The 72,089-nt window shown below is 45.1% G+C and overlaps 3 protein-coding genes and 1 pseudogene across 5 annotated transcripts; 3 read left to right on the plus strand and 1 right to left on the minus strand.

Annotated features, from left to right (window-relative positions):
* The first annotated feature begins 24,036 nt into the window (after window positions 1-24,036).
* LOC136540652 (uncharacterized) lies at window positions 24,037-25,885 on the plus strand (annotated as a pseudogene).
* Window positions 25,886-27,208: 1,323 nt separating this feature from the next.
* Window positions 27,209-29,227, plus strand: LOC136540653 (UPF0496 protein 3-like). Of its 3 annotated transcripts, none has more exons than XM_066532661.1 (2): window positions 27,209-27,577; window positions 28,146-29,227. In XM_066532661.1, exons 1-2 carry the CDS (start codon window positions 27,529-27,531, stop codon window positions 29,225-29,227), a joined length of 1,131 nt encoding a protein of 376 aa, XP_066388758.1. In that variant the 5' UTR covers window positions 27,209-27,528. The 3 variants fall into 3 exon arrangements, with proteins under 3 accessions (XP_066388758.1, XP_066388759.1, XP_066388757.1); XM_066532662.1 differs by having other exon boundaries at window positions 28,149-29,227; XM_066532660.1 differs by lacking the exon at window positions 27,209-27,577 and adding an exon at window positions 27,762-28,020.
* A 135-nt stretch (window positions 29,228-29,362) lies between these two features.
* On the minus strand, window positions 29,363-31,986 carry LOC136540654 (uncharacterized). The gene is made up of 5 exons (XM_066532663.1): window positions 31,791-31,986; window positions 31,467-31,640; window positions 31,278-31,350; window positions 31,028-31,193; window positions 29,363-29,756 (listed from the first exon to the last, which is right to left on the minus strand). The coding sequence occupies exons 2-5, from the start codon at window positions 31,618-31,620 to the stop codon at window positions 29,649-29,651; spliced, it is 501 nt and encodes a 166-aa protein (XP_066388760.1). The 5' UTR covers window positions 31,621-31,640; window positions 31,791-31,986; the 3' UTR covers window positions 29,363-29,648.
* A 1,148-nt stretch (window positions 31,987-33,134) lies between these two features.
* Window positions 33,135-38,549, plus strand: LOC136535692 (N6-adenosine-methyltransferase non-catalytic subunit MTB). Its single transcript, XM_066528058.1, has 7 exons — window positions 33,135-33,488; window positions 34,463-36,378; window positions 36,471-36,554; window positions 36,800-36,904; window positions 37,017-37,125; window positions 37,820-37,971; window positions 38,100-38,549. The coding sequence occupies exons 2-7, from the start codon at window positions 34,549-34,551 to the stop codon at window positions 38,244-38,246; spliced, it is 2,427 nt and encodes an 808-aa protein (XP_066384155.1). The 5' UTR covers window positions 33,135-33,488; window positions 34,463-34,548; the 3' UTR covers window positions 38,247-38,549.
* Window positions 38,550-72,089: the final 33,540 nt, after the last annotated feature.

Below are 72,089 nucleotides of genomic sequence, written 5' to 3' on the forward strand. Positions count from 1 at the left end.
GGACTAAGGTACTAAGAGTGACGGGAGGTCCTACTGTGCATTAAGTATTCAAGCATGTGCTCTGTGTAGCTTTAGAGTGTCTAAAGCTAGCAGGGGGTGAATCGATCATTGGTTGTTCGAATCGTTCGAGTCCTATTGGAGTTGTTGTCTATGTATCTGTGAGATTGATCCTCCTCGTTGGGAGAGACCACATCCCCTTTTATAGATGAAGGGGATGGCCTTACAAGCGAGAGAGAGAGAGAGTATGTATGCTACTAAGTCTTGTTGCTCATGCTATCGGGTATGAGATGATGGTAGGCACCCACAATACTATTTATGTTAGACGCGTGTGGCAGGTTTTTACCGCATTCACCATGTATGGCAAATGATGGTGTCCCTAACACTGTTGATGCCCAGAGGCATGTGGGGGGCTTACCGTGTTTACCTGCTATGGGGATTGATGGTGCCCATAACACTGTAGGCAAAACGTTAGCGCCCACAACATTGCTTGGATTCTATCATGTCTAGAAGGTTGTAGGGCACCCTTCTGACATGTCCTATTAGTACTGCAGGTGTATAGGGTATAGTCCTTGGTATTGCAGGTTGACTTAAGCGCCCTGTCTTACTTGCTCCATCCATTTCCTAGGTCCTCACCGAGTGGGTGTCCCTAGTCAGTTGGTCCCTAGTCAGCTTTGACTGTGCCAGTTGGAGAAGAGCTATAAGCAGAGGTTCGGTGCATCCTCGGTTGGAGAGGCGGGTCAGAGTTAGAAGCAGGTGTTTGGCTAGGCCTTCCGATTAGAGAGGCGGGTCAGAGTCAGAAGCGAGCGATGTTCCTCCTTGGTCAGGCCTTTCGGTCAGAGAGGCAGGCCAAAGTTGAAAGCGAGCGTTGTTCCTTCTTGGCCAGTCCTTCTAATCGGAGAGACGGGCCAGAGTTAGAAGCGGGTGCCATTCCTCTTGGCCAGGCCTTTCAGTAAGAGATTGGATCACCCTTCTAGCTTGATGTTAGGTATTTGGGCTAGCCTAGGAGTTGCGCATCATTCAGCGCAACGTCGTCTACTTGGGCCGAGCTTTTGCTGGAAAGTAGGTCCATGAGGGACCCTGGGTTTATGAACCCGACACCTCTACTTCGGTCATCTTCATGATCTAGAGTTGTTCCTATTATGATATTCGTGGATGCAAGGCAAGAGACGCAATTAATCAATGGTAACAACAACTCTATAATATGATTATGCTCCGTGAGCTAACGAGCTAGCTTAATGACTAACGTACTAGTCTACATAACCACATCGCCAAGTAAGGCTTGTTCTAGAAAATGTATTTGTTCTACAAACCCCCAATTATTCTTGACATTTGACTGATTAAATATATATTTTCATAGTAGAGATCATTTAGTTACCTTAACAAACTAATTCCTATGGAGCTATAAAAATTACAATGAACACCTAATATTGTTAGGAATCTACTTGTAAAAATTTTAGGGCCAGTACTACTACCAACTCATCACAATAATTCCTACAAGTTCATGTTTTACCCATTTTAAGTGCTTCAACTTAATTAGTCTACTCTTGAAAATTCTATGAAACCATGTGAATAAACTACACTAGAAGATAGATCATGATTTTTTGAACCAAACAAAACAAGTTTCACAATTTTAGGACATCTACACAATTTTATCTTGAATTTACAAATTTACCTTAGAAACTAATTTAGGAAAATGCTTTAGAAAAAAGAAAATGCTAGTGGCCAACTATCTGGCCCAGCAACCTAAATGGCCCATGAAGGGGAGCCCGCGCGTGCCACAGGCTGGCCCAACAAGCGGCCAGCGATAGAGAGCCCACGCGTGCCCCCGCACCTTTTGTAGAAAAACCCTTAGCATAACAAATTATCACGCGGCGTCACTGAGCACTATTACACCAGAGACAAGCTTTGCACCTAAGGACTCTGGATGTTTCCACCTTCACAACGAGGAGTTCCCTGCTCTACCCCGCGTTTGCCAACATGGTGACTAGCAACATGGGTGGGGAGCTTAATGACGCACTATCGAGGGCTAGCCCCGGCGACGAGCAGAGCCGTGCCACGACGTGCTCATTCTGGTGACCTAAGGCTCTACCGAGGTGGTGGCGATGATGAATGAGCACCAGCAACTCACCAGGGTTCACGCTGTGGTGGTGGTTGAGGCAAAGGAGCCATGAGGTGACCCGGCCATGTGCGCCCGCACCTCACGATGGCGTGCCAAGCATGACACCGGTGCACAACTACTCCAATGGTGAACTCAATGGACCAAACAACACGAGCACCAAGCAGAGGGGGTCAAGGCGAGTTCAGGGGTATGAGGAATTGAACTGCTACCAACTCTATGGCCTTACCTCCCTGATTCATCAGTGTGGCGGTGCACTTGGCCAACGATAAGAAAAACGCCAAATTGGCAGCCGGCAGTCCACGGCTGGACTCAATGTGAGAGAGATGTCTAGCTAACTACCTAAACCACTCATTTGTGCAAGGAATTTTTGCTAAGCTGAGCGGTCAAAGATAGGGGAAGAAAAGCAATGGCTCTGCCCATGGCACGGCCATGGAACGAGCAGGCAAGCAGACATGATCGGATTAAGGCGAGTGGCTTCAGTTGTCGGTGGTAGTGCAAACCTATGCACCCAAGCGATAAGGTAGTGAAGGCCTTGGCGTGACACACTTGAGTTAGAGTAGACAAGCTCGAGCAGTCACATCAGTGCCGGCTAGCAGAGACAGGCGAGGTAGAGGGGCATCACCCTCACCACAAGGACCATGGTCATCGACTCAGATACGATGAACAGAAGGGCATGCTAGGTCATGGTGTGGTAGTTGGATTGAGGGGCAAGACGGGCACCACGTCAACCACACTGAAAGCCACCGTGGCATTGACCTAGCTCGCACTTGTTGTGACCAGCCACGTGCTCATGATGGCCATGCATAGTAGCCTAATGGCTAGCCCCGACCCTATGAAATGCGACCGTGACTAGCCTAGCCCAGTGCATGACATGTAGCCTACAACACCTAGTCCATGACGCGACCATGGCCATGAATGGCCTAGGCAACAGCAGCGCACGATGGCCAGTGCCCACTGGAGCCAAACTGGTCGAACGATGCGTGTGCATGAATTTTGAAGCGATGCCAGGGCTGCCAAACAGTGTGGCTAAGGTTCGACCAACCTCACTAACCCAAGGTCCATGTCACCAGCTATCTAGTGAAGGAATCAGTGTGACCAACAAGTGACTAGGGGGAAAGATACAAGTATGCCAAGATGAGTTCGTCGCCCTAAATCCTAGTTCACAAAAGGAGTGCTAATGACATGGTTACATCGTGTTCTAGTGAAGTTCGACAGTTGTCAAGTGAGCATCATAACCTCTATCGCAACTATGACCTACACCATGTTCAAGTACACACCTTGATGCAACCAATCGGGCAGAAAAACATAGATATATTGCTTAATCCGTTTTGTTGAAATCTAAGTGCCAAAATGGCATTGCCAAACCACCAGCCTCCACCGACATCTTAGGTGTGGCAGCAGAGCTGCCCACCCCTGTTGACTCCTAAGGGAGGCCAATGGTACATCCCACCTCCACTGGCTCCCCGAACGTACCCTCCCCTCCATGGAACGGGAAGGGTCCCGACTCCTGCAAGGATGAACCAATACCTGTCAGCGTATCCTCATTCTCTAGGATGTCCCACTCGACATCATCAGCTACCTCATCATCATTGCCATCATCATCATCATCGTCGATGTCGATGTCCTCCCCCTGTTCCTGTGCCTATAGCTTCCGCTGCCTCTTCCTCTTCTTGTCCTCCTTCACCTTCCTCATCCACTTACCCTCGGTGCGATTCACCGCCCTCATGGATGAATCCCTCAACAATAGTGCTGGGTCATCCATGAAGATGAGGTCCCTTTACTAGTCCCACCCCTCTCAAAGTTAGTATCAAGAGGTCAGGAAATCTATTGAAGAGAAGGCATGAGAAGGGTAAACTTACAAAGACGACGTGGCCTGGCTCTAGCTACATCAGAGGAAGTCCTAGCACCGGGTAGATGAAATCAAGGGGGCTCCTGCATCATCCCATGAGAGCTCTATTGCCTCCTTGATGTGTTGCACGATCTCAGAGTTAAGGAGCAACCCCTCGGTGAGCACCTGTTCCATCCAATGACACCTTGAGCACCATAGCGTACAACGGGAGCATGCACATCATCAATGGTGCCACCCTCCTTGCGTGGTAGGCCCTGATGATGCACGACCCCTTCAAGCCATTCTCCTTGAGGATGTGGATGGCAACGATGTGGTCATAGATCTTCTTCTTGTCCTTCTCCAGGATGCCCCACTTCCTCCATGACTCCAGGGCCTCTTCGATTAGGCACCCAGTGAACTCTGGTAGAGGGGTGACAACATCATTTTTGAGGTAGAACCACTGCAAGTGCCACCCCTTATTGGATGTTGATAGCTGCATCGACAGATACTTGCCAACCCAATTGTTCTGGAGCTAGATGCCGGCGCACCCCATCGGCATGTGCAGCTCTAGCCTACCGCTCTTCTCCCTCTTCTTCTAGAGGGTGACGGTGAAGAAATACCTCCACAAATCGAAGAGGGGGCTGATCCCTAGGAGCCCCTAGCATAGGGCAACGAACACTGCCATGTGCTGGATCCCATTGGGATTGAGATGTTGCACTTCGATCTTGTAGTAGTACAACAGCCCCCAAAGAAATCTATGGGTAGGGGTCGCAAACCTACGCCCATGGAAGTGGGCGAACGACACCACATAGCCATCGAGCGGCGATGACACATCCTCCTCGCCGGGCAGTAGCCACTCCTTAGCCATGGTCCGTGCATGGAGAAGACCATGATGGACGAGGCCCTCCATGCGCTGGAAGGTGATGTTAGAGCGGCACCATGGATCCATTGGAGATGGGGATGGCTAGATGCGAGCTTGACTGGCGGTAGGGAAGCAGAGATAGGAAATCTAAAAGATTGGCGGCGGCGGCGGTTGTGGCAGAACCTCCTAAATTATAGGGCCCACATACACTTGTCACTGTTCGACGACCTTTGACATCTATGCATATGTTTTTGGTAACTTAAGAAGACTATTCGGTGTCCTCGGAGAACCCTAAATCATCCACAATTTCCAAGCAGGATCACGTTACAGAGTCATTGCAGTATTACAACATTTATTCAAATATCGACATCAGAGTAAAAACAGCGGAAGTCTTACAATAACATAATTTACAAAATAGTAGTTTCAAACCTCATAACTAAGTTCAATGATTATTACAAAACAAAATAGTGGAGTGGCATTATAATATAATACAAAACACCCAATGGAACTGCCCTACCCAAGGGCCACACATTTACTTCTCATCGTCATCACAAGGAACAACCGTCATGCAGCACGATCCAAAATAGATCTGCTCATGAGGCTCACCTGCAACAAGGGTCAACGAACCCTGAGTACAAAAGTACTCAACAAGACTTAACCGAAATAAAAATTGATAGAACTCAGGAATGCAGGCTCAGGGATTCAAGGAATGGCTTTAGCAATAATCAAAGTTCTTTTGCGTAAAAGCTCTTTAACAAAATTTTTTATGTCAACATTTAAAACTTCATAAGATCATATACAAAGCTGACACGATCCATGTTGAGATCATGAAACTTCATATCCAACACCTTCACAAGCCTTATTCGAGTTCTAGTTATTAATCTACGATGATGAACAGTGAGTTGAGTCTCCATAACCGAGGAGCAACGATGATTCGAACCAATTAAGACACAGCTAGGGATTCTAGACCACACGACATATGTAGGTCCCCGACCTACATATACCAACCTACCCTCGGATCCTCTAAACAAGAACGGGTCCGCATCACCCGAGAACACAGTACTCCACCAATCCAGCCCATGGCCACGTGGGTACACGCTATTCCCGCCATCTCTCCACTCCCTAGTGCGTGAGTAGCCATTCTTGTACTAGAATTTCCAAGTTAAGGCTTACTAGAGTATGTGGTTAGTACTACAAATTCTCACCTCATACAATTCAACAACGGACGTGCCTTAATCGACACAGGCGGAAAGAACCTGCTCACAAGACCTCCATGTCTTGTGGCTCACACACCGAGTCCACCCGGTCTAGATTTATTACTCCATATTCCCATATCACATGTTAACATAATTAACCAAAGTTCCATTTAAAATTTGCAGGTGGCAGGTAATCACCCGACTTTCATCGTTCTAAGCATAGCTAAGCAAAACTAGGCATATACGAATTTAAAACTGGTAATATGGTAAATATAGAATAACAAGGTTAGTAAGGTACCAATTTGGTTCGTACTTGACTCTTAATCACTTAATGCAGTAAAAAGAAGCAAAAGCGAAATCAATTTGTAAAATACAAGGATAGGGTTGTATGCATCCGGGGCTTGCCTTCGTTGACGGAAAAGTCTGGTTCCTACGACTGTTTCACAAGTATTCGATCCGACCTCAACAGATGGATTAACCTCCTCCGTAACTTGATTAACTACCATGTGTTCACCTTCGTTCACTACACGTAGTAACAATGCCATGTTTAACATGATGCGGAATACGAAACATGATGCTCGATGATGGATGCAAAAAATAACAATTTGAATACAACTTTCCTTCGCGGTACAGTTACAAGTCAAACTAACCAAATCTTTTTCATAACACATACATCAATTGCCAAGGATTATTATCAACTGATGACCCAAGGTCATCACTCAATCCAAAATTTCAAACAAAACCTAAATCATTAAAGGTTACTATTTGCTTTTATGAATTAATTATTTAATTCAAAATTATGAAATAAATCAACTTATTCTAATTGAGCTCAAAATTTTAGTAAATGTTCATTACAAGTGGCAAAACAAATTTCATAATTTTTGAACAATTAAATAAGCCTAGAAAAATCATGGAAATCCATTTATTAATAAATTGAGCAATTTTTATCACATTCAAAAAGTGCTGAAAACAATATTTCATATTTTTCTTAAATAATATGCATCACAGAGGAGTCACAAAAATTTTCATAATTTTTGGAGCTCTAAATAAATCTATACAAAAATAATAAAAATAGACACTATTCATTTAAATCTGAAAAACAGAAATTCATTTTGAACTACGCAGTCACTGACATCCCGACCCCACCTGTCATCCCTAACCTTGCGTGTTTGACCACATCGGCGACTGCGCTGATTGACGATATCTCGTCGACGGCGAGACCAACGGCGACTGGCCAAAGCACCAAAACACTACACTCGACTAGGCGCATCAATCTAGGGCACAAGCTAGACTAGCTACGGACTAGATCGAGCACTATGCCAGGCCATGGCGGCCACGACGGTGCGGCTACGCTACGCTGGTGACTGTGAGACCTATAAAGCTTAAACAGATGGCCCAGGAAGCATCAGCAACTCACCCCAAACGCGACTGAGTAGAGCACAAGGCCAGAGGAGCAACGGAGAGGTGGGTCGATGTTCCGAACAAGCACGGCGGAGCAGATCGTCGTCGGTGGCGATGCTCTGGTGGCTGTGGTGGTCAAAATGAGAAAGTAATGGGTCATAGAGTACCACAGCATCATGGCGAAGCTAAAGCAAGACTCAGCAGGGGCAGAGGCGCACCGTGGAGCTCTGGCCACGGTGAAGTGCTCACGACGAGGACGCTGCTGGCCGTGAGGAAGAAAGACGTGGACAACGGATTCTTGGCAATTTCAGGCAACCAATGCTAGCTGGCTAGATTCACAAGGAAAAGATGGAACTAGGACGGCCTTTACCGAGATGGCAACAGCGCTGGGGAGACGATGCGAGCTCACCGGAGCGATGACAACAGCGGCGACGGTGAAAACAGAGGAAGAAGAAAAACGACGACGACGGCGTCTCGGTACTTATAGCGCAGCTCAGAAGCTCAAGGAAGCCACGACAGAGCCGTTTCCACACTAGCGCGACGCCAAGGACGGCCACGACCCGCCTGGAACGTCGAAGAAGGTCGTCGGCCATGTAGCTTAGACGGTGAACACTGTTCATAGTATTTACAAGATTGCCATTCGCCAAAATTCCCAAATTACTCTCAAATTTTCATAACAACTCAAAAATCTCCAAAAACAAAAGTTGTTCAAAATCAAAAGTTCTACAACTTTGCTTTTGTAACCTACCCCCTAAATTCGGTCTAGATTTTGAAATGAACTTTTGAATTTGAATAGGGGAAATTTAACTGAATTACGCCTTTTTGAATTACTCCAAATTTTTCTAAACAACTTGAAAAACTCCAAAAACAAACTTTGTATAACTTGTTAAGCTCTACACTTTTTCTTTAAGGCTCAACCCCAAAATGTGCTTCAATTTTGAAATGGATTTTAGGGTAGGGTTTAAATACTGAAAATCAAGGTTTTCTGGAAAATTCAAATCCAAACCAAATTTTGACTTGATTCAAATAATTCAATTCAACACTCATAACACAAATGTAAACTTGTTTTAGTGAATGCATATCAAAGTTTACAATATGACCAAATGCCTTACAATGCATATGATGACATGTTATGTTTTTAATATTTAAACACCCGGGGTGTTACAGCGATCGGTGCTACGGAGGCAAGGATGCAAGGAATGGAATCTAGGGACGAACCCTTTAGTTTTATAGGGGCAATGGATGCGAGGAAACAAACCAGTCGCCTAGATCTCTGTGCCTACCACAATCTGCCGCAACGTCCCGCCGTAGGACGTGCGCACAGAATCTTTGTCCAGTTCCCTCGGGAAACTTGCTAGACATTTTGCCTCTCCAAATGAGCCACAACTCATCATGAGTAAGAGGAATACAGATCTAAAAGCACCTTTATGGCCTGACTAGGCCTAGGAGTTCACATGTCGGCCCATTGATGAGTTTGACAACTGCTCCAAGCACATTTAGGGTGAGAGGTGGAAAGGGATGGGCCCACTAGTGGCAAGTACCCGGGTGCACAAGCGCCGTAGGCATCTTGGCCCATGTTCGAGTCTCAGTCGGTTATGATCCATAGTTTTTTTCGAAGAAAGGTACTTAGCCCTCGGGACTAGTCAAACGGACCCAAGAACTATATGGATTGACCGCTGAGAATCTGGGTCAGTCACCAAACTAACCCAAGCTAGATCCCTACGAATGGGATGCCAGGGGCCCCACTCATACCATCCCATTAACATCTCATCGGGTGCCATGATTCGTCCTTAGAGGAAAATCATGGCATGGCTCGGCTCCTCCATTTTTATCAGAAAAACGCTTAAGGGAAGACAATCGTAAAGATGAACCAATCCTCGACCAGGCCCCAACTATGGGAGGGGGCTCGAGGAAAGGGAATCACCACCCCTAGGTCATGCTGTGGGCAATAAAAGAAGGCCGAGGCCTTCAGAGTCCTCCCATTCAAAAAGCCTCTAAAGGAGTGTTCTACTCCTCTGCAGGCTTGGGGGCTACTATCGGGGACCAATACTAGGATTCCCAAAGAGGAGGAGCTCATAACCATGAACATTGATTCATCTAAGTAGTCAAGAGTGTGACTACATCTCCAACCGACCCCTAGGTGCACAAGCTCTGCCTCGCCCTAGCCTCTGGGGGTAGGCTCTACCTTGCCCAACACTGAGGCCACAGGCTCCGCCTAGCCTGGCCTCTGAGGGCTAGCTCCGCCTCACCCGATAGATGAGGGCAGGCTATGCCTCACCCAACCTCTAAGGGTTGGCTCCACTTGCCCGGCTTCTGAGGACAGGGCTCCACCTTGCCCAACCTCTAGGGGCGGGCTCTACCTCACATGACCCTTGGGTTTTCGCTTCGCCTCACTCAGCCTCTAAGGATGGGCTCCACCTCGCCTGACACCAAGCCCACAGGCTCTACCTCACCCGACCTCTAAGGGTTGGCTCTGCCTCACTTGGCTTCTAGGAGGCGGGCTTTGCCTCACTCGACCCATGGGTTTGTGCTCTATGTCGTCTGACCTCTGAGGGTAGGGCTCCACCTTGCCCAACACTGAGGTCAGTGGGCTCTACCTCGCTCAACCTCTATGGGCTGGCTCCACCTCACCTGACACCAAGGTTGTAAGCTCTACCTCACCTGGCCTCTAGGGGTAGGCTCCGCCTTGCCTAGCCTTTGGGAGGACTCTGCCTCGATCGACCACGAGGCTAGGGGATCCATCTCGCCCGATAGAGACCCATACCACCACCAACCACTCCAGGTCCAAGCGAATGGGCCTGGGTCAAAGCTTTGACACCAGGGAGGTGATCGGCACTCCCTGATATAATCCATGGCCATGACGGGCCATACCTAGGGATTCACATTAGGAACAACGTTGGGCGTACTAATACTGTTCTGCCTAACCCTCGTACGAGCACTAATAGCCGCTTCAGTTCACCACAACGTCCGCTATGATAGAGTGGAGCACCACAACTAGGAGACGATGCTTACATATGGTGCTAGTGATGGATAGGGCCGCAACATGGAGCTATCCCTGTTGACATCTACAGGGTCAGGGGGACTCACATGAAGGAAAAGAAGGACCCAACAATCCTAGAGGACTACTTCTTCTTCTCATTCTCCTCTTTTCCCTCCACTATAACACATGCTTTCCCTTGGCCTATAAAAGAGAAAGTAGGGCATCCCATAAGGGCATTGCAACACATCGCATCAATTCAGACTGGAACCCATCGAACCCCGAATCGATCAGAACACACAAGCAAATTACTGGGAAGCGACCGAGCTCTCAACACCCATTTGATCCTCTCATCAGAGACTTGGGACCTGTCCCTCTCTCGACCGTTTATAACCCCTACTATAAACTTTTAGTGCTAGTAACATGAGCAACAACAATGAACTAGACATAGGGACATTCTGCCTGAACTAATATAAACCTCATGTTCTCATAGCACACCATACGAGCCAGACGTGTAATATAAAAAATTTACTAGTCGGTGGTAACTCGAAACACCGACAGCCACCATGACCATGAGAGGCCACCATGTGAGCGGTGATGGCGGCGAGAGTGGTAGCACCACACACGCACAACGCGGCCATGGGTTCTTGTCGGTGTTTTATAGACCGACTAGTGAATTTGTATGAATGTTGTGCTGCTCTAGGAAGATGATGGTAGCATCCAAAAGACACGAGAAGTTATACTAGTTCAGGCCAGAGCCCTATGTCCATTCTTAGAGATGATTGAGTGCTTGTTCTTATTCCTCGCTTGAATGGTCTGAAGTTCTTACAATGGTGTTGCAAGAATAGTGGAAGAGGTAGGAGAGCAAGAGCTAGGAGATGGACTACCCGAATGAGAGCTGTAAGGAAAATAGACCCTTGGCCCATTTACTTTGGCTTTTGGTGTTTGATGACCAACATAACCAAATTAGACTAATGAATTTGCAAGTGATTGTTTTGTAGTTCAATAGGATGCAAGACATGACTTGGACAAAGGTGACATGATGATCCGATGATCAACACCATAAGCAAGACCTTAGAAGCATAAGAGAAGACCCAAGATATCAAGCAAAGTCCAAGCATGAAGATAGGAACCAAGCCATATGCAAGATCACAAAGAAACAAGCTCACAGAAGTGACCAGACACTAGACCGGACACTAATTGCATAGTGACCGGACGTCCCGATCAAGAGACTCGATAGCAGCAGCGACCGAACACTAGCGGCAGATTGACCGAACGCAGGACAGCAGAGTCCAATCGAGGATAGAGAGGTTCTAGAGCGGTGAAAATGCGACTAGACATGTCCGGTGGCATGTGACCGAATGCTGTCAGCGTCCGATCAGTGGATCGTGGCTCCAACGGTCGAGACGATCGGATGTGTCTGGTTAGGACGTGATCAGCGTTTGGTTAGTAGCAGAAAAGCGGGATTTCATCCCCAACGGATACTTTCTCAGTGGGGCTTATAAATACAACCCCAACTGACCAAATAAGCAGTGTGGAGCTAAGGAAACATATCTAGGGTGTTAATACACCATTTTAGTGTTCTCCACTTGTATAGTGCTTAGTGTTTCATCAGGTGATTAGCATAGGTGCTTTGCAGAGCGCTTATGTTGATTAGACCACCGTTTATGCACTTGCTCTAGGTTTAGGCCTAGTGTTTAGTGAGGTTTGCATACCTCTTACCACTCGGTGCTTGTGCGCACCATTGTTTTACATTGGAGGGGCTTGTAGTCTTGCGAGATCACACCAACCATGTTTGTGGTGTGGCCGCCACCGTGTACCCGAGGGAACAAGGCCCATGGCGTTTCGACTGGAAGCTTGATAGTGAAGACAGCGAGGAGCATCCAGGAGAGGCTTACCGGAAGGCACGTCGGAGACCGACTTGTACGTGGGGAAGGTCCAAGGCTATCCACAGAGTTACCTGACCAGGAGCTTGGCCCTTGCGAGGGATTCCTTGCGAGGGGCTCCAATGAGGACTAGGGGGAAGCTTGTGCGCTTCTTGATACCTCGGTAAAAATACTAGAGTCATCGATGGAAGTTTGCATATCTCTACCTTGTTTTTAGCTTTCGCATTTACATTGATTGTATTACTCCTTTTGCGATAAAGATAGCAACATACTAGCAAAACCGTAGTTGCACATTTAGATAGTTTATTTTTTGCATAGGTTTTTGCTAAAGTTAGAAAAGAGGCTATAGTTAAGAAGTAGAATTTTAAGTTGCCTAATTCACCCCTCCTCTTAGGCGTCACAGTTCCACTTCAATTGGTATCAGAGCCGGTTGGCTTAATTTGGACCTTTGACTTAACCGTCGTTGAGCCGACGCCATTTAGAGTGGTTAGGATAGATACCTCTAGGCTTCCATACTTTGACGACACTAACTTCCCCTATTATAAAGCTAGAATGGCTTGCTATCTTGAGGCGGTTGATTTGGGAGTTTGGAGAGTCACTCATGATGGGATGAAACCCATTAAGAATCCTAATAAACCCACAAAGAGTGAAGAAAAGGAAATTCATTTCAATGCTTGAGCTAAGAATTGCTTATTTGAATCATTTAGCATAGATGTGTTTAACCAAGTGTTCACTTTAAATACAGCACATGAAATTTGGTTAAAACTTCAAGAGCTCCATGACGGCACAAGTAATGTCCATGAGCAAAAAATTGTCTAGCTAAACAAAATTACGATTCCTTTACAATGAATGATGATGAGCTCATTCGTGATATGTATTCTCGTTTGAATCTAATTATCAATGAGCTCCATTCAATAGGATTAACAAAGCTAGATGATGCGGACATCATGAGGAAGATCATCTCCGTGCTACCACAAAAGAAATATGCAAGCATTATCACCATCCTTCACGACATGGAGAACTTGAGCACCATGACCCCGGGCATAATCATTGGCAAGATAGTGGTATTTGAAATGTCACGTAAGATAGGTCAAGGTGAAGCCTCTTCATTGAGCAAAGGCAAAGCTCTCTCGTGTAGCGAGAAAAAGAAGATGAAGGGCAAGCAAGTTGAGACAAGCTCAAGCTCCTCAAGTGAAGATGAAGAAGAAAATGAGGATGATGATGATGATAAAGATTCAAGTGAAGATGATGAATCTTCCTCCTCCACCTCTGATCTTGATGAAGAATCAATCAAACTAATCAACAAGGTGGAGAAGATGATCCAAAGGCTTAATGTCAAGGGTGTGCCTATCCAAATCCAAGATCTCATTTTCACCAATCAAAGAAATGAGCAAAGAAAGAGAGGATGCTATGGATACGGTGAGTTGGGGCACTTTGTGAAAGTTTGTCCAAACAAGCCTACACCCAAGATAAAGAAGAAGGCATGCAAGAACCAAGTCCTCATATCAATAAGGTCATGAGATGATTCTTCAAGTGAAGAAGAACATCATCACAAGAGGCGAGGCCGCAAGCACTCATCATCAAGCTCTTCTCGTGTGTGCCATATGGCACGAGGTAACGAAAGTTCATCCTCTAGTGAGAGTGATAGTGATGATAAAATGCCTTCTTATGATGAAATTGTGCAATAAAATCTTAATTATGCTAAAGTTTACACTAGTCAATAAAAGAAGCTCGAAAAATTAAAAGAAAAGCTAGGTAGTTCACAAGAAGTATACAAAATTTTGCTTGAACAATATGAGAATTTTGCTAACCTCATTGTTGAACTATCTACTAAAATTGAGCAACTTAAGGCTAGTGCAACAACTAATGCATGCACAATCAATGATGAGCAACTTATAAAGAAAAATGAAAAATTAAAAGAAAAGTTAGCTAGCTCACAAGATACTTATAAAAGTTTGTTTGCTAAAATAGAAACCATGTGCAAACATTATGATAAGCTAACTAATAAAGTTGCTAAGCTTAAAGCTGTTAGTACAACCCCTACCAAGGCATCTAAAAAGAAAAGTTCTATTTTAACATGTCTAAAAAGGATGCTGTAACAGAACCGCCCAATTTATACAAGATCAAGTACGGTTGTCCCCGCTAACACGTTGACACGCGCATACTTTCACTCATATAAATCCGGTAGTCCGCCGAGTGTCCCGAAAGACCTTGGTAAATCAACATCACAACCAAGATCGTGTGATTAAGCAAATACACATCACATACACAGGGTTGCAGCAGGAAATAATATTACAAATGAATTCACAAATAATAATACAAGTTTGGGTTTCAAAACTGATTAGTGAAAACAACATAGCTTTCAAAAGATTACATTAATATATGTTCCAAATACATTGCTAGCATAAGTGACATCATTCGACAAAAGCATATAGATGAGAAGTAACTATAGAATCACCGAGCCACCGGCGGTTAGCCACCATCTTCACAGGCCGAGAACCTCACCTGCAACAAGGTGGGATAAACCCTGAGTACGAGAAGGTACTCAGCTAGACTTACCCGTCAAAACCAGAAATAAAGGACACCAAGGGTCATGCAAGGCTTATGAGGTGGACTAGCTTGACACAGTTGCATAAAAGAGCTTATGAATATAGTGACCAATTTAAACTTAGCATCAAGTTTATCATCATTTACCTGTCCACTAGATTAGCACCTGTACTAGAGCACTCACTTATTAGGAGCAAACAATATTAACCATAGCAGGTATAATCAGGCTGTCGTCATCATATCATCATTTCTGAACCATTATGTTATTTAGTGTATCTACTTTGGAGATAAGCCTGTCAAGTTCTCACTAACCGGGAGAGACGGCGACTCGAATCGAATTACAACTCAGCTGAGGGGGTATTCCTAACTCTCACCCTGGCATACTTTGTAAGGGTAGCCGTGGGTCACCTTTGGTACAACTCAGGAACCAAATTCGCGGGTTCGATCAGTGCCAGCGCTCTCAGGGATTACCCTTCTGCTAGGACAATCAGGACTTTTAAATCACCTACCCTTGGACTCACGCCTACGGCTCCCTTCCGAGGCGTACTTTATACTTATCGACTCCCTGGCCTGAGTTGAGCTACTCGGCTTCACGGTCGGTCTCCAGACCCGGCCAACTAAGATAGAGGCATGCGTTCAACATGAACAGGAAAGGCTCCAAGAATCAGTCCTTAATCGACACAGACGGAGTCACTGCAAACCAGGCAAGCCTCAGTCCGGTCTTCATTTCAAATTAAGACTGGTTCTTTTCCACGATAGCAAATATAGCCAACCGTGCCACATGTATCTTCCTATATCTCATAGGTGACAGGAAATCACCTGACTTCTATCATGTTTAAGCAGGGCTAAGCACTACACAAGCCTGAGCTACATAGGATTCAGGGTAACAATATCTGGACAAGGAATGGGTAACCAATGCAGCAAGTGTTTGCATCCAACACCTAAACTTAATGCAACAATATATGTAATAATAATATTGTAACTACAGTTCAGAAAGTAGGAGGCTTAATATGCTCCGGGGCTTGCCTGGGATCCCACACTGAGTCAGTGTTAGTTAGACGACACTCGCTAAGTGAGCATCTCCCGTCCTAGCACTTGTCCAGTCCTTCCACCTTCGGGATAGGTCCATCAAACGCCGTCTCCAGGTTTGGCTCCAACATCTCATCCTTCACGTGGTGCATCTAGCATACCTAGATGAGATGCAATATGCAAGTGCATAAATATGAAGAATAGTACCATGAGACGCATCACAAAATAGCAAGCAAGACAAGCATAGTTTATACTAACACACTTAAGTACTTTGCGATGCTTAACTTAAACATCACACAATCTATCATGCTAAGAGGGCAAAGAAGCCGACAACATCAAGCATGACACAAGTTTCCCAATATCTCAGGTGCTCTAACTCAGTCATCATTCAAGGCATAAGTCACACTTAACAATATACAAGCAAACACTATAATTGGAATCTGCCAATTTCTAGACATACAAACAGCAGCTATAAGGTTTAGCTATAACTGGAGTTATACAAATCCAAATGACTTGCAAGAAGACATTTTGGAAAGCTTATGAAATTATCTACATTTCATCTATAACCATCATAGCATGATTCACAAGTTAAGTAGATCAAAATTATACCTTTACAGAAACTGGTCTAAACAAGACAGAGAGCAATCAATTGTATAACCCAACTTTGAACAACTGTAACTCTTAAACTACTTGGCCAAATGGCACCAAATTTTAACAGCAGCTAGATACATGAATTATCTACAACTTTTGTATAAACAAGTTTCACAACAAAGCACATTATCATGAAGAACTTTGCTAAGCTCTCAGATCTGTCCATAAACCACATTTGCAAGAAATTAAATATTAACTTATGTTGCAAACACATAATTAGACAAAACCAACTTTACCAACATGTCACACATGACTAAAGAACACTAGAAAACCTAGTGTCCATGACCAAATAAATTCTTTTAATGCATTTCTTAATTTATTTTAGATAACAAGGTGACTTAATGAACATATACCAAACGTATACAATAAATTCTACAAAAATTACAGTGGCTCACATATCCTATCAATAGCCTACTGTACAAATTTCACTCCATTTGAATATGTATAGCAACCTCTATGAAAAAGACAAGTTGCTAAAGCAAGAAATCATGTGAGAGCAAGATAAACCAATAACTCACTCATACTTCATCCAATACTCATGAAATTTTTACCACACATCCACTATCACATGATTAGCATGCCACAAAAATTTCACTTCATTTGGAGCCCTAGATTTACAGTTATGGAAAATAACAAATTCAACTAGCATTACAACCTTACTGCACAAATCTATTTTTACAGCAAAATATTTAAACTAAACCATGCCATATTATAGATCTAGTGCATAGAGAATTTCACAAGGATTCTAAAAAGTCCACATTTACTATTTTACGAATTTTCTACGATTTACTATGAATTTCCAAAGTTCCTATAAAATAATTACAAACCGGTCCTTATAGCACTATTCACATGAGTCACTGACTTCGCAGTTAGGCCCCTTTACTTTGTTGAATTTGAGCCTGAGGCCCCTGGTCGCAGAACACAGCAGGGGAGGCGTGGGAGTTCGCCACTGACGGCCGGAGGAGGCTTAACGGCGGCGGTGAAGTGGAGGAGGAGCACCAGGGGGCCCTTGTGCACCCGCAGGGCTGCTCGGCTTAGCCCAAGGTGGCTTGTGGCGGCGTGGCCACGGTAGCAAGCGGTGGCGACGGCAGCGGCTCCGACGACTGGGCTGCTCCGGTGGTTTTCGCCTCAGCGGAGGTGCGCCGGTCGTAGAGGAGGAAGAGGCGGAGGTGGTGGTTCGCGTGGTTGGTCATAAGGGGGCTCGGAAGCTAGGGAACGGCGGCGACGGCGAGCTCGGCCCGCCGGCCATGGTGGACGCACGTCCTGCCGCGGAGCGGAGCGAGGAGAGCGCGCGAGGGAGCGAGCAGGGAGTGGAGAAGGGGATGGAGAGCTCGGCCGGGGCTCTGGTTATCTGCATCGGGCGCAGGGGCACGCGGCATGGAGGTGGGGGCGCTGCTCGCGCATGGTGGCCACGTCCACGGACAGGTGCCGCCCGTTGAGGCATTTCACCGAGCACGTGGCGGGCAGCGACGTAGGCAAGGTGGAACGCCGTTTTGGGCCGCTTCCAGGCCGAATTAGACATTGGGCCATAAATGAAGTTTGTTCACCTCGGCCTGCTCTACGTTTCTTATTTAAGGTGCCCGGCCATTTGAGCTTTGTAACAGCGGATAATTAAGCTCCAAGATGATAGTGTCAATATGTTAACAGCGATCACGAAAACTCATTTTGGAGGTCGAAACTCGATCAAACTTAGTGCAACTTTTTGCATACTCTTCTCCATAACATAACCTTGAACTTTTATTTTTGGACTAACTCAAGTTGCTTAGCAAAATTTGGAGAACGCGGGATGTCAACGTCGATGTCGGTGAAATCCGGACTGCAAACACGGTCGGGTTGATTTCAGCTTTTTCTCTTATACTTTGAGCACTGTTTTGATCTATTTCGAAGCTAAATCATGACTTGGTCCTTTAACAAAGTTTGTTATACTCAAACTTTTCTTCAACTTTCATTTTTGGTCAAACCTCATATCTGGTCCAGAAGTCAACTTTATTTCTCGGTCAACGCAAAGTCCTTTCTGCTACAAAATATAGTGTTTCCATTATTTTCAGACATTTTCTCCACCTTCGCTCAACACGAACCCTTCATAACTTTTGTTGTAGAGTTCAATTAGAGTTGTTTGAGCAAGGTTACAAGGTTTGGTTGACTTCATATGTTTCCAGTCACTTGATAAAGCAATTCATGCAAAGATATGACTTATCATTTCATGTGACTTTTTGATTCCAAACTTCATGAAACTTTTCCATGGGTCTAGATGGATGCATGTGGATGTAATGTACATGGAAGAAGCATGCTTAGAATTACTCTTGCATAATCTTAACAAGGGTCCATATGTAAGCAATTGTGCGTGGCCCAAGTTTAAGTTGAAGCTCCATCATGTAGATTTGATCTTGACACCTTGATTACCACTTGACATGTCATGTTTGAGCTCAAACCCATTGCTTAACTGGTGACAAACACCGGGGGTGTTACAGATGCCTCTACTTCTTGTAATGATTTATGTTTAGACTCACCTTTGTGCAACCAAGTTTGTGTTGAGAAAGTTGTTGTAGATACATGCACACAAGAGGTTGCAAAGGAAAATGAGCAACTCAAGCAAGAAGTAGCTCGCCTCACCAAGGACTTGACTCAAGTGAAAGGCAAGGTGAAGCAAGCCCAACTTCATCAAGATAATACCGTCAAGGGAGTGAAGAAGTTTGATGAAGGACAAACCGTGGTTTGCTACGTGTGCCACAAGGAAGGTCACAAGTCCTATGAGTGCAAGGTGAAGAATGGGGAAGGAGCAAAGAAGAAAGAGAAGAAGCAAACTAGCAAGCTCTCCAACACCTACACCAACAAGGTGGACAAGAAGGCCTCCACACCTTATCTCTTGAAGAAGAAAATGATAAGGTGGTGGCCATCAAGGTGAACAAGCAAGACAACAATGGGGTCAAATGCTTTTGGGTGCCAAAGGAAATCATCTCCAATATAAAGAGCACCAAGAAGGTTTAGATCCCGAAAGGGAAGTGAGAAGTCCATTGGACGACGGGGAATTTGGAGATTTGGCAAAGTATGGGTGTATTTCATGGAGTGCATCATGATGGACAAAATTATTGCCAAGTGGGTTAGTGAATACTATGGACCCAAATTCCCCTTCCCATGTTAGGTAACTAGATTCAATTTTCTTCAAGTAGTATCAATTTGCATTTCCTATAAGTGGTATTTCTTACAAATTGGTAGCTTTAAGCATCTAGTTACTTTTTCATGCCTATGTTTGCATTTGCATGCTTATATCTTTTGTCATACATACACTAGGTATATCTTATGGTAGGCTTGCTCGGTTTCATTCTTAACCCTTGGAGCAAACCTACATGGTTTAAAATTGTTTAGGAGCACGACACATAGCTCGTCTTTTGATTGTTCATCTAATATGTGTCCAAAGTCCAAATTGTAGATAATTTCTCCTGAATATCATCTTTGAAAATGATTCTCACATTCATGAGATGTCATCTTTAAGTGGTATTATTGATTCTAAAATAAATATGCATGACTTCTACAAGTATCCCACACTTAAGTGCACAAATTTAGGAGGAGGTTACTCTACAAGTTGGATGCTTTGAGACTAACACCTTTTCAAGCTTATCATGTGTGTAGTAGTCTCATTGCAAGGAAAATGGAGTCCTCGGAGTTAAGCATCATACTTCAAATATCCACCACCTATTGCAAGTGGTAGAAACCAAATTGGTTTCTACATGTGGTATTTCTAAACTGATATCATCATGTTGATTTCATTTTGATATTTATATGCTTTCTCCATGTATTATATAGATTAAATTCCCTTGAGCAATAATTTGCCAAATATGCATATGCCTTGCTTTCTACCATATGTATGCATATATTTAGGGGGAGCTTAATCTATATAATATGAGAGTCAAATTTTGTGACCTATTCCACCCTCCACATAAAGGATCATAAAGTTTGACCCTTCCTTGTGCTACTAATGTCTTCCTTTTGGGTGTTTGATTTCAAAGGAGGAGAATTTAGAGGACCAAAAGCAAGCATTAATAATTTACAAGTGGTAATGGCCCGAGAAAGGGAGGATAGTGGATTATGGATTGCCTATGTAATGGGGAGAATTTGTAGGAAGCAAGGCTTAAATCCATAATGCCACATGGGGACATTTGCAAGGGCAAGATAAGTTTTTATGTGGTATCCTTTAGTTTTACAAGTAGTATCTTTTAGCATCATATAATCTAGCCCCTTGCATTGCATCCTAGCAAGTAGATAGTTTTCAAATTTCAAATTTTTTATTATTTGCTTGCTTTGGTCGTGTTGTCATCAATCACCAAAAAGGGAGATATTGTAAGGAAAATGGACCCTTGGTCCATTTACTTTGGATTTTGGTGTTTGATGACCAACACAATCAAATTGGACTAATAAATTTGCAAGTGATTGTTTTGTACTTCAATAGGATGCAAGACGTGACTTAGAGAAAGGTGACGTGATGATCTGATGATCAACACCATAAGCAAGACCTTAGAAGCACAAGAGAGGACCCAAGATATCAAGCAAAGTCCAAGCATGAAGATAGGAACCAAGCCGTACGCAAGATCATAAAGAAACGAGCTCATAGCAGTGACCGGACGCTGGTTGCACAGTGACCGGATGCCCCGATCAAGAGGCTCAACAGTAGCAGCGACCGGACGCTATACCGAACGCTGGTGGTAGATTGACCGGACGTAGGACAGCAGAGTCCGGTCGAGTACAGAGAGGTTCCAGAGCGGCGAAAATGAGACCGGATGCGTTCGATGGCATGTGACCGGACGCTGGCAGCGTCCGATCAGTGGATCATGGCTCCAATGGTCGAGACGACTGGATGTGTACGGTCAGGACGTGATCAGTGTCCGGTCAGTAGCAGAAAAGCGGGATTTTATCCCCAACGACTACTTTCTCAGTGGGGCTTATAAATACAACCCCCAACCAGCCAAATGAGCAGTGTGGGGCTAAGGAAACATATCTAGGGTGTTGATACATCATTTTAGTGATCTCTACTTGCATAGCGCTTAGTGTTTCATCAGGTAATTAGCATAGGTGCTTTGCGAAGCGCTTAGGTTAATTAGACCACCGCTTATGCGCTTGCTCTAGGTTTAGGCCTAGTGTTTAGTGAGGTTTGCATACCTCTTACCACTCGGTGCTTACGCGCACCATTGTTGTACATCGGAGGGGCTTGTAGTCTTGTGAGATCACACCAACCGCGTTTGTGGTGTGGCCGCCACCGTGTACCAGAGGGAACAAGGCCCGCGGCGTTTCAGACGGAAGCTTGATAGTGAAGACGGCGGGGAGCATTCGGGAGAGGCTTACCGGAAGGCATGTCGGAGACCCACTTGTACATGAGGAAGGCCCACGAGGCTATCCATGGAGTTACCCGACCGAGAGCTTGGCCCTTGCGAGAGGCTCCAACGAGGACTAGGGGCAAGCTTGCACGCTTCTCGATACCTCGATAAAAATACCGGAGTCGTCGACGGAAGTTTGCATATCTCTATCTTGTTTTTAGCTTCCGCATTTACATTGATTGTATTACTCCTTTTGCGGTAGAGATAGCAACATACTAGCAAAAACCGTAGTTGCACATTTAAATAGTTTATCTTTTGCATATATTTTTGCTAAAGTTAGAAAAAGAGGCCATAGTTAAGAAGTAGAATTTTAAGTTTCCTAATTCACCCCCCTCTTAGGCGTCACGGTTCCACTTCAAGACCTTCGAGAGTCCGATCATCTCTAGGAAGGGTGCCCTGCCTACCCTTATATAAAGTCTAGGGCCATGAAGGCTCTAGTTTGGTTTTAGTGAATTAATGAAACCCTAGGTACTAACCTTTGGCTCTAAGTGAATATGAGATAAGTTAGTAGACACCAAGCATTGGAGAAATGGATGATGGGATGATGGTGATGATCAAGTGCTTAAGCTTGGAAAAGAAGAAAGAGAAAAATAAAAAGACTCAAGGCAAAGGTATATTTGATAGGAGCTTTTTGTTTTGGTGATCGAGACACATAGTGAGTATGATCATATTTTAGGATAGATAGCCATACTATTAATAGGGGTGAACCTCGTCGTGAAATGCGGCTATCAAAGTGTCACTAGATGTTCTAATTCATTGTATATGCATTTAGATTCTAGTGAGTACTAATACCTTTAAAAATGCTTGTGAAAAGTTGCTAACACACGTGCACAAGGTGATATACTTGGTGGTTAGCACAGTTGACCGAGGGTGGTGAAGTTGAAGATAAATAGGAGTTGTGCAGGGACCGAACTCTACCTTGGGCAATGACCGGATTCGGCCCTGCGTCCGGTCAGTGGCGCACAGAGAAGGGCGTGGCTCGGCTTGTTGACCGGATGCTAGCTAGGGCAATGGATCGGACGCGCAAAGGGTGCGTCCGATCATGCTGACGTGGCACGCAGAAATGAGAGAGGGAGATATCGGACGCTAACTGAGTCCGGTCACCGTTGACCGGACACGTTTTGTCGCGAAAATACCTCTCTAGTGCCTTACTAGACTCGACCAAACTCTTGGTGCTGAGGCATCCGGTCACTTGGTGGCGCGTCAAGTCGTTGGCGCGGTGGCACAATTGATGAAGCCTTAAAAACATGCTTTCACATGAGTTTGGGGTAGGATGAAGCAAAAAAAAAGTGGTTTCTCTCAGCTTCTTCTTTAGGCCCGTGCGCCACTACCCTTGGGATTTAATGAAATTACACGATCTGCCACTGGGAAAATGTTCGCGAGTCTGTTTCTCTTCTCTCCATGAGTTCGCAAGTTCTTTTGCATCTTCCTTCCGTACGTTCATCCTCCCTCTATAGTCTTCTAATACTTTATTGTGTTATTTTTTTATTTTTTAACTTCAAAATTTTGAATTCAAATTTACTTAGGTTGAAAAATATATAGAAACGTACAGCTGCAAATGTTACTATACATGTATATACACGGAGGTATCTTGGATAATCGATCTCTCACAGTCATGTACGATAGACAGGTAAAGTTCGTTTTGCTAAACGACTTAACTCCACCGGTGAAGCTGTTAGTAGAGTTAAAGACCCCTAAAAATAGCTTCACTAGAAGGCTGACAAATGGGGCCTTAGGTCCTGTTTGGCGGGCTTCTCTACCGGCTTCAGGAGCCGTTTGGAGCCGTTTTCTACCAAACGGGTAAAGTAAAATAGCTTCACTTGTGAAGCCTCTAAAAATATGCTCTCACAGTGATTTGAGGGTGGGATGGAGCTAAAAAAAAAAGTGGCTTCTCCTGGCTCCTTCTCCAGGCCCCTAAAAATATGCTCTCACAGGGAAACTATTTTGCCAAACGGTTTACCTAAAACCGCTTCAGCTCCACCGGTAAAACTGTTCGTGGAGCTAAAGTAAAAAAAAAATAGCTTCACTAGGTGAAGTGAAAACCCTGCTCAAACATGGCCTTAATATATGCAAAATCAATATGGCTTCCATGCAACTCGGAGATCAGAAGCCACATGGAACGTGCAGGTAATTGTGCGATAGTGGTTTATGGTTTGGTTAGCCACGCTTGATCCGTTGGGGGCGCCCAGGGCCCAAGCAAACCGTCTCCTCACCCACATGGCAAGAATGGCATGGCGAGTGGCACTCGCCGCCGCCGTCCTCCTGTGCGCGGCCGCGGGGGCGGCCCTAGGGGCGAAGCGGGCGCGTATCCCGAACGACCTGCGCGACGTGATAGACGACGAGGAGGATGACGAGTGGCGCCATTATGGCGCGCCCTCCTCCCGAGGCCCGGGCCGTGGCGACGGCCCGCCGCCTGACCTTTCAAGGATGGATCCGGCCGCCCTCCAGGCCGAGCTCCTCCGCGGCCAAACCGGCCCGTCGTTCGGCTTCGTGAAGCTCCGCCCCGGCACCGCCCGCTCACAGGTGCGGATCCGGATCCTTCGACCTCGATCGCCGCCACGGCCGCACGCTCGTCGCCTCGTTTCACCGTGTCGTTAAAAATTCCCTTTTTTTTTAATTTTAGGAGGATGTGGTGGGGATCGCGACGAGGTGGAGCAATGTGCTGCGGACGGGATCGGTGGACGCCAAATTCGTGGCGGTTAATTTCGGAACGCTCATGTTCACCATGGAGAGAGGGCGAGACATTCTAGAGGTTGGTGCTCGCTTCCTTCCTTTGGATTGGCCATTTTCTTACAATGGCAGTAAAGTTGGGGCAGAACAGTGGTCTTTTGACCGGGAAAAAAAATGGTGGTCTTGATCTGACCAGTTCACCTGAAAGATTAGACGTTAAGAAAAAAGTGAGCAACTTAGTTCAACAATCTCATTCACGTTGTGGACTCACAGGGGTTGGTGATGTGGACTGCAATTACCTTTCCCTGAAATTGTGTTAGCTACATATCATACTCATACTCATACTGCATATTGGACAGTTGATCCTGAATTTCAATTTATAAGAAAAGTTAAGCGATATGCTTCATCACTGCCTAGCACGAGCTGGATAAGTTTTCAATCATTTCATTGTAATCTATGCATGGTCCATGGCTTGAAAATCTTTTTTTTTTCTAGAATACGCAGGAGGGCTACGTATCATTGCATTAAGATAGGAAAAATGAAGGCTCAAATAGCCAATACAAAACTCACACCACACCACACCACACACAGCTCGTGATTTTTAACTGTTACACGCGCCTGTTCAAAACAAAGAGACGACCAAAACCACAACTACTGGAGCTGCTATCTACCATGACTAGCAGCAACCAGACCTCTGAGAAGCGCCCGATCTAACCTGGGCGAGACACCATTAAACACTATGTCGTTCCTTTCCTTCCAAAGGATCCAAGCACCCAGGGCCTGAAAATCTTATACAAAAGTTAGACGAAATCACTGGTCTACTCATGTCTATTTATCCCATGACTCATTCACTCGAGCGTTATTACCGCTCAATGGTACAGAGCGCACTTTGCCATCGTTCTATGAGATCAGTCTCCACATGTGATTCAGAACTTGGGATTCGAGGTGTTTGCCTAGAGGCTAGAGCTGACAGCACTTCTGTAGCCATTCTACCATCTCTTTTAGGACGACCATTCTATCATTTTCAGAGGCTCAGTGCACAGCATGTAAAATTGAGGGCCGAAACAACCTAGAAACATGATTTCCTTCCAGATTTACAGATAAGATTCCGTTTCCTTCCCAGTCTGCTCAAATGTTTATAATTCCTCTCTCTCTTTTCCTCTGGTTTCAGCTGAAGGAGTTTATCCTGAGTCAGGCCTGAGGCCTACGAGTTTAAGATAGGTGATCAAATTTTCCGCAGGCCTGGAGACCCACCCCTGGACCAAGTTCTTGAGAAGCCACAGAAAAAGAAGCAAGTTCTTGACTAAGCCACAGAAAAAGAAGCGTCATAATTCTAGAGATGAACTGTAGATTCATTTTCTAATTTGTTCTACATGTCCTGTTCTTTGTTCGTTCGTTCTTCTCTTTGGTCTACTTCAGTTTTGCTCCCTATAGCAGTTTTACCTTGTGCAACCTGACAAAATCACAGGTAGTGGACTAGTGGTCCTCCTTGCCAAATGGTCTGTGTACTGCTGCAGTATTGTAACCACCGTGCTGCTCCCCCTCACCCATTCTGAATGCAAGAACGCAACCGTCCTTGATCGAGTCGTCTTCAGTCTCGCCAGTCGCCACTGCCTGATGTTGCCCGTTGCTGTTTGTCGGTCCATTTCCTGCAGTCTGCTGTAGTAGCCTTTTTGTAGAGGGTGTTAGGATCTCTGGAGTCTGGACCATTTGAAGCCAAAACCCTGATCCGGAGAAGACGAGTGTACTGGCGTGATCGGCGACCAACAGCGACGTCATTGCCCATCACTGAAAGAGAAAAAAGAGTAGCGTAGCGACCACCGGGCAACCAACAGCGACGCCTGCCGCTGCCGTAGCCAAGCCATTGTCACCATGTGTGCATGATCTGCCCATGCCCACCGCGGTGTCTCTTGTGCAAGGCACTGCAGCTGCGCGCTGGCCACCCTTTGCCGCCGCCGAGGAGGCTTGGGATATCTGCAACCTACTGTTTCCTCCAACCATCCACAGCTCCGCACCTCCGCGTCACCTTGTGACCGCATGGCAAGCTAGATCCCCGGCGCCCATCCCTCCCAGATCAGGAAGAAGATATGAGTGGCCGGCTGGAAAAATATGTCGGACAATCTGGCCCGCCTGCATGCGTTCTGGACCGCGCACACGGCAAGCGCGCCCCGGCCCTCCGCCGAACAGAGCGGCACGGCGAGGGCCCAGGGCCTGTCCCAGTTCCCATGCCGGTGGCGTTCGCAGCTGGCGAACGCGAAACGCTCGGGCGGACGCGGACGCAACGCAAACCAGCCCGCGCCTGGCCGGGTTCCCCGGGCAAAACACACGTCGCGATCATGGGCGCGCCACACGGACAAGCAACGGGAGCACGCACGGCGCCCACCCGCCGGCGGGGTACGGTGGGCGCCCACTTGCCACGGCGTCGATCGTCCATGGACCGAGCCGCGCGCGCGTCCATGCAGCAGGCCGTCGGTGCCCGATCCGACGGCTCCTGTGGAATTCTAGGACGTGCGCGTGTCGTCTGGCGTGTCTTGTTGAGTGCTGGCCAACCTCTTGTGCTTCCTTCCAAGCTTCCGCCGAATCAGACGACAGGTCTAGCTAGCGGTAGCAGCATCTGCTAGTAGCAAGCTGGAGATAGGAGGAGAGGCCGGAAGACTTGTCTTCGCGCCCAATGCAAGCACGATTTCCATGGCCAGCGAACAGAGATATCTTGGGGCGGCGCCTTATAAGTTCTCCACCCCTGGCTCATCACTTCCACCGGAACAAGAAACGCGCAGATAGTTGCTTCGCGGACCGAATCGCATCCATATATCAGCTGCGCAGCTCGATCGTCGGAAGAAACTGACCAACGCCGTGCCCGGCAGCGCGCCTGTGCCTGCAACTGCAACCTGAAACGTACGCGTGCAGTGCAGCCTTGTGCGTCGGCCCGGATCGAGAGAGCGCCAAGGAACTGGTTGTTCTATCGCAGGGGCAGCTTCGTTCTTTGATCGACGATGGGCGTCGCGTTCGGGTGCGTGCAGCAGAGCGACGGAGGCCGGCAAGGTACGTACCACTGCATCGACGTTCGTGCATTGTATTCAATCACATTTGACTTGGTAATGGTGTGCCACGTACCATCGTACGTATAGTGGCGCATCTGCCATGGTCATGGTCACCACGGCGCGGCGGAGTCAGTCAGCGCCGGTTGGAGTTTGCGTTGCGTCCGTGCGTGCATGCGTGTAGCAGCACGCCAGAACACCCGTTAACACTTAACAATGTTGTCGCTTCGCTTTTACACATAGCAACGCACAACCTTGTTACATTGTCATTTCTGCATTGTTAAGCAACTCAAACCGCCAGTTAAAATGCACCTGTATATGTCCAAATATCCATTGAGAAACCCTACTAGCATGTTGCATTACTAGAGGTCTCTAGACCAAGAGAAGAAATGGGTGGTAGCATGTTCAAGTGTTTCCAAGCATGCATCCACCAGCATCATCGTCAAGGTGGCTGGCTTTAGATCGATCCTTCATTCATCATGCGTGCCTTCATCTACATACAGTAGTATATACATGTATGTACGCATGGCACTTGATCTGTGTTGCTAACCTGTGTTTGCGTTGGCATGCAGCAGTGCACGACCCCAAGCCCGTGATGGAACCGTCCTCGAGCTTCGACTTCCGGGAGGAGTACACCAGCGCGTTCCGCACCGAGTCCTACAACGACTTCTGGGCGCGCGTCCTGGACATCACCCTCGCGCACGGCGCGGGGCTGGTGCCGCACACGGGCGGTGGCGGCAACGTCACGGCGTCCAAGCGCCTCCCCTCCTACCGCCTGTTCGCCGAGCAACTCCTCGAGCCGGAGCAGCGCGCCGTCCGCGCGGCCCTCGCCTCGCCATGTAAGGGCCAGCTCCACCCCGGGGTGCGCGACCAGCTCGCCACCTACTTCAACGGGACGGCCAGCGCGTCCTTCCTGTGCGGCCACCTCCTCAGGGACATCGAGCAGATCCGCCTCCGGTACCGGCCGCTCAAGACCACGCTCCGCAAGCTCGCCCGTGACGTCGGCGTCTCCAGCCTCGCCGACGTCTCCGCCGCCCTCGGCCAGCCCTTCGCCGCGCTGGCCGTGTCGCAGGGCAAGCTCCGGCAGGTGCGGCTCAGCTCCGCCGACCTGCTCAGGAGCCTCGACGCCAGCAGGAAGAAGGCGCGGCTCCGGATCAAGAGCCTCGCCCGGCTCAGGCAGCTGCTCTCGGCCTCCTTCATCACCGTCGTCGCCGCCGTGGCCGTCGTGGGCGCGTTCATCGGCGTGCACATCCTGGCCGCGTTCGCCGCGTTCCCGATGATGTCGCCAGCCTTGCTGGGCCTCTTCTCCGGCCGGTCGGTGCGGCGAGCACTGGTGCAGCTGGAGGCCGCGGCCAAGGGCACGTACATACTGAACCGGGACATGGACACCATCAGCCGCCTCGTGGCGCGGCTGCGCGACGAGGGGGAGCACATGCTGGCGCTGCTGCAACTGTGCGTGGAGCACCGCGCCGCGGCCGGCGAGAAGGGGAGGCTGGTGCAGGAGGTGCTGAAGCAGCTGTGCAAGAACGAGGAGAGCTTTAGGCAGCAGCTGGACGACCTGGAGGAGCACCTCTTCTTGTGCTTCATGACCATCAACAAGGCCAGGAGCATGGTGATGAACTTCATAGCTGGCGCAGAGCACAACTCCAGTTGACCACAAGAAAGAAAAAACTGTGCTTGTAGGACAGATTATAACTTGTGTACATATTAGTTTTTATTTCTCAAGTACAGGGAAAAAAAGAGAGAGCAAAAAAAGATAGGCTAAGATTTCCGAACACTGCCCATTGCACTTCTCTTGGATTTTTCTACGCATAAGCAGCAGATTGCAACATTCGAAATAGTAACCTGATTAAGGGTTTTACTAAATGCACCTGCATAAGTTAAATTTCAGTATCGTGAGGCTAAAAAAAGCCACTCCAATGGGCTGTTGAAGATCCCAGAATACAACATCACGGTGCAACTACTGGGGCAAGTATATATTTATGGCTTTACAAAACTTATGATTTGGTAATAAATGGTAATTGAGCAAGTTTATCTGGTACACCAATGATCATCCAATGTAGTAGGGAGTAAGATCAATCAGGTGAAATTCTCCCTTCAGGTATCTTTCTCTCCACTCGGCCAGTCCTTGATGGAGGCCAGATTATGTGGGTAACCCTCCCCTGAACTAGACCTAATGGAATCTGAAAAACAGCACAAATACAAAATAAGTCACACTGATGCAACATAATTTGTCACTAACATATGGTATTGGTTTCTTATATATAGTTGTAATGAGTTGTCTGAACTATTGACAAAGGATGCATTCTTTGGGAAACAACCAGAAGCTCAGAATTGAAAAGCCAAGAATGAATTGTGCCCAATTTATGCTTTCTCGCCATCTCCTCTACTAACTGTTCACTAGTTGTACACCATGGAGACATTTGAACCGATGATTACTGAAGAAAACCAGTGTCTGTCTAAACAAGCACACAACCAAGCTCATTGGTAGCAGCTTTATAACTCAATAGTTTCATACTTGGCAGTCAATGCAACACAACTTTTTTTCAGAAAAGGGACCAGATTTTGTTCCCAGTTCTATCGTCACAAAAGATTGCAATACAGCAACATAAATAGGAAGAAATCGCTGCAAGTTGTCGAGCCTCAAAGATTATCACCAAGGACACAGAGTGTGTGCTCCTAACCTGAGGTGCTCCTAACCTGAGGTGCACTAATGTACTTGTCTGTTGTGCTATAGGTTGTCCTGACTATCAAAGTTTTGCTTTATTCCCATTTTTTCAGTTTTTTTTGCTTCTCTTTGGTATCTAGTTTGTCTAAAGCTTGGTCCAAAGTGTTGCTTAGGAGCTTTCAGTTACTACAACCATATGGTGTATCGATTTCATTTTCAGGCAAAAACTACAGAATAAGAAAAAATGCTTTGAAGAGGCAACAAAAGACAATTTATTATCTTGCTATAACTACAGATCCAATAGGTTATAAATTTAAAGGACCACAGTGCTAAATAACCATGTAAATCTGAATGTTCTAAGATATAGTACCTATAGCCATTCTAAGAGATTCTAATGGTTAATGACATTTCTAACACAGATGCTCCACAACCACATATAGGCACCCAGTCTAACTTTAAAATGGCAGGGGATGAGGGGAGCATCTCAGCACTTTCACACAAAAGGAACACTCCAGGAGTTTCAAATTTTTTATATCAAAAAGCTAAGGCTCAGATTCTTTCGTAAGTACCATTGCTGGTCACTGGCCTTTTCAAATCACACGCACATGCCCTTCGGATTGAAACAGGCTACAACAAGATCCAACCATGGAACCAAAAATCCCCATGACCATCAGTAATCGATGCAGAGCAGGAGCATTATATGCACTAATAAGTTTCATTCAGTCAACTCGACATGAGTCAGGGCACCTGAATAAGTAGTATAGATGTCAAGAAGAACAAACTTACCGGGCCGAATGCCCTAGAATCCCAGCTACGAGCAGAGTTATCACCTTCAACCCAGCAATGACCTTCTGGGATCTTAGTGAGCTTAAGGGACCCAGGGATCTGTATCCACTCACCAGGAAGCCCAATCAACCTCTTCACAAACAACTGCTTATGATTGCTAGGGCACCTATGAGCACATGGGGAATGATCAGGATACAGACATGGAATAAGTCCGCGGCAACGACCTTTCCCAAAATTAGCCCATCCTTACTTGAACAAAATCACATCACCATGTGAGAACTTGTACTGCTCAATGCACCTCTTTTCTGCTAAAACGAAATCACCTGGTTCCAACACCCTGGTCAGCACAAACCAGAAGACCAAACTATTTGAATATGGACTGCAGCATAACCTAGTTGTCCATTGCCCAATTGATATGTACGAATTGAAATCATAATACCTCCCCAGACGCTGCTGGAGGCCGTAAACGTAGGATACATGGATTCGCCCGTCACCGAAGTGAAGGTCACATAGCGGTCGGAAATGGAGACGCCAATTACAACCGCCATTGCATTCCTCTTGGCTATTGACCAAAGATGGTTGTAGGTTCCCATGTTCAATTATCCAACTATATCTAGTCACAAGGATAAGGATAGCAACATTAAGTGAAAAAAAAACTGAATAACACTGCAGGCCAATGAGTGAAGCATGCAAGAACTGCGTGTGATCAGGAATTCCCCCTCTCAGATTCAACTTAGAGCACGTGGAATCAATCAAGACTTACCACCGAGGGGCGAGCAGACTCAGCAGCTGGAGAAGCACCGGTACTATTTAAACTGCTGCAGATTTATTACGGAGGAGACCGAGGTTGCCTCCGAAGAGGCGCCCGAGAAGAACAGCGGGGCGCCGTTGTCGTCCTCGTCGGCGGCGCCGGGGTGGGGTTGGGTTGGAGCGTCTGGCTTGAGCCGACGTGCTTCGCACGAGCAATCTTGGAGTAGAGTTGCGCAGGTGCAGGCCCAGTTGCCCACCCAAAACAATAGCCTCCAGCTCGGCCCAACAATACAAAGTGGCCCAACTTCTCCAATTTCCAATGGGACTTTTAACCTTTTGCCGTTCGTGCCACATCTAGCCATCGCAAACAGTAATCCTCCTATGTTTTTGTCATTTTTGCTGCCTGAGAAGGCCTACAGAGCATGCGAAATAATCTATGTACCCTTGCTGCTTCTCTCCCTCCAATCGCAGATGCGTGGGCTCCACATGTCAGCTTCGTCTTCAACCTCCCGCCATCACCACGCAGAGAGGGAAGGGAAACTCGTGCAGTCCCGATCGCGCTTTTTTTTATCCAAAAACTGAGAGGCGCCCCGTACACCGGTGCAAGAGAGTGACATATAGATTCTTTTGCACCTGCCTGCAATTCCCATCATCCTCTGCTCCTTCGTCGTGCCTGCCGGTGCCGGACTGCTGCCGGGTGCCACCGAGCACCGCTCAATCAGCAATCACTCATAGTTGCTCGCTCGATCCATGTTGGCGCACCCAAACGGTGTGGTTCGACCGTCGGCCAAGGAGCCGCTCTTCTCCTTCGACGTCATCGCGGACGTGCAGTACGCCGACATCTCGGACGGGCGGTCTTTCCTCGGCGTGCCGCGCTACTACCGCCACAGCATCACCGTGTTCCCGCGCGCGGTCCAGAGGTGGAACGGCGAGAAGAGCGTCGGGTTCTGCATCAACTTCGACGACATAGTCGACGACTTCTGCCCCAAGGACAGGTCGCTGGCCGCCTGTGCAGGCGGTGGTGCGCGAGTTCGACAACTTCCGCAGGAGGAGAAAGCAAGGTGTGCCGGAGGTTGAGGAAGAGGCAGCAGCACGACCGGGACTGCACGAGTTCCCCCTTCCCTCTCTGCGTGGTGATGGCGGGAGGTTGAAGATGAAGCTGACATGTGGGGCCCACACGTCAACGATAGGAGGGAGAGAAGCAGCAGGGGTGCATATGTTATTTCGCATGCTCTGAAGGTCTTTCTAGGCTTCCTGCCACTCTGGCGTGTGTAGCCTGTCATCTCAGTAAAAAAATAATAAAAACTTAGAAGAGTTGTGCCATCGGCTAAAAGTTAAAAATCCCATTTCCACATCCGCAGCGGTCCGCTCGGCATACCCCTCTGCACATGTTAGACTGCTGTTCGCCCGGCGTGAAGGCGCTTCTCCCCTCCGACTCCCGTTCCTGCGTTCCAAACCCTAGGTCCGTTCGCGGCGGCGGCGGACTGTCAGTGGCAGCTCTCCGCTCGACTTGGCTTGGGCGGCCCGCGCCCGGGTCAGCACCGCAGCATCCAGGGGCATCGTCGCGCTCGCACCCACTGAGGCCGGCGGCGGCGGCGGCTCCTGGGTTGGAAGCCGGCGCGGCCAAGCGGCAGTGCGGCACCGAGCCACCGTCCCACCGAGGAGGCCGGAGCGCCGAGCAGCGAACAGCGGAACAGTAGCATCCGAGCAGGTTTGAATACTCGAGTCTCTGATCGATTGCAGCACCAACTATGGATCAATATTCAATTGGCTTCCCATTAGATCAATAGTCGATTTGTTAAACCCTTTAATATTGCTACTACGGTGATGAAAATACGGGCAAAGGAAGAGATAGACTAGGCTCAGTAGTATACGGGTAGACACAGACAGAACTTCCTGGAACTTTCCATTTTGTTGTGACCAGTACCAAGATCTTTTCACTGAAAACTCAACCTCGATCACCAAGGTGGCGATGGCAATTATTGTTGTTATCGTCAGACAGTGGAGACCCTGATCGAGTGGTCTGAACAGTTCAGAGAGGAAGTGGAGGCGCACGTCTCCACGCTTACTGCAAATGGTTTGAAGTGAGAGACATGATGACACAATGGCCAGTCATTTACATCCAATGGTGAAAATGGTCGGGAAGGCCAAGCTTTGATTCACGATGGCATAGGGCCATCAGTAGCGACTAACAATTATTAATTCATGCAATCTGCTATGTGCTTAATAAATCTCATAATAATACACACTCGGTCCTGCTGATTAAATTAGACACCAATATTGCATCAATAACATTGATTAGAATTGCTACTTGTATTGTTAGTGAATATATGCTATTCATACAAGTTGCTTGCCCCCCTCCCCAACTTCACTTTTGGATTTTATATCTTATATATGTATCTTATGTTACACTTTATTCTGATATTAAGTCTGCATATTAGTTGACTAGCTATAGGAGCCAGCAGATGTCTATGGTTTGTTTTTGTTGTAGTTCCATTGTAAGCATGCTTATTTCTACCTATTAAATCTAAATGTGCAGCTAATTTAGATTTCTGACGTCCTTTCAGTTGACCTTGTTTGCAGTTCCATTATGACAAGTTCGCCTATCGTATACTGATTTCCTTTTGCTTTTGTCTACCCTTGGTAAGTCGGTATTGATATTGTTTATCATTATTTTGTGTATAGGAATCTCAACTTTCTTGCCAAGGTTTATCAGCTGAGTTGTATTATTGGGAAAAGTAGCAGTTTGACTCTACACATTAGAGAGTGCTATGGACGGGCCTGAGTCTAGTAGAGGTCGCAGCAAGCAGGAGGTTGAGGATAATATTAATGCAAGGAACACTTGGAAGGAGGAGCATGAAAATCAGGAGAATGTGGATAGCAGAAATTATTCTGATATATCCAGAAAACATGGATATGAATATGAAGTTGGGCATCAGGACGATAATAGAATGATTACACCTTCAAATGATAGGAATGAATCAAGGAGGAATGCAGATAGAAGCTCAGGCCTGGCCTGCAGTGCTGACGATGACGTCTATAATCTGAGAAGGGATTCACGATCGCCTAAAGTTCCAAGGAGAAGCCCTGATGATTCTAAGGATCGAGACTATGATAGGAGGAGGGGAAGAGAGGACAAGAATGATTGGGAACCTTCAAGAAGATTTAGCCCTGATGCTTCTGCCAGGAGTTCAGAGAGGAGAGAGGCTAGTAGGGAGAAGCAAGGGCAACGGGACCAAGAGGAAAGGGCATCAGTCAGGAGGTCAGATGAAGTTTATGTTGATGAAAATGGTGGTTCTCTTAGAGTTGACACAAGAGAAGCTTATAGAGATGATAAATCAGACAGAGGGAGGGACAGAAATTGGAATGAGAAAACCCGAGACATTGAAGGGTCTAAGGACTATGGGAGGAACACTCAATTGCGAGATACTAAGGAGCCAAATGATTCTGAATGGAGGAATGCACAGGAAAGGCTAGATGGTGGGAATTTCCATGGCCGAGGTGGATACCGTAGAGATTCTAGGGGTAGATCTGAAAGTGTTAGAGGTCCCTCAACCTATGGGAACCGATATGACAATTCTGACTCAATAGAGATTCGACCTAATAGTAATCTTAATTTTGGAAGAGAGGGCTCTGTTCCTGGTAGAAGATTTGAAGTGGGAGCATATCGAGATTCAGTACCTGGAGGAACTGATGATAAATCCTCTGATCATCCTGAATCAGATCCAAGTGGTAGCACAAGCATGATTCCTTCGTTTCCTCAACAAGGTCCAAAAGGCGATAGGTCATCTAGAGGAGGAAGGGGTAGACCAAATGGAAGGGATTCTCAAAGAATCGGAGTTCCAATGCCAATCATGCCTCCACCATTTGGTCCTCTTGGACTGCCACCAGGACCAATGCAGCATATGGGACCAAATATTCCCCATTCTCCTGGTCCTCCTCTCCTACCTAGCGTTTTCATGCCACCATTTCCAGGACCTCTTGTGTGGCCTGGAGCACGAGGTGTTGATGTGAATATGCTTTCTGTTCCTCCCAACCTTCCCATTCCTCCTGTTGCTCCGGAACATAGGTTCGCACCAAATGTGGGAGCTGGGTCTGGTCATAATATCCACTTAAATCAAATAGACACTGGGTTAGGTGCACCAACAGATGTATCAGGTTTGGGTTACAATAATATGGGCCCTCAAAGCCGTGACATGCTCCACGATAAACCTGGTTGGACGCCATATAGGAACAGCGGACCAAACAGAAAAGCTCCTTCAAGGGGCGAACAAAATGATTACTCACAGAACTTTGTGGACACTGGCATGAGGCCCCAAAATTTCATTAGAGAACTGGATCTTACAAGCGTAGCGGAGGACTATCCAAAGTTGAGAGAACTCATACAGAGGAAAGATGAAATTGTTGCAAAGTCAGCTTCACCGCCAATGTATTACAAGTGTGACCTGCGGGAACATGTTCTTTCTCCAGAGTTTTTTGGTACCAAGTTTGATGTTATTCTTGTGGATCCTCCATGGGAGGAGTATACTCACCGTGCGCCAGGAATCACAGATCACATAGAATATTGGACTGCTGAGGAGATTATGAATTTAAAGATTGAGGTTTTTCCCTTTTCTTTCTTTCATCCTTTCTCTTTTGCGAGTTCATTTATGCTGCAGAATTAATATTTAGAAGTGTATTTTTGAATCAACAGGCTATTGCAGATACACCCTCCTTTGTGTTCCTTTGGGTTGGTGATGCTGTAGGCCTTGAACAGGGTCGTCAGTGTTTAAAGAAGGTAACATAGCCTGCTATTTTCGTTCTTTAACAGTTGCACTATATATTATTAGTGTAATGTCATTCATTTTGGGGGACTGGGCGGGAGCTTGAAATCAGTTTTTTTTCCCTCTGATGGAATGCATAGCAACATATACAATGTTTCATACTTTCATTTCATCTATATGTGTGTTTTAATTTGCAGCTGTTGATGAAATGCTGCAATAACTAATAAGATGAGACTGACTGAAATTTTTCCTTGTTCAGTGGGGATTCCGTAGGTGTGAGGATGTTTGCTGGGTGAAAACCAACAAGAAAAATGCAGCTCCAAGTCTGCGGCATGACTCCCATACATTGTTGCAGCACTCAAAGGTAGTGTTGTGGTTGAGTAGTATGTGATGTATCATTTTTCTGGCATGCCTATATGTCTTTTTTCTGTATTTCTCTGGTTCTCTTGTGAAGTATCTACCCTTTCCATGTGCAGGAGCATTGCTTGATGGGCATAAAAGGAACTGTGCGACGAAGCACGGATGGGCATGTCATCCATGCGAATATTGACACAGATATAATAATAGCTGAAGAATCAACTGATGGTATTTTTCCTTTGGTTTTATTAGTTTTATTCCTATTCTTTATATATGCTTCATGCATTTATACTACTGTCTTATGACCAACGACTTCCATTTTCTATGATGAGGTGCATACACTCAATAAACTTATTTTCTCCTAATTTTCTTTTCTGATTTCTTTCTGTTGAAAATGGAGTTCTTTGTTCTGTTTTTATTGCTGCCATGGTATGAATATTGCAATTTTGTGAATTTGGCATGGTTGGCAAAAACATATTTGTCTTGGATTTATATGAATTTGGGATTACAAATTATCTGAAAGAAGGTGTACATTTTGTTGCTATCATTTGCTCTGTGGCATGCCTAGCTGTTTATAGGAAGCTTGGGGTCTTGATCTATAGTAATCTGAACTGTGGCTTAAAAATGAGACTAGATCATATGTCGATGATGGTCCTGAAACATCTGATGCAAATAGGTCTGCTGCATCTCTTAGGGGTAAAAATCACTTAGTCCCTGTTGTTTTTGAAGAAGGCTAACCCTGCTCTTTCAGAAGGCATATAACTTTCATACAGCCTCCAGCCCTCCATGATACTGCTGGGGTTACAAGCTTACAAAAACAATCCCAGTTGTAACCATAGAATCATATGCATGATTGCAAGTTACTGTTTTCGTTTGTTTATATGGTTAGCAACAAGTAGCATTGGTGTTTTTTCTTCTGCAGGATCAACAAAAAAGCCTGATGACATGTATAGAATCGTTGAGCATTTTGCTCTTGGAAGGAGGCGGCTTGAACTCTTTGGAGAGGATCATAACATCCGCCCAGGGTGGCTTACCCTTGGAAAAAATCTATCCTACTCCAACTTCAACAAAGAGGTAGATAGCTGGACATACAACTTCATATGCTGTTATCCGAAACACACGCACACGCTTGCTCAGGCACTTCCACTCCATGAGCTCCGCAGATCCTTTTACATCATCTCTGTTATCGGTTTTTCTCGCAGGCATACATTAGGAATTTTGCAGACAAGGATGGGAAAGTATGGCAAGGAGGCGGTGGCCGAAACCCTCCCCCAGAGGCTCCTCACCTTGTTGTGACAACACCAGAGATCGAGAGCCTGAGGCCCAAGTCACCCCCGGCAAAGAACTAACAGCCGTTGTCGATTTTGTAATGCGGGCTACAATTTTTACAACTGTAGCTTTAACGGCTCTTTCTGAAGGTCCACCTGAGGCCTTATGAATTTTCTGTCTACAGAATAAAGGATTTTGCCGGATGGCCAGCCTGTAGCAATTATTTTCCAGTATTCTCTTGTTGCCTGGTATTTTTATCCCCAATCCGCCAATACTTTGGATAGGATGTCCTTGTCGCTGGCCTGCTTTTAAGAATGCAGCCAGCTTACTTGTCCTCGAAGCCGTACAAGCCCCTTGGTATAGTGATGCTAAATTTGGATGCTTCCATTGTACATTATTATTGTTGCGTCAGCTTCTTTTTCGCAAAAAATATTGTTGTGTCAAATCGTTTAAGGACTAAAAAATTGCACTGCCTACATGATTGATGAAACGTCTGTATACTGTGTGTAGAGCGCGTGTTCAGTTCCATCCCAAAATCCCAAAGTACCTATATTTGCTGTCCGTGCATGGAGCATTTAATGTAGACGAAAAAAAAACTAATTACACAGTTTGGTGGGAAATTGCGAGACGAACGTTTTAAGCCTAATTAGTTCATGTTTAAACACTAATTGTCAAATAAAAATGAAAGTGCTACAATAGCCCAAAATTCACTTCCTTGAACTAAACACGCAGAGAGTATTATCAGGAAGGAATTCTCTCGAGCACTGCACGCGTACTCTCGCAGACAGGTAACGATTTGACAATCCTGGATACTGACAAAAATATCAGAATTAAACGGCTTCGACAGAACACCAGCCCCAAGCCAGCTCAAGAGAAGTGAGGAAGAACTTGGGCAAGGCGTAATGCGTAATGTGCAACGACAGCACTTTTGGCTTGTCCTTTGTATCGTCCGCAGCGAAGTGAATTCCAACCGGTGACGGGAGACGGCGACAGACGTACAAGTCGTTTTCGCCGAGAAGCCAAACCGGATCAGCTCGTCGCTACAGCAGAGGGCATCAAGACAGGTTCCTTTAAAAAAAATTAAGAAAAAAAAAGGGTTTACGCGTTGTCCCTGCCGATGGAATCTTGCAGGGGATGGAGATTTTGCCGCGTGATTCGGGAGCCACGCTGCACGCTCCCATTGCTTGCCCCTGGCCCTCACAGCCACAGGGTAACACAGATCAGCTTCCTTTTGTCCTGCTCCCAAAGCAAAATTATTCGCCGAATCTTCCAAGGGCACCCCTAGGGCCCTACCCTAATCTAGAACTGAAGCTACTGCTAGCTTGACGTTTGTACGACTAGACATTTTCAGCCTGTTTTTTTTTTTTGGGTTTGAGCTATGGGCTTATTAGCCAGCTAACTATGTTTTTCTCTCATAATAAATCAGTATTAGTCGGGCTTATCAGCCTAGAAACCAACCAACGCACAGACCGTTTGTTTGGAGTTTGGCTTGAATATCTTACCAGATTTAAGAAAATGGGGAGAAATGAAAGAGATAACGCATGCTCTTAAACCTGACTTGATCTGCTTTTTTTCATCCAGAACAGTGTTTTTCTCTTACAAATTCTTCCAGATCCTTCCAAATTTCCTTCAAGTGAACGGGGCCAAACTTGGTCCGGGTGTGGCTCAATAATTCAGGAGCGAATAGGAACAGTCATTAGCGGAGCCAAGATGAGCACCTCAGGGGACTAATCAATAGAGATTTAAAACAAATGTCGAAGATTAACGGTGAAATCACGTTTTTGCTACAGTAAATATAAAGGAAAATCACTTCCACAAGGGGCTGCTGCCCCTCTAGCCCCCCGTGGATCCGCCACTAGGAACAGTGTGTCCCCTCCGGTCGTCCCGGACGTCACCGTTGTGTCCTGTACTACTACTGGTGTTTTCAGTCCTTTGCTTAGGATCTTAGCAACGATACAAATTGGCTGCGATATCCCTTCTGAGACAAACCCTGCATTGATGGCCACAGCCATGGATAAAAAAGCGTGGAGGCCCGGCCGGCATCCATCCGCAGCGCCGTGACATGTTGGCTGGTTCATATGGTTTCTGGTTCGTAAAAAAGTATTGCTGATCGGTTTATGTGAGAGAAAAATATTATTTTGGCTGGAAATTTACGATCGTTTATGATAAGCTACAGCCAAACGAACAGGCTGATGGTCTGATCATGATTCGATTCCCATCTATCCACTCACCAGCATCTTCTTGTTCTGCAACACAACACTGCTACAGTCTGCTGTTCCTTTGCACCCCAGCTAAGTCAACATTTATTAAATATGTATGTATCACTACTACAGAAACGATTTTTAGGAGCGGCTTGTAACTTTTTGTAGGGGCGGTTTGGCTAGCCGTCTCTACCGAACCGTCTCTACAAATCATGTATTTGTAGGGACGGTTCCCAGGTCGCTCCTACAAATCGATTTGTAGGGACGGCTGTAGTATCAGCCGCTCTATAATACCTGTTTGCAGGGGCGGTTCAATCTAGAACTGCCCCTACAGTACGTTTTTTTCTAAAAAAATTTCAAATTTACAATTCAAATTTGACCAGAACAACGTTTGTTTCCGCGCATTCCATCCAGCGTTCGCATTGCCGAACGCCCTACGACCAACGTTCTGAACCGCCTTCGCGTTGCCGAACGCCCCGCGACCAACGTTTCGAACCGCATTCGTGTTGCCGAACGCCCCGCGACCAATGCTCCGAACCGCGTTCGCGTTGCCGAACGCCCCGCGACCAACGTTCCGAACCCCTTAGACTACAAGCACAAGAATATTATATAAACTACAATTACAAGTCTAATTCACAATAATATATATAATTCATCATTAAATATACAAATTACATACACATTGTTATCAACGTCCTAGAGCTAGCCTTTTAGTCTCACGAAGGTGCTGGTACTGAGGATTTCTACCAAAGTCAGACTCTCGGTCATGTGAAAGGGTCGAGATGGCGACTAGAGGGGGGTGAATAGTCCTTTCTAAAATTAATCGAGTCGGCTAACCAAAACAAGTATAGAATTAGAACTATCGGTCTAGCCAAGACTACACCCCTCTATCTATATTCTCTAGCACCTTCCAAAGATACTAATTAAGTAACAAAGGTGCCGGGCTAGCTAGAGCTCACCTAACCAATTCTAGGAGCACGGTCACACAAACCTATGCCACTAGTACTTTAAGCAACAAGGGAGCTCCTATACATGCTAGTAAGCAAAAGCACAAAGCCAACTAAGCTCACTAGCAATGCTCAATAACAAGACAACCAATGTCAAATTAGAGAGCGTAATTACTTAGCTACACAAACTAAGCAATGTGACTAACAAGGTTATACAAACTAAATTAGCCACGCAAGGGAGCTACTTCTATGCTACACAAGCAAGAAGGTAACTAGCAAGCTACACAAGCTAACTAATTATAAAAGCAACAACACAAGTTCAATGTATATGAAAGTAATCGCAAGCTTGTGTAACGGGGATGCAAACCAACGAAAAGAACAAGGTTGACACGATGATTTTTCTCCCGAGGTTCACGTGTTTGCCAACACGCTAGTCCCCGTTGTGTCGACCGCTCACTTGGTGGTTCGGCGGCTAATTGGCATCACCCGCCAAGCCCGCACGTCGGGCGCCGCAAGAACCTACCCCGGAAGTGATGGTAGCTTAATGGCACGCTTTACTAAAGTTGCTCTTCGTGGCTCCCGCGGGGTGAGCACAATGCCCCTCACAAGCTCTTCTTTGGAGCGCCGCACAAGCTTCTCGCGGGCTTCCACGGAGACCACCACCAAGCCATCTAGGAGGTGGCAACCTCCAAGAGTAACAAGCACCACCGGCTTGCAACTCGATCACCTAGTATCACTCGATGCAACCTCATGATGCAATCGCACTAGAATTGCTCACTCACACAATCAGATGATCACTATCAAGTATGTGTGAGATGAAGGGCTCCTAAGCACTCTCAAGCATAGACACAAAGTCCCCCAAGGTGCTCAGCACCAGCTATGGCCGAAGGCCACTTCTATTATAGCCCCAAGGGCTAAACTAGCCGTTACCCCTTCACTAGGCGTTTTTCGGGTCGACCGAACGCTCCATCGGACACGAATACCGGACGTGTTCGGTCGCTATACCGGACGTGTCCGGTAGCTGTCTGACCACCATGTGTCCTACCATTGCCTCCAACGGCTCTCTGACAAGACGACCGGACGCTCAGCATGAAACGACCGGACGCTCAGCCGCTGCGTCCGGTCGAGTCTAGTAAGCCTCCAGGGCCGACCGGACGTGACAGTTAGAAACTGGCCGGACGCTGAGCCTCAGCGTCCGGTCGAGTACAGTAAGCACCCACGGACGACCGAACGCGTCTAGTCACACCAGACCGAACGCTGCCAGCATCTGATCAACTATTCCACCGAACACCGTCTTTGCTGATTCACACCGGATGCATCCGGTGTGGCGATCGAACGCGTCCGGTCGCTGAGTACGTCACCAAATACCGGACGTGTCCGGTCACCATACTGGACGTGTCCGGTCACTCTGTAACCAGCGCGACTAACTCCTTTTCAACTCTATCTCCTTCACCCTTGCTCAAATGTGCCAACCACCAAGTGTATCACCTTGTGAACATGTGTTAGCATATTTTCACAAACATTTTCAAGGGTGTTAGCCACTCAACTTGCCACGTCACTCGATCCTAGCGATGATGCAAAGTTAAATCACTAGAGTGGCACTAGATGACCGATTATGCAAACAAGTTTGCCCCTCTTGATAGTACGGCCATCTATCCTAAACTCGGTCACAAACTTCTCTACACACCTATGATCGATGAAATGAAATGCCCTAGGTTATACCTTTGCCTTGCGTATTCCATTCCATCTCCTCTAATGTTGATGCAACACATGCACCAACATGATCGACAATGATATGATCCACTTCATATCATCACGTGATCATATTGGTTCATTGATCTTGACTTTACTTGCTTTTCACCATTGCCTTTGTCCATCGATGCCAAGTCTTGCTCAAGCTTTACCACCACGCGGTCCATCGCTCCAAAGCCTCTGACTTGCCCCTTCATGCTTACAACCGGTCCATCAAGCCAAGTCTTGTCTTAATCTTCTCCACCTTGATCACATGACTCAATGTCATGTCTCATGTGCAATGAGCTCCTTCATCATTACATGTGTGAGCTTTGCAACATCTTCAAGCCATTTTCACCTTTATGGCATATGTTGCTCACATATATGTACCTGTGGACTAATCACCTGTGTATCTCACATAAACATAATTAGTCCACCTAGGTTGTCACTCAATTACCAAAACCACACAAGGACCTTTCATCATGGTAGGCGCCTTTGATGTGTACAATCTAGTCCAATATGAAGTTGCAAAGGTCACCGACGAGCTCTAAGAGTTGGTCATCCTTGTATGGGTCTCTTTTTATTCCTTTCTCTTCTTTTCACTACAAGGGAATAAGTTTCAATTTAGTATTTCATACCATGTATGAAGTTTTTATACACGGGTGAAGAGGTTCAAACTTACCCTTAAGGGGTGTCTCCTGTAGGCACCGGTGTTACTCATCATAGAACATATATAGTATCCACAATATACATTCCTAGGCTTCTGCTTGGGACACTGTGTGTTTTGCACATAAAAATATTAAGTAATGCTTTTAATAGCCATGTAATGGAGTACTGAAGAAGTAAGTTACACTTACCGCACATAGTGTTTTTATAGCCAGCTTTTCCTTCCTTACTGGATCATGCCTTCCGTGATGTGTAGTGACATAGAACCTAAATGCCCTGTTCGAATTATTTTAGCAAATATAACTTGTTAGTATCCAAAAGTGAATGTTACAAGTATGTATACAAACATATAAGCTAATGAGGATTATCGATATGTATACATCTTGAGAATAGATATGAAGTCTTTGTATGTCACTGGGTCCCTATCTATTGAATCAAAGACCCATGACATACTCCTCCCGACATCGATGGATATACAAATCCAGTGGTTGCTGCATGGATTTAATCATAGAACTAGATAAGCTCTTTTGCATCGAATAAAATATATCAAACAAAGCTTTAAGTATAGAGTTGAACTTACTCGAAGTTGTACGGTAGCCATATAGTAGAGTGCTGTTGGAGAATTTTGAAAGCCAGGGCAATGTATGCCACAATCTTAAGGGACTCTTCCCTTAGTTTCACCGTACGGATGTGCTTTTTCTCCCAAAGAGTCTTTGCAGCAGCTAGCTCTTTGGCATCCAGTTTTCACTGTTTAGGATAATTAAAATTTGTTTGGGCTATAGCTTGAGGGTCTATATACCTGGCTTTTCACACTTGGCATTTGTTTGACAATGTGCACTTGCATTCTACAAATCATGGCGTGGGTTAGTTACAACAAAATTCAAAGATTACATTTATATCATATCTAGAGGACAAGGACTTATAGGCACCACGTGTGAATTAGATTCATCTCCATTGCTCCTAGGTGAAAGCATGTCTGCATGTCATTGAAGTCAAAAACAATTTTCCTGGCTAGGCTTCCAAATGTGCCGGTGGGAAAGCATGCTTGTATGAGGTCTATGCTCGTTGGGAGAACACGCAAGTACCAATCATGGAACCTTCTCATTCCAAATGGTAGGCGCTAGATGTCCCGGTTTGGTAGGAAGGGCTTGCCACTTTCATATGTTTTCAGGTAATCCTTTGACCATTTCATGGCATCAATATTTAGATGCTGCTTTGCAATTTGATGGAGTTTGCTAGTGACGGCCTCCTTAGAACCCCGTGATGGGACTTTTTTAACTTGGTTCTTAGGCTTGAACTGGTCATGGGAATATCACTTGGACATCGATGAGACGTCTTTCATCTGAACATAAACTAGCCTTATGGTGATTGGATGCTTCTTTCGAAGTTCCCATTCAGGCACGTCCTCATCTTCTCGTGCATCACCTTCTTTAGGAGGCACTCGTTGTTCATGTATTAGCTGTGCTTGTTGAGAAGACTATGGCATCTCATCATGCACTTGCTCAGTACGAGCTGGAGAAGGTTGTGGCATCTCATCAGACATATGCTCGCTAGGAGGCAGGGAAGAATGTGACATCTCAGGAATGTGGTGGTCACGAGATAGTGAAAATATCTCTTCGACCTCAACAACTCGCTCTAAATTTTGGAGAGGGGGATGCGGCGAAGAAGCAGTCAATATAATATCCTATTTGTGCCAGAGGATGAACTACCCAATAACATCTCCGAGTAACACCAGCCCCTCGGGAGTTACGTAGTCTATCCTCCACTACATAAACTTGGGCTTCACGGTATGCACCTCGACCCTAGTGTAGTCCGGCGGTATCTTATTATTGTGGTGTAAGCCACCGGGAGGATGTGCCACACCCGTTGTCACCTCCATCACAGTGTTCTGCTTGTCGCTGAGAAACACCAAGATGCAACTAGTTGGTTGTGGCAGAATCACCTAATCTAATACCTCATAGGAGTGCTTGTCTTCCATTAGACCCTAAGCACCCAAAGGAGAACACTAAATTACTCGGTTCCATCGGACACACCCCAGGGGAGAACCCAAAAATCCACATTTTTGCCATTAGGATCATAAATGAGAGAATAAAGCTTATATCATTCATAACCATTTCTTACATCACTTTTAATACAACATCAGAGTATAACATTTATTATTATAATAGCGGAATGTAATCATATTATCAGAGCTATGAATAATTTAATTGAACAACGGAATATAAATATGTGAATAGAGTTACAGCGGAAATGAATATCTAATCATGACATGATGAAGTATTGATATATAAACTATGACAACAGATTATAAAACTTTTATTTATAAAAGCATTTGGTGAGAGTTATAAATAACAACTACGATCGCAGCGTAAAGGAATCCTCGCTGAGCCCACCAGGAGGTATCCACACACAAGGGTCAGCTCTAACATCCACCTGTCACCTGCAACAAGGGGAATAAAACCCTAAGTACTCAATTGTACTCAGCAAGACTTACCCGACAGGAAGAAAGAAAAGACTCCAAGGATATGCAGAGCTATCTGGCTTGTGGGCTTATTGCATTTGCAGGAAGCATTACTAAGTGTGCGTCCTTATATTCGATTTTTATTAATAGCCGCATTGGTTCATTAACTAATCATTCTATGTAAGCACATGTACTACTTTCAAGCAGGTGGTAAGCAATTAGATTTTCTTTTCTTTCCATCTTCCATCTTTCAGTTCTTACTATGGTGCTAGGCAAGAAACAAGCCGTACTAGATCGCCCGGCGATTCGTGAATCAATGCCCCCAGCTGGGTATCCCAAAAATACATGCCCCACTTGTACCCAAGGCACAAGCAGGACCAACCCATCACTCTCCTATCCTAGGGTTCTAGGTCCCCGTCCAAACTGAGACTCCAAACCCCCGCACCTGAGTCCCAGACTCAGTGCGGTGCAAGGACCTCCTCTACCAAAAGAAACCCTGACAATTGATGGGCAAAGCAGCAGTGGCAGCTCGGCTCGGCGGCTGTGGGGCACGATGGGTGAGCGTGACGCGCCTGGTGGTGGCGTGCGGGTCACGGCCATGGCGTGCTGTGGTGACGCAACGCGGGCAACACGGTCTGGAGCGGGGGAAGTGAAGGGACGATGCTCTAGACGTGGCGTGGAGCTTGCGCTCGGAGGTGGGGGCGGCGCGGACGCCGGCGAGGCGCTACGGCTATAGTCTAGCTCGAGACGCATGGAAGGGCAGCAGCTCAGAGCGGACCAGGGAAGGGCGGTGGCACTGCTGAGGGTGGGAGAGGGGTAGTGACGATAGCTATGGTCCGAAGCGGACCAGGGGCTCAATGGTGGCTGCTCGCATGCATTAGGAAGGAGCGGCTATGGCGGTGCTGGTGCGAGGCAAGCAGAGGAGGGGAAGCAGCTCAGGCGCATGAGAGGAAGGCAAGGAGGATGAGCAGAGCTGGGACAGATGGGGCAAAGAAACAAAATAGGCACGCGAAAGAGCTGAGAGCGAGCTCGCCAGCTGGGAGTGGAGTGGACCGACCGGCAGCGACCACGAGCATGTGGCATAGCAGGCGAACAAACAAGGAAGGACTGTGTGATGCATCAAATCGAAGCAAGCAGCTAGACTGGTAGGCCCACATGCACGAGGTCACGAGGAAGCAACGTCTAGTACGGCAGCAGTAACCAGCAAGCAGACGAGCGGAGAAAAGAAATATCGAGGAGCAGTCAGTCAACTTGTATAGTCAATCGCTACAAGTATACGTTTGCTCTTTCTTCTAATTCTTTGTTTTAGAGTACCGTCGAAACGTATATATACCTATATATATATAGATCTTTAACGGTTTACTAATTTAGACAATTTACAACGTCTAGGCACAGGAAAATTTTAGCAAAGCTCAAATTTAAATTTGATTCAAAAGCTATATATATGGATATCGTTCTATTTATTAATGAATTTTATTTTATTTATAAACATTGCTTTTCATGCTTAATCTAATAGAACAAACCATTTACTATTGATTGGTCAGAATTGTCATTCAATATTCCTAAATATTTCTACGCACTGCGTAATTTAACTTGAGTGCTTAATTGAGTCTATGAAACTAAGTCACACAGGATTTGCTTATCGCTTCAAGTATGTTTTAAACCAAAAATTTGACAAACTCATTTCAAAAGTTTTACTTAGGCCTAAATCGTGGTGCTAAATAAGATTATAACACCGGGGTGTTACAACCAACCCCCCTTAAAAGGAATCTCGTCCCAAGATTCGAAGCTAGAACCAGAAAAGGGGAAACATGATTACCTTTCGTAAATCAAGGATTACACGCAAGATTACATGACTTTGACTACTAGACCACATAGGGATTCATGGATACATGGTTAAGAGCAACTTAATACAACCAAGACTTAATCCAAAAGTCAAGATAGATGAGGACAATGGAGAAACAACAAGAAAATGATTATCCAAAACATGGCGTAGCTCCAACAGATCTAGAAATAGTCAATTGAGAAGTCAAACATCAGGAACCCTAAGATCAAACTAACCAAAGGGAACTTGAACTTCTTCGACGGATCAAATTCTTTCTTCTTCTTAGATTACACCATCACCTCAGACTAACGAATCTCACTTCACAATGGCGATGGGATCTCATAGCTCTGCTCCGAATGCGAGGGAATGGGAATGAAGAAGAAGAGCAAGGACCAAGGGGATCTTTTAGTGGTGAACGGAGGTGGAGCGCAACACACTAGAAGCGGATGCAGCGGGGATGGGATACATAGATGGTTCATGCTGTGAAGATAAGATCGGACATGGTGTGCTTCCTACGCGAGCGGCAGAGGGGGAAATAAAGGAGAGGAGAGGGGAGGTCCACTCGATGAGGCAAGCACGCGAGTGGCCGTGTCTCCCAAAAGAAGAAAAGAAGTGAGGGAAAAAAGGGGAGGTCCGGTACGGGGATGAAGGCAGGGGGGTCGAGAGCCGACTGGATGCTAGGAAAAGAAAAAGCGCACGGTGCACAAGGACGGTGAGTGCGACACAATGCTATAGCCACGCGAGAACGGGAAGCTAAAGGGCCTGACACAGATGGCGTTCATAGGGCACGCAGCGAAATAACCCGGCATATGTAGCGCGGTCAACTAAACACAGGGCTTGGGATATGACATCCATTCAGACTTTTACAATCACTCCCGACTGCCCGAGGCTAACTTCCCGTACTACTCTTCTTTTTTTTCCTTTACTCAACCACATCCGTCTTTTATGTAGACTGAGACCATGTCATACTTTCTTCCTCCAAAACCACCTCCTCTTACTTACTTTGAGAGAACTCTAGTTTATCAACCCGTTGTGGATTTTCCATTTAAACACCTGAATATTTCTAAGGAAATTATTTGTAGCAAAAGTGGTATGGTGGTGTAACTTGGTAAAGGTACTTGGTCAACAACCTCGATACCAGCACGTGTCGAGCACCATGTGGCAGCTATTCTACAGGGAGCCCTCGGTTTTGTCGTGGCACCATAAGCTATTAACCAGGCAACTACTACCAATTTACATGCCATGAATGCGGTGGGGTCATAGACCACATAGTAAGGGGAGTATTGCAAGAGAAAATTCAAACAACAAAGGTTTCCTTCACAATAAGGGACAAGGAATTCAAATCCAATGGTGGATTTGTTTTGAAAAGATTCAAGTGTTCTGCTGGGACATCCACAATTAGCCGATACAGTGTCCAATGTTCTCCAATCAAGGTTGATCTGCTGGTATCTAAATGTCAATTCTCTTGTAACCCGCTTAAAATCACCCTAGAAAACTTTAAGCACGTCTAACGAACTGAGGGTAGATAAACACAATAAACACAGTGAAATAAATAAAATGCATCTTCCAACGGTCTTATACGGGTACATAATATAGGTATTTAGTCTCCCATCCATGACACAACATTCATCTTCCCAACGTCGGACGATTCCAACAACTACGGATGAAATCAATGGCAAGAGTACAATACTAGAGGACAGCAACAAAAAACACTACTACTACGGGTACAACATCTCAAGGCAACTAATCTACATCTTCTCGTGGCAATGGCTGAGTGAGAGGAATCAAGGACTCATCTTCTGGCACTTTCGAGGGTGGAGGTGATGGCAGTTCTGCATCACTGGTTCTCCTTTCAGGCAGGTGGATAGGGATCCCCTCCAAGATCGGGGCATCCTACCTTTCATCAACCAGCGTCCTCCACTTGGCCCTAGTGACAAGATAGGCCTCACACGACTAATGGACATGCCAGTCTTTAGCCTCCTTCAGAGCTTCTGACATGGCAGTCTCTCGGCTCTCAGCAGCTGCAGCACTGGCATGCGCTTCGGCGAGCTGCACCTAGAGCATTCGGTTGAAGATCTTGGCTTCCTCGACGCGTCAGAGACACGCCCTTAGCTCCAAGGCTTGCAAGTCATACTATTCATCCAGAGCAAGCAGGTACATGGTCAAGTGCACCATGGTAGGACTATCTTCTTGCACATCCTGCCCTTGCAAAGCCTCCATGCGAGCCCTCCATGCCCGCTGATTCCTATCCAAGGGTGGAAAGAAGCGCATGGGGGTATGGGCAATGGGCTCCTCATAGATCTAGCAGAGGTACCACAAGGCTTTGCGGGCCATAATCTGGTAGGTGTCGGTGAAGCTAAACCTAGTTGCGGTCACACTATAGGCTTCAGTGAGGTTGGGGAACTCTTCACTCTTCCCAATGTAGATGGTAACCTCACACCGATTGGTGCCATGCTTCTCATACTCACGGCCCTCATACTTGGGACGATCTTTGACTCTGAGCTTTTACAGGGTGGTATGCAGGATTCTGGGAAAACCCTCAATGTTTAGGCAGTAACTACTAACCTAGGCTCCTGCCATTTCTAGCGGTGATGGTGAGGAAGGCTAAGCAAAAAGCTAACTAAAAGGAAAAACTAAGCGAGCTAAAGTGCACCGAGTGGTGGTACTAAGGGCTAAGTTAGGCTCTGTTTATAAAGGTAGAGTGATTAGTGGTCCTAGCGCGGTCCACCAGGGTTCCTGTGCGGGATCACTACGATGAATCAACCAAATTCCACACGTTCGAGGCGAGCAACGTGCGATGCCATTACTGACTGGTATGACTACATGGCAAGGGTCCGACAAGAGTGTAGAAAAGGGGTACGAGGAGACATGGGTCACAACCGACGTGAAACATGGCGAACGTGGAGCATGAAGCCACAGTGCAGACCTAACTCAGGAATAGGAACAAGTCAGTCGTACACAATACGACATGCATGACACCTATGGATGGCGTATCTGCAAATAATACAAACGCTACAATGCACAAATAGAATATGCATGAATGCACGCCCTATACGTCCTTCCACTGTTGCCAGCATATAGGGCAACCATTTCTCAGATTTTTGGCACATCGTTCTCTCCCTATAAATAGTCGATGCTATCGGACTATGCTTGACTCAGTGTACTTGCAGAAAAATTGATTAAGTCTACCTAAGTTAGTCGAGTGCCATCTATTCTAGATACATAACCATAGTAATAGGGCTACTTATATAACTTCGCATACAAACGTCCTAACTTTTTGAAAGGAATTTGTTGTCAAATTTTAGTTTAGAAAAGGTTTTCGAAGCCATATTTCCTTATTTGTGCTCTGATACCACTTGTGGCAGAACCACCTAATCTAATGCCTCTCAGGAGTGCTTGTCTCCCATTAGACCCTAAGCACCCAAAGGAGAACACTAAATTACTCGGTTCCATCGAGCACACCCTAGGGGAGAACCCGAAAATCCACATTTTTACCATCAGGATCACAAATGGGAGAATAAAGCTTACATCATTAATAACTATTTCTTACATCACTTTTAATACATCAGAGTATAACATTTATTATTATAGCGGAATGTAATCATATTATCAGAGTTATGAATAATTTAATTGAACAACAGAATATAAACATGTGCACAGAGTTACAGCGGAAATGAATATCTAATCATGACATGATGAAGTATTGATATATAAACTACGACAACAGATTATAAAACTTTCATTTACAAAAGCATTTAGTGAGAGTTATAAATAACAACTATGATCGCAGCGTAAAGAAATCCTCACTGAGCCCACCAGGAGATATCCACACACAAGGGTCAGCTCTATCATCCACCTATCACCTGCAACAGGGGGAATAAAACTCTGAGTACTCAATTGTACTCAGCAAGACTTACCTAATAGGAAGAAAGAAAAGACTCCAAGGATATGCAAGGCTATCTGGCTTGTGGACTTATTGCATTTATAGGAAGCATTACTAAGCGTGCGTCCTTCTATTCGATTTTTATTAATTGCTACATTGGTTCATTAACTAACCATTCTATGTAAGCACATGTACTACTTTCAAGCAGGTGGTAAGCAATCATATTTCTTTTTTTTCCATCTTCTGTCTTCCATCTTTTAGTTCTTACTATGGTGCTAGGCATGATACAAGCCGTATCGGATTGTCCAACGATTCGTGAATCAATGCCCCTAGCTAGGTACCCTAAAAACACACGCCCCGCTTGTACCCAAGGCATAAGCAGGACCAACCCATCACTCTCCTGTCCTAGGGTCCTCGGTCCCCGTCCAAACTGGGACTCCAAGCCCCCGCACCTGAGTCCTGAACTCAGTGCGATGCAAGGACCTTCTCCACCAAAAGAAACCCTGACAGTCGGTCCGAAAAGAGCCAGAACCCATGATAAGAGAGCAACAAGTCTTCCAAGCACCCATACCCAAGTATGTGCTCAGGATAATAAGTCTATGACTTACCTCGATGGCTTATACAACGACCGGTCCTTAATCGACACAGACAGGTAAAATAGTGTAACTAAGCTATGCCCCGCGTCCACGGCGACACAACCTCTTACACCCACCAATAGCCAAACCATATCTCTGCCCGGTCACCAATTTCCTTTCCACCATTTATTTTTTTCAAGTGATAATAATACAGTAATATATTTTCTATCTCTCGTGAGTGACAGGCAATGACTCAACTTCTACCAGAGTCCTGTAGCATAGCAATCTACATGATCCTATCATACTAGTAAGACTCATAGGATAAAGATATATTTATGCAAGTGGGTTTCATTCAACTCCTTAAAAGTTAATGCACAAATATAATTTAAACTGCAGAAAAGTAGGGGTTATGCACCGGGGCTTCCCTGGGTAAGATATATATTAAAAGTTAGTATTTGCATCTTCAGATCATCGACGTCATCTAAATAGAAAGCCCATTGCATCATCTCCTGGAGAAAATACCATTACACTATCTTTGGATTCCCAATCATGCTTCCACTGATCCGTTGATCCATCATCGTACCTATATGATACGTATGGATGCAAATGCATAGATGTAAATAATCAACGACAGTCGAAATGCGTAGAAATCTGATTATGTCTCACAAGCTAACGAGATAGTTCTAACGCGCTAGTCTACGTATCCATGTTGTCGAATAAGACGTTATTTCCCAACAATTATTTTTGTTATATAAACCCAAGGTGTTTCTTTATTTTATTCTATCAATTTAATCATTATTCAAAATAGGACATCATTATCTATTTAGCAAACTAATTATTCTAGGGCTACAAAAGTTTCAGTGAGTACCTAATATTGCTAGGAGCCTACTGTACAAATTTCAGATCCAACACTATTACCAGTTTACCATAACAATTTCTATAAGTTTTCCTTTTAACAATATTAAGCATTTTAAAATAATTAGAGCAACCCTAAAAACACACCGAGTCTATGTGAACGAAATACACTACTAGGTAGATCATGATTTTAGGATCTCAACAAAACTAGTTTCACTATTTATAGACAACTACACAAATTTATATTGATTTTATAAATTTATTCCCGAAACTAATTTTAGCACCCGCTTTAGAAACTAAAGGGCCAAAAGTCCTTAAATCGGCCCAGCGGCCAGAGCAGCCTAGGCGGGGCGCGACATGTGTAGCCCAGCCAGGCGAGCATGGAACTGGCCCATACGGGGCGGTGCACGCTCAGCCTAAGCACTGGCAGGGACTGACCGGCCCAACGGGCGCGCGGCACTAGGCCTAGGGTCAGGCGGCGTGGGCAGCGGCCTAGGCGGGCGCACGAGCGGCCCACCAGCCAGCCCACGCGGGCAAGGTAGGTTGGCCCAGCGCAGCGGACGTGCGGCCTAGCAAGGCTGGCGGCGCGGACAGCCCAGAGACAGGCAACACAACTTCACGAAGAGGCGCCCAAGTTCCCCACAATTCCTCACATTGTAAATCAGCACTATTTACCCAAGTGACGTATTTAGCATTGAGAACCATGTATAGTATTTCAGCTTGGACTTATACTCTCCTCACCTTGCTCTCTCTTCCCAAAAGTAGAGCGCCATAGGGGAGGAGCACGGTGAGCGGTGACTATGGGGGAGGCTCTCAGAACTGCAGCGCGGTGGAGCTCGCGCTGGTGAGGGCCGACACCGACGGCAGTTGGCATGGCACGATGAGCGTGCAGGACAAGGGCGTAGGCGACCAGATGCAACATGACATCCTAACAGTGGTGAGGTGCTGTAGAGATGGAATGGCATGGCCACCTAGCCTAGGTGAGTGCTGCGGCACATGGGCACGGCAGCAGCGGACCTAGGGGCACGTGTGCTTGGCCACGGTGCGGATCAAGACGGAGGAGGCGAAGCGGCAGTGGTAGCTCAGCTCCGTGGCTGTGGGGGGTGGGCATGACACGCCCGGTGGTGGCGTGTAGGTCATGGCCACGGCGTGCTGCAGTGACGCGACACGGGCGACACGGTTCGGAGCGGGGGAAGCAAAGGGACGACGCTCTAGACGTGGCGTGGAGCTTGCGCTTGGAGGTGGGGGTGGCATGGATGCCGGTGAGGCGCTGTGGTTGTGGTCCAACGCGGGATGCATGGAAGGGCAGTGGCTCGGAGCAGACCAGGGAAGGGTGGTGGCGCTGCTGAGGGTGGGAGAGGGGCAGCGCTGATAGCTGTGGTCTGAAGCGGACTAGGGGCTCGGGGGTTGCTGCTCACGCACGTTGGGAAGGAGTGGCTATGGTGGTGCTCGTGCGAGGCAAGCAGAGGAGGGGATGCAGCTTAGGCGCACGAGAGGAAGGCGAGGAGGACGAGCAGAGCTAGGACATGGGGGGGCAAAGAAACAAAGCAGGCATGTGAAAGAGCTAAGAGTGAGCTCGTCATCTAGGAGCGGAGCAGACCGACCGGCAGCGACCATGAGCATGTGGCGCAGTAGGCGAACAAACAAGGAAGGACTGCGCGATGCATCAAATCGAAGCAAGCAGCCAGCGTAGCCAGGCCGGTAGGCCCACGCATGCGAGGTTGTGAGGAAGCAACGTCCAGTACGGCAACAGTAACCAGCAAGCAGATGAGTGAAGAAAAGAAATATCGAGGAGCAGTCGGTCAACTTGTATAGTCAATCGCTATAAGTATACGTTTGCCCTTTCTTCTAATTCTTTGTTTTAGAGTACCGTCGTAACATATATATACCTATATATATATATCTTTAGCGATTTATTAATTTAGATAATTTACAACGTCTAGGCACAAGAAAATTTCAGCAAAGCTCGAATTTAAATTTGATTCAAAAGCTATATATATGTATATCGTTCTATTTATTAATGGATTTTATTTTATTTATAAACGTTGCTTTTCAAGCTTTATCTAATAGAACAAACCGTCTACTATCGATTGGCCAGAATTGTCGTTCAACATTCCTAAATATTTCTACGCACTGCATAATTTAACTTGAGCGCTTAATTGAGTCCACGAAACTAAGTCACACCGGATTCGCTTATCGCTTCAAGTATGTTTTAAACCAAAAATTCGAGAAACTCGTTTCAAAAGTTTTACTTAGGCCTAAATCGTGGTGGTAAATAAGATTGTAACACCGGGGTGTTACATTGGTTCCCATATGCGATCGATGGGGGTTGTGGTTGTAGTGGAACCTTGGCTGCTAGGACTTTCGGAGGGCTGCCAACTAATGCCAGTTCTCCTGGTGGCGTCACTAATATTCGTGGCTTCGTAGATAGTCCTTGCTCCTCCAGCGCCTTCACAACTAGAACCTTCACTTGGACTCAAGATTAGTCTCTCGGTCTCTACCATGTTTCTTGTACATGTGCCTATCCTCTTCGAATCCTTGCTTTCAGGTCATCCTTTTCTCTAGCCCTCTGGTGTGACCTGTGTGCTCCTTGTTTCCTAAGCCAAGGCTAAGCTCGTCCCTCTCTCTGGAAGGATTGAATGAGCCATTCTCCTTGTCTTCAGCATATTTTAGTATCCTTGATACTGCCTCTTGGGTCTCTGGCTTATCAAACTTAAGATTACCGCCAAATGATTTTGTACTTCTTGCATATATCCAATTCCTTGAGCGTACATTCAAATTTGTCACATCGATATTCCTAGCAGCTGCGACCTCTTCGTCCATCTTCCTAAGCTGCTCTTCCTTGGCATAGTAACCGCCGAGGCCTAGATGATGGTGGTGTTTGTTCCTCTTCGCTAGCTCGGTGTTACGGGCACTGAGCTCTAATGCCTCCGATAAAGTCTTCTGAGCCACGAGCTCCTCCCATTGACTAGGAGTTATTTTGTCGAACTCATTGAAGGGAGTTAGCCCCTTTTGGATATACTTCATGTTGAGCTCTAATCTCCAATGTCAAAATGACTCTCCCATCATCCTAAAAGCATTTTTTTACCAGTTCGTGCTTACCCTCAGAAAATCTAAAATGGAGCTTCAACTGCCTATCCCATAGTTCATTCTTTTTGTTCTTTGGTACCTCTTTCTAGTTAGAGATTGTTGGGTTCAATTTATCTCTTACTAGGGCCCCGATCGCATTACAGAATCATCCTCTTAATTCCTTCGGCTTAAGGATCTCCCCTGCTGGCCCGACCTCTGTTATCACATAACATGCCTTATCTGGATATAGATTTCCTTTTCTATCCCCTCATTTCCTCTTAGTCTTAGTAGTCGTTGTTGTCTCTTGAGGTTGTGGAGCAAAGGCATCGTGATCAGTCTCTGTGGCTGTTGCCTCTGCTCTCCTTTCCTCTACTCTGCCTTGTCCAGCGAGATGTCGCAGACATCGATATTGTCTTTTTCGAGTTTTAGGAGGGACCTATATATACAACAAGTCAAAGTGTTAGCAGAGGTAACACAACCAAAGCTTTAGCAAAATTTACAAGCTAAGGCTTTTTCCCTACATCCTTGTTCGGGTCAAAATTCTTGCCTAAATCTTCCTCTGTTGGCCTCTTTCTGGCTTCACGTGGGAAAGGATCCTTGGGACTTACATATCCCTCTTCTGAGTCATCATCAACATCATCCTCTTCTTCTTCGCCTTCAGCAGCCTCTCCTGCTCTTCCTTCTGCTCCCCCTTCCTCCTCGTCACACTGCTCCTGAGTAAACATCACTTCTAGATCCTTTTCTAACTCATTATTGAACTGCTCCTGAGTAAGCTGGTCCTCTAGTGCTTGCTCCTCATAGGTTGCCTGCTTATCATGCTCGGAGCATTGGGCTGCACTGTTTGGTGTTCGTAACATTATTTCGTGCTTTGTTCTAATAGATACAAGAAAGTGTGTTTTAGATACGTGAGAAGGTATAAGAAATCAAAAAGGTCTATAAACCAAAATAATCCTATAAAACAACAATATATCAAAAAAATGAGTAGTAGCAGTAGTAGAGGCCTCAGAAACATGTCAATCATTATTTGATCATGAACTTGGAGCATCAAGGCATCATAACAGAGAAGAGAGGAGAAGGTAATGTAGGGGCGGCTACTAATGATGCTAAGTTCCTCACAAGTTCTTGATCATCAGCTCATATTCCATATAATGTATGGACTTGGACAATTTCATCATCGACAAAACAAAGGAGGGGAGAGGAGAGGGGAGATTTGACAAAAAAAAAACAACAGCTGCTTAACAAACATAGAGAGGAAAAGGTGTAAAAAAGGCAGCAGCTGCTTTCCAAACATAGAGGATAGGAAAGGTGGCAAAAATAGAGGAGAGGGAAGATTTGGCAAAAAAAAAAGCAGGTGCTGCTTCCTAAAAAAAGTAACAGCTGCCATACTGACTTTGCTCGATCACACATGAACACCATATGCTTAATATCTTCTAAACCTGATAGGCAAATCAAACAATTAGAAGTAGTAGACAGTAGTAGTAGGGAAGTAGTAGAAGTAGTTGATAGAAGTACAAGTAGTTGATAGAAGACAGAAGTAGAAGTAGTAAACAGTAGTAGTAGGGAAGTAGTAGAAGTAGCAAAAAAAAGCTTATGCTAGAAGACAGAAGTAGAAGTAGTAAACGGTAGTAGTAGGGAAGTAGTAGAAGTAGCAAAAAAGCTTATAGTAGAAGTAGTAGGAGGAGTACAGAGTATAGTATAGAGTAGCTGCACAGCAAAGCAAGCAAAAGAGGAGAGAGGAGGTGAGAGTTTGCCAAAAAAAAAGGTAGCTGTTGGTTGCCAAAAAATAGAGCAGCTGCTGCCAAACATAGAAGTAGTAGACAGAAGACCAGAAGTAGTAGTAGGGAAGTAGTAGACAGAAGTAGTAGGGAAGACAGAAGTAGAAGTAGTAGACAATAGTAGTAGGGAAGTAGTAGAAGTATTAGACAGAAGTAGAACTAGTTGATAGAAGATAGAATTAGTAGAAGTAGTAACAGTAGTAGTAGGGAAGTAGTAGAAGTTGTTATCATGATAACAGAAAACAGAGTAGTCCAAGAAAATATCACAAATATAGTTAACAGTAGAAACCGGCCAATATGAAAACATAGGAAATCACTTACTGTTATAAGTTCAATGAAAATATTTGTTAAGGAAGCAACCATAGGCAGGAACTGCACACGCACTGCGGCTCTAGCACTGGCTACGACAGAGAGAAAGAAAGCTCAAACGCTGGTCTGCAAACACCAAGAACAAGACAGCGAAAATGAGTTCAACTCACAACCAGAGATACCAAATCAAATGATAAGAAGAAAATTAAAACTACAAAGATTAATCAATGATTGATTGCTTTAGTAGGTCACGGATGCAAGCACTAAGCCACAGACCAATCAAAAACAAGTAAGAACGAGCTGCTGCACTTGGCTCCAAAAATCACTAGTCAAATCCGACGAACACAGAAAGGAAGAGGCGAGCGGCTCTGCGCGGCTGCCGGCTCTGTCTAGGAGCAGAGGGATCTGGTGCCGTGCTCGGCTACTGGGTTTGGCTCGGTGAGCAGCCCACCAAGGGTGAGCACTCTATTGTGCTAGTTTGCTCAGGCCTAAAACATGGGAGACCGATGAAGCGGACAGGAGGAAGAGAACGGAGACAGAGAAAAAGAAGCGCATGGCGCCGGGCTCAGCTCGTTGCCTCACCGCTCGGCTTTGAGAAGAAAGCTATGACCTGAGGAATAGTAGGTGAAGGCACGGGGTCTGCTCTGCATGGTCAGCCATGACTTGAAATCCGCGAGATGAACAGAAGACCAAGAACAGCGATAGACTATGAACAGGAATAGGAGTGGACAACGAATTGACAAAACCCAACCTAAAACTCAATGAATCCAAACCAAACTTTGCATAGATAAAACTCAACCTGGCATGAACTCATCCCCAAGAAATCATCTCTTGGAAGTGATCCAAACTCTGGGAAATTGAGATTGAAACCAAGTACAAAAATGGGAAAAATTGAGGAACACAGTGAAAATCACAGCTTCAAATTGTGCAACCATAGTTCACATAGTTTAGGATTTAAGCAACAAATATCATAAGCGGACTGTCAACTAAAAAACATATGAATAAAGAATATGGCAATATGCAAATCTAGTAGTTTAAGACCAATTTTTTTGGTAGACTAACAAAATCCATGAGCTGAGAAGCATTTCAACTACACATCAATAGTTACTACTTTACCAGCAACAAAATGTTAAATGTATGAGCAACAACCTAGTTTGTTCCATTGCTGCACACAAGTCAGTTTCAGGACAGTTGTTTCAGTGTTCTTGGATCACAAGACCAAAAGGCATGCTTCACGGCTTTCTGCATTGTACTAACAGAAGCGAGCAACAGAACTTACATCACTTTGAGGTTAGAGATTGTTGTCGGTGCCGTGGAACTAGACCAGTCAAGCAGTTGTTTTGCACCTCTGGTTTCCCATGGAACTGCAGACATGAAGGGACAAATGAGAGGATGTTTTTTGTGCTACTACTAGTAGTACTGCATGCATGTTACAAAGTACATGACATTTTGCCAGCTTCTTAAATTGGTTTACTTTCTCTAATATCAAGAGATCAGCAGAATTTCTCATTAAAGTTCAAAATTAAGAGCTACAATGCTTTTCTACTTCCCTTCCTAAAGGAATTATCATAGTGGAATATGATGTAATAAGATAGATCTTGTAATACAATATCCTATGTAACCCCACACCTACCATAGATAAGGAACAATAAAGTATCAGTTAGTATAATTTTCCCTTAATTAATCTTATTGCATAATTTTTACACAATGAATTGAACTACAAATTAGAGATGGACAGTTCTTAAATATTCAATCAGTTCTTTTGTTGGTCGACGCAATGTGTTAGCATAGCAACAACAGTATAACAAGTTCCAATTCCAAATCCACTAGCTACAGTGATTTAGGAAGGTTTCGACATCTAAGCATGATATTCTAGTTTGATATGAGACCGTGAGAAGTGCTCTTTTTCTAATTTTTCAGAGCCTACCACAAAATCTATTTAAATGAACTTCACTAATAACCGAAGATTACATTGGAATTTAAAATTTGTTAACAAGCATCTAGCCAAGAACATGTTAGTGCGCTGCTTACTAGTTAGCACTGACATTATTTTTTATCAGTAGCTGGGTAAAATTGTTTATACTTTTTGCATTTGCATATGAAGCAGATCTAACTGTGATACATTTATATACAAATTTTCAGTCTGCAACCCTGTCTGATTTCTTCAGATTTGATTGTATTCTTTTGATCCATCTTCACACACATTACTCGGAGAGTCAAATACAAAGCTAGACTTTAAGGTTCAATTTAGTAGTCGAAGTTAGAGAGTAGCAGCCTAAGCATAGAGGGGAAAACTCTTGATTTGTATTTTAATTTTGGAGACAACGAGCATAATCAAACGACCAACCAGAACACTGCCTCGCTTCGCTCTTGCAGGACACACGTAGATCCAGTCGCCGAAGCACTTCTCGCAAGGGGCGAGGACAACCGACATCTAGTAGAACCAAAAAATCGAGGTGAACGATAGACGGGACTGGTGGGAGGGATAGCGATGCCTCACCTTTGGAGTGCTTCCCGCCGGCGTGTGCAGCGGCGTGCGGAAGGGCGTAGCGTGGGAGCAGAGAGGCGGCGTGGGGAGGGGCACAGCGGGATCAGGGAGGCCATGGGGATGCCGTACTCGAAGCGGTGGAGCGCGCCGCTGTGGAGGAAGCAGTTGGGAGCAGGGAGGCGCAACAGGAGTAGGGAGGCACTCGGGCTCTAAAACCCTAGCGTGAGCACCGTGGGCGACCTAATGGCGTTGGGAGGAAGAAGAGAGCGCCTAGCACTGACGGCGTCGGGAGGAAGAAGGGAGCAGCATGCGGAGGGGCACAACGCAGGAGCAGAGAGGCGGCTTGGGGAGGGGCGCAGCGAGAGCAGGGAGGCCGTGGTGACACCGTACTCGAAGCAGTGGCGCGCCACCACGGAGGAAGTAGTCGGGAGTAGGGAGGCGCAGCAGGAGCAGGAAGGCGCTCAGGCTCTAAAACCCTAGCGCGAGCACCATGGGTAGCCTGACGGCGTCGGGAGGAAGAAGAGAGCGCCTAGCACTTGTTCACCAGAGCGCCCATGGTTATATACCCAGGAGGATTTGAAGGGGCGGTTCCTGATCCAGCTACCCCTAAAAATTCATTTGTAGGGGCGGTTCCTGATATAGCCGCCCCTAAAAATATTTTCTATTTTATTAAATTATTAATTCAGTATTTTTATATCACAAAAACACAAAGTAATATAAAAAAATTGTATAATATTTTGTATTATTCTATATATGCCCAAATATATATAAAAACAATTGTAGTCAAAACAATATAGAAAACAAAAAAAATAAGATTTTTTTAAAATTTTAAAACTTCGACTATAATTTTATGACATTAAATGATTTAAAATAAAAATATTGTAAACATAAAAATTGTATAACTCATCAACATGTACAACTTTTATTTTGGTCATCTTATCATGTGACTTTATTTGAATGATTCAAAATTTGAAATTCAAACAATTTCAACTTGAAACAATATTTTAAAAGAGTAAATGATTTCAGCTAAAAAATTCATGAATACCAAAGTTGTAGAACTCATTAGTATGTACAACTTTTATTTTGATCATCTTTTCATTTGACTAAATTTGAATAGTTGAAATTTTGAATTTCAATAAATGGCAACTTCAAACAAGATTTTGAAACCTTAAATGATTTCAACAATAAAAGTCGTGAACATAAAAGCTGTTCAACTCATCACTATCTATAACTTTTATTTCGGTCACTTGTTCATGTGACAAAGTATTAGTAAATATTGTTCACAAATTCCCATATGACTCATAGTTTCATGAATTATATGAGAAATATGTTGCTTTGTGAACAATGTTTACTATCACTTTATCAGATGAAGAAATAATCAAAATAAAAGTTGTAGATCTTGATGAGTTATACAACTTTAGCATTCATCACTTTTTAGCTGAAATCATTTAATGGTTGAAAATCTTGTTAGAACATGTCACTTTTTTAAATTTGAAAATTTGAATTGCTCAAACTTTGTCAAATGAAAAGATTGACCAACTCAACATAGTAACTTGATAGGGTATGATTTTAGAAAATTTTAGAAAAAAATCATCACATTTAGAGTTAGTATGAGGGAGAAAGACTAATTATAAATTTTACCTAGAGATTAAAAAGAAAAATCACAACTGTTCATGATGATTCATGATAAACAAGTGCGATTTCTCTTTTTAATCTGTGGTTCAAACTTGTAACTAGTTTTTTCTCTCATACTAACTCCAAATGTGATGTTTTTTTTCTAAAATTTTCTAAAATCATGCTATATCATTTTAGTCTAGTCATCTATCTTTGTCACTAATTTTGAATAATTCAAATTTTGAATTTCAGAAAATGACACCTTCAAACTTGATTTTCAACCAATAAATGATTTCAGCCATAAAGGTGATGAATATAAAAGTTGTTGAACACATCACTATCTACCACTTTTATTTTGGTCATATTTTTATTTAATAAAATTTAAATATTTCAAATTTTGAATTTCAGAAAATAACAGCTTCAAACCTCATTTTCAACCACTAAATGATTTCAGCTGTAAAGATGATGAATATAAAAGTTGTATAACTCATCAAGATCTCCTACTTTTATTTTGGCAATTTCTTCATTTCATAAAGTGTTAAGTAATTTCATAAAGTTTTAGTAGTAATAGAGTGGATGTTGAAATAGATTCATCTGGATGTTGTAAAGGGTAATCTTACACACGTGCATAAAATGTAGTCTCACACACATATATAAATATATAGTCTTACACACATACATAAATATATAGTCTCACACGCATGAATAAATAAAGTCTTATAAACACACACTTACACAAACACTCCACGTTCAACAACTAGCTAGCTCGCTGTAACGACTTTTCCCTTGACACCTTTTCGTTCCCATGGCAATATGTCTTTGGGTAGGTTCTTTTTCACAACACTGATCTTCTTAGGAAAGTATATGAATAGCGGCATCTCATCGTAGTTATTGTAAGCTTCAACATTGTCCACGCCATCAACTCCGATAATGTGCTGTTTTTTGGAGGCAACCACTGCTTTGTATTCTTCTTCGGGGGAGATTACTTTATAGGTCAGACATATAGAAAACTTGTGCAACACATAAAGCGAGCACCCAAGGGTCATCTTGGTAGCCTAGATTCTTGAGGTCTAGGACTCTCAATCCGATCTCGTTTAGTTGGTGTTGTTTGATCCAGCAGCATCGAAACAGGGCCACCGTTATATCCCTTCTATAGTCAAGTTTCCATATCTCTTTAATGATGCAAAATTGGATCTTTCGCCCCAATCCATCGAGAGCCTCTATTCAAATACCGTTGTTTTGGTTCACATATTTACTATCCTTTGCATTGATATAGTATATATACCCATTGATGTCATAAGCATTCCAAGATGTCACCTGTCTCGATGGCCCCTCCGCCAACCTACTGATGGTAATAGAGTCTATAGTTTCTCCAGGCGGTATGTTTTGGTCCTTCAACCATGTAGTTAGTCGTTGCTTATGCTGTTCATGACCCAATCATCCGAACGACCATTTCTGTCTGCTATAATGATAGCCAAGTGTTCATCAATGTACGACTGCATCAGTTGTGTACTCTGCAAGACACTGTAATGCGCCCGACTCACCTCTTTATTATTATGGTCGATGAACACTTTTCTACCACTGGTGCCCTTCCCATCTAGCCTACACTTGTGACGAGAATTAGGTTTACCAATCCCTTTCTATACTTTTAGGTACTCTTGACAGCACTCGACAACTTCTTCAGTACTGTAACCCTCTATCATGGAGCCCTCTGGGTATGTTCGATTATTCATGTATTGACTTAGAACCAACATGAACCGCTCGTAGGGCCACATTTCATGCAAGTAGCAAGGGCCCAACGCCTATATCTGATGAACCATGTGAATCATGAGATGTGGCATTATATAAAAAAAGCAGGAGGTAAACGCATCTCTAGTTGGTTTTGTGTCTCCACCACAAATTTATGTAGGTCACTCAGCTCTTGCTTGTCAATCATCTTCTGTGGGATCTTTGAAAAGAAGTAGCACATGCGGGTAATGTCCATTTTTAAGAACTCTAGCTTTATAGCCCTAATTACAATAGGTAGAAACACTATCAGCATCACATGATAATCATGTGCCTTGCGGTGTGTTATTGATAAGTCCTTTATCGATACTAGCTTCTTCACATTTGCTGAAAACCTAGTTGGAACTTTGACCCCCCTCAGGAAAGTGCATATAGCTCTCTTCTCGTCTGGTGTTAGGTTGAAGCACGCCACGGGTAGAGTGTATTTTCCATTAGCCTTAGGTACCAGATGAAGCTGTGGCATCACGTTTAGCCGCACCATGTCTTTTCATACTTTTAGACCATCTTTTGACTTGCCTGTGTCCATCAAGGTAGCAATGAGACTCTCAAAGACATTGTTCTGCACATGTATAGCATCAATGGCTTGGGGACCTCTAAGTATGGCCAATAAGGCAGATACTGACAGAAGATCGATTATTTCTTGAAAGATACGCCTTCGATAGGAGGTGTGCTTCTATCTCTATTCGTCCCATCCAGATTCTTCTTTTCATAGACGACGCATATGTTTTTCACCATTCTATATACGTGTTCTCCGTTATGATGTCTCTCCGAAGAGGGTTCAATCTCTAGGGTGTTGTCATAAAATCTAAAGAATAATTTGATATGGTACTTATGACTTATCTTTAAAAAGCATCGGTTCCTTAGGTAAACTATCTTCTTGGATGCATCTAGATACACCCATGTAGTACCATCCAAGCAAACCAAGCATCCCATCTTCCCTTTGATCTGTCTAGATAAAGCAAACAGCGTGGGGTAATCATTGGTAGTAATAAATATTATTGCTCTACATATGAAGTCCTCCTTTCAAAACGCATCATACATCGGCTCCCCATGCCTCCATAGCCTCTCTATTTCTTGCATCAAAGGCTCGAGGAACATGTCTATATCAATGACTGGTTGTTTAGGGCCAAAAATAAGAATAGTGATGAGAAGGTATTTTCTCTTCTGACAAAACCACGTTGGAATGTTGCACATGGTCAAGATCACTGGCCAAGTGATGTGGTCGCTCATCCTCTCTTTGAAGGGATTCATTCCAATGGTGCTCAAGCCAAACCGTACATTCCTTGGGTCATCGTTGAACTCTTTGTGCTTCTCATCGAACCTTTACCACTGACTACAATCAGTCAGGTGTACAATCGAACCTTGCACTCATCATCCCACCATATCATGAGTGCGGCTTCTTTAGGGTTTAGGAAGATACGTCTCAAGCGATCGGTCACTGGTAGGTACCACATTACCAAGGCAGAAATTCTTCTCTACTTTGCATCATTGCCTAATGGAGTATCCTCTAGGGGCTGAGATTCTTATACCACCTTTTTGTACCCTTCTTATTCCTCTTTTTCCTCATGGAGGCTTCGTCCCCACCATAAAGGTCATTGTTCTTGTACCGGCTGGCCCCATATCGAGGACATTTATCTAGTGACTTGAACGTTTCGCCATGAAAAAGTATACAGTGGTTGGGGCATGCATGGATTTTTTCAACCCCCATTGTCAATGGAGTTATGACCTTCTTCGCTTGGTATGTGTTGGCAGGAACTGAGTTTGGTTGTGGCAGCACCCATGACAGGAGATGCAATAGATCATTGAAACTACACTCTGACCAGCCATACTTAGCCTTCAGGATGAGTAGCTCGAGCACAAAACGTAGCAATGTCCAATATGTTGGACATCCCTTTTCAACACCATACACAGTCTCCTTCAATGCTTTTGTCATCCTTTCTATATTTTTAGACCTTTTTTGCTATTTAGTAAAATCTCTGGTCCAAGGACTTGAATCATGTCCTCCAAATCATCTTCATCCCTGACATGTGCTCCACCATCATTATTGGCACCACCTTCGTCGTTACCATCCCAACCACCAACATCACCACCTTGTTCATTACCAAACTTGAAATCCATTCGTGCATCAAGCTCTGCTGAATATTGGGACAGGGATTCTAGGGTTTTGTCGATGTGGGACCCACAGGATACCCCGCAAGGGAGAGAGAAGATCTAATCCAACTAGGATTCTTCCCATGTAATCTTAGTAGTAGAACTATTAAGTAATCCTACTAGGAAATCTCATTGTAAACTGACTAGGACTCTGGCCTCCTGACTATATAAACGAGGGCAGGGCTCCTGAGAGAGGAGGACAACAATTGTACAACACAACATATCACAATCAATCCAATGCAAAGGCTAACGCCGACTGGACGTAAGGTTATTACTCGATCTATGATCGAGGGCCTGAACCAGGATAAATCGACTGTCTCTTACGTTAACCATTGAGTTCAGCATACGCTGAAGCCCGAACATACTGCCCCGGGTACCCCCGTGGCAGGCTATCGGTGGTGAAACATCAATTGCTGGCACGCTAGGTAGGGGCTTTCGGCGACTTTGCATCTGAGAGCTCGATGGACCTCGACAACATAATCTTCCCGACAAAATCAACTTTCATCTTCGGCTCATGGATCTGCGAGGTAGACAACAACGGCAAGCTTCAGGGCCATCTCTTCAAAGATCCAGATCATCATAAAGAATTTCATATTTCAACAACTATGACGGATCAACTCACTAGAAGATTCGCGCAGCTCATAATATCTGATTCAAATAAGATTTCATGGCTACGCGCATCCGACTCGAATTCAAGCTCCGTGTCCAAGATGAAGTCTTATTCGAGTGCTTTCAAGAAACCGAGTTCTTTTTTGGCAAGAATCCAGAGCACAACCCAAAACAACTCGGATTACCCTCAGAGTTCTTTCAAGAAGTCGAGTTCTTCTCCATTTGGGCTCGACAACATGGCAAAATCCTATCAGGGACAGTTTGAAAGATCCTTTAATCCAATGTTCGGGATACCACTAACAGGAGCCCAGGAGGGTCTCGTGCTAATGATAACATCACAAGACTATATCATCCACTGGCCAGGTTCCATTCCTGAAGATAGTGGAACCCAACTAGTCGGCACAACAACAACAGCTATTCTACCTTACCAAGAAGGAGACTCGATCTACGACATCGAGGCATCTACTAAAGTTATCAGCGACTCCGATAGCATGAAAACTAACGCCAATAATAGAATGGCTCACACACAAGAAGTGCTCATGGTTCGACGTCCTCGGTCACCATTAAATCCCCTGGAAGCACCCGATGTCAGGTCATTAGATGAATCAGAATCCAACATATCACCCTTTGCCCAGGGCTACGATGGAGAAACCGAGAGTCAGAAACAAGCTAGAGAAAGAAAAAACAAGTTGAAGCAAGGGCACCAACACCGTGCTAGGCAGCACAGGGAAGCTTGGATCAGATATGAGTCAGAGTTGGCTGAGTACGACAAAAGAAAATCGCAATGAGAAGTCGAAGGAAGACGCATGGCAAATACGCCTTACGATAAGATTTGAGAAGTATTAGAAGAACTCGGAGGAACTTCACATCCTGGTGAGAAGTATGAACAGCTCCAAGACTTGCTCCGATCGACGATCCCGAGAACACATGAAGAGAGAGCTCGATCAAGACTACCTGCCAAATCAACAACCCACCGACAAGAAGATCAAAATCAAAGGAAATCTACTTTCGAAAGACTTGGGCCAGGTGGAAGCCATGACGGAGGAAGTAGGAAGGAACATAATCAAGGCCACCGATTTGAACAACCAAGGAAGACCAGGAGTAGGGTGCCTACCCAGACAACCTCGCAAGATTATTCCCATCAAAACGACAGTTGGCCAGAAGAAGGTGCCGAATCCGAATTCAAAGAAACTAGGACACACAACAAATTTCCCTGTTTCGCAAACAGGCTTGCATTGGTACGATTACCTCACAAATTCAAACCATCTAACCACTCCAAGTATGATGGTAAAACTGAACCAAGGCAATGGCTCAGAATATATTCACAATCAATTGAACTAGCCAGAGGAGACGACGATATCAAAACCCTGTTCTTTCCCATGGCACTGGAAGCCATGCCCCTCCAATGGTTCGACAAACTGAATCCAGGATCTATCAGAAATTGGGAGGATTTGCAAAGAGCTTTTTGTGAGAATTTTGCAGGAATCATTACACACCCAATCACTCATGCAGAACTAAAAGGACTCAAGCAAAAGGGGGTGAAAGTCTCAGAAATTACTATCGATGATTCGGCGAACTACGAGCTCAAGTGCATGACATAACCGAATGAGAAGTAATTGAAGCTTTCTTTCACGGAATCATGGCTAGGTGGCAATTTCAAGACTTCTGCAAAGAAAATCCGAGAAACAATGAAGAATTCAGACGAACAGTAGAAAAGATGATTACTGCAGAAGAAAAAACACGAGAGAGGTTCCCGGACAGAAGCAACCAGGACAACTCGGACAAGCAAAATCACCGAAATAGCAGACATCAAGAAAGAAAACGTAGACCAGACAATACTGTGGCAATGGCCGACAAATTAAAGAAGTTTTCCAAACCCAGAGGATATGATGACATTGAGAACATACGTTGCCCATTGCACCCTAATGGGAGGCACACCATCGAAAATTGCTACACTTTCAATGATCGATACACAAGAAAAGATAGTAAGGAAAACACCAAAGAGGACAATCAGAAAAGAGATGAAGACAACCACGAGGACAAAGGATTCCAAAAACCCAAGGGAATGGTAGTAGTGATCTTCTTAGGGGCTCCGGATTGCAGAAGCAAACATCAAGAAAAACTAGCACTACGGACCATTATGACAGCAGAACCGGCTACACCAAGATATCTCAATTGGTCACAGTATCCTATCCAATTTACCAGAGAAGACCAATAGACTAGCGTGGGAAACGTAGGCCATTATCCACTAGTTCTAGATCCAACTATTGCTGGTATGACCGTCACCAAAGTACTAATCGATGGGGGAGCTGGACTCAACATCATCTTTTCAGAAACTCTAAGGAAAATGGGACTACAACTCATTGGGATGATCACGCCAACAAGCACACCTTTTTACGGAATAGTACCCAGTAAAGCAGCCATGCCACTCGGACAAATTACTTTACCCGTTACTTTTGGAACTCCTTCAAACTACCGAACAGAGTTTATCAAATTTGAGGTCGCTGACTTCGATTCGTCATATCTTGCAATCCTCGGACGTCCAGCACTGGCCAAATTCATGGCAATACCACATTATCCGTACTTACTGCTTAAGATGCCAGGACCCAACGGTATCCTTTCTCTTCGAAGCGATTTGAAGCGTGCTTTTGACTGTGACGTTCAGGCAATCCGAATTGCAGCTAAAGCACAAGCCGACAATGGAAGAAAAGAAATAGCCACAATCGCTGCAGAGACAAGCCAAGAAGAATTAGAAATACTGGCTAAAAAGCCCAGCATCATCGCACCACCAAAAGAAGCCGACGTCAAGCAAATTGACTTAGGCACAGGTGATACCTCCAAGACAGCAACCATCAGTGCTCACCTCTCGGCAAAATAGGAACTCACGCTCACCAACTTTCTTTGGGACAACAAAGATATCTTCGCTTGGAAGCCGGTCGACATGCCAGGAGTCCCAAGGGAGTTGGCTGAGCACAGAATTGATGTTAATGAAAGCTCCAAGCCTATAAAGCAATGGCTACGACGATTCTCACCCGACAAAAAGGCAGCAATTAAAAAGGAAATAACAAAACTGATGGCAGCCGGATTCATTAGGGAAATCCTTCATCCAGACTGGCTAGCAAACCCGGTCCTTGTGTAGAAGAAAAACATGGATGAGTGGCGCATGTGCATCAACTACATAGATCTCAACAAACATTGCCCAAAAGATCTATTCGGGCTACCACGCATTGACCAGATAGTTGACTCAACAGCAGGATCTGCACTATTGTCTTTTCTTGATTACTATTCAGGGTATCACCAGATCGCACTAAAAGAACAAGACCAGAGCAAGACATCTTTCATCACCCCATTTGGTGCCTACTGCTACAGGACCATGTCGTTTGGACTAAAGAACGCTGGCGCCACGTACCAAAGAGCTATCCAAACTTGCCTTGGGAATCAAATCGGTGAAAATGTGGAGGCATACGTGGACGGTGTAGTGGTGAAAACAAAGAACCCAGACACTCTGATTAAAGATTTAAAGCAAACCTTCGAAAACTTGAAGAGATGGAGATGGAAATTGAACCCAAACAAATGTGTATTTGGAGTTCCCTCAGGACAACTACTCGGATTTTTGGCCAGTCAGCGCAGGATTGAAGCCAGCACCAAGCAAATTCAAGCTATAATAGAAATGGGCCCACCTAGAAGTATCAAAGATGTGCAGAAACTAACAGGATGCATGGTGGCCCTCAACCGTTTCATATCAAGACTCGGCGAAAAGGGGTTACCTTTCTTTAAACTACTAAAGAAGACAGACAAGTTCGAGTGGACAATAGAGGCCGACGAAGCTTTCAAAAAGCTTAAAGAATACCTCACCTCGTCGCCTGTCCTGACACCTCCAAAGAAAGACGAAGATATGATGCTATATATTGCGGCGACTTCTACCGTAATCAGCACGGCAATAGTCATAGAAAGAGAAGAACAAGGGCGCGTGTATAAAGTGCAACGTCCCGTATACTACATCAGCGAAGTACTGTCAGAATCTAAAATCCGGTACCCGCATGTACAAAAACTACTCTACGCTCTACTCATCACCTCACGCAAGCTTCATCACTATTTCAAAAGCCACAAGATTACCGTGGTGACAGATTTTCCACTCGGAGACATCCTACACAATAAAGATGCCACGGGGCGCATATCCAAGTGGGCAGTTGAAATCGGAGCTCTTAACATCGATTTCACCCCGCGGAAAGCAATCAAATCTCAAGCCCTCGCCGATTTTGTGGCCGAGTGGACAGAGATTCAACAGCCTTTATCAGATACAATCCTTGACCACTAGAAGATGTACTTTAACGGATCACTCAAACTAGGCGAGGCCGGTGCAGGCGTTCTCCTAATTTCTCCAAAAGGAAAACAACTCAAGTACGTCCTTCAGATATTATGGTAAGCTACAAATAACGAAGCAGAATATGAAGCCCTCATCCACGGGTTACGAGTGGCAATTACTCTCGGAATAAAGAGATTACTCGTATACGGCGATTCAGCAGTAGTCATCAACCAAGTCAACAAAGATTGGGATTGCACCAAAGAAAACATGAGTGCTTACTGTCCTGAAATACGGAAACTCAAAAAACATTTTCAAGGATTAGAAATTCTACACGTCCTACGCGATTCCAACATTGCAGCAGACGTCCTTGCCAAGCTCGAATCAGATAGAGCGAAGGTTCCACCCGACGTATTCATAGAAGAGCTATCAGTTCCCTCTATCAAACAACCCGGTGAAACAACCCATGAAATTTAGGCTAAAGGCGTTCAAATCTTGGTAATCAACACTTCATGGAGCCAAGTTTTCATCGACTACATCAAAGAAAATAAATTGCCAGCAGATAAAGCAGAAGCCACCCAAGTTATTTGTAGAAGCAAAAACTATGTTCTAGTAGGAGATAGACTTTATAGAAGAGCAGCATCATCAGGAGTACTCCTAAAATGTGTCTCATTTG

Source organism: Miscanthus floridulus, chromosome 2, assembly GCF_019320115.1.
Source record: "Miscanthus floridulus cultivar M001 chromosome 2, ASM1932011v1, whole genome shotgun sequence".
Taxonomy (NCBI): Eukaryota; Viridiplantae; Streptophyta; class Magnoliopsida; order Poales; family Poaceae; genus Miscanthus; species Miscanthus floridulus.

Bases quoted from the DNA above. Each gene is read 5' to 3' on its own strand.
- LOC136540653 (XM_066532660.1), top strand. From the start codon at position 27,963: ATGGGTGGTAGCATGTTCAAGTGTTTCCAAGCATGCATCCACCAGCAT. The intron at 28,021-28,145 runs GTGGCTGGCTTT...GTTGGCATGCAG, and splicing joins CCACCAGCATCATCGTCAAG to CAGTGCACGACCCCAAGCCC.
- LOC136540654 (XM_066532663.1), bottom strand. From the start codon at position 31,620: ATGGGAACCTACAACCATCTTTGGTCAATAGCCAAGAGGAATGCAATG. The intron at 31,351-31,466 runs GTATTATGATTT...TGTTGGAACCAG, and splicing joins CTCCAGCAGCGTCTGGGGAG to GTGATTTCGTTTTAGCAGAA. The intron at 29,757-31,027 runs GTAAGTTTGTTC...GCTGTTTTTCAG, and splicing joins ATTCTAGGGCATTCGGCCCG to ATTCCATTAGGTCTAGTTCA.
- LOC136535692 (XM_066528058.1), top strand. From the start codon at position 34,549: ATGGACGGGCCTGAGTCTAGTAGAGGTCGCAGCAAGCAGGAGGTTGAG. The intron at 36,555-36,799 runs GTAACATAGCCT...TTCCTTGTTCAG, and splicing joins GTCGTCAGTGTTTAAAGAAG to TGGGGATTCCGTAGGTGTGA. The intron at 36,905-37,016 runs GTAGTGTTGTGG...TTCCATGTGCAG, and splicing joins CATTGTTGCAGCACTCAAAG to GAGCATTGCTTGATGGGCAT.